The following is a 67,500-nucleotide window of genomic DNA, read 5'->3' as shown; positions in this document are numbered from 1 at the left end:
AGAATATTTTTTTGAGAGTCAAGGAAGTTTATAATAGCAAATGAAGCAATATAACTATCCCTTTAGAGATCAAATATGTACAAAATATGAAGATTGTCTTTTTTATGGTTTCCAAGATTGCATTAAACTATACACCGAGTGCTACCCAAAGAAGAAATGTGCTTACTAAAGCAAGAAAACTATAAGAATTAAAGACAAAGAGGAAGTTAATAAAACAGTAGAGAAGAAAGAGGACTAAGAAGGATGGAAGCATGCACAAGCAAGATTACATTTGGTTTGATCACTTTGCAACAGTCCAAAGATTAACATGGGTAAACCAAGGTTATATTTTCTATCACACTTTTATCAATTTCTTAAGAACACATATACAAGAAAATTTCATACCAATTACTTGATATTCAGCTTTCTTGAGTGCTAGCAGCAACCAAAATAGGATTGTCAAACAACAAATCTATCAACTTCTTACTAAACAAAGAAATCTCAACACTCAAGAAAACATAACGATTTTACTTTGATTACTGCAAGGACCAATTAGCAACACACTACTAACAACAATGCTTACTTGAGTTTATGACTATGTATATTGAAGCACAGTAATGCACATCAACAAAATTAGAGACTATTGACTCTGCCATCAACCTATACCAACAAAAAATCTCGAGATTAGAAGATCTGTTACAAATGAACAACCTTAACTTTATCTCCCACTATATCTGAGAGTTCCACCGCACTTGAGAGCTCAACCACAACAAATAAAAATACGAATTCTAGGACAACTATTATGTCAACAAGTATGAGAACAACCTCGAGTTCAAGCTTATATACAAACTCGAAGAGCTCAACCTTAAGATCCAGTTTGAAGCACCGAAATTCTAATCACAGTCATTCAGACCAACGTAAAAAATACCAACTCTCAAATTCACAAATAAATTCAGAAGGTCAACATCACTGCAACAATACTAATTTGACTCATCACTGAAATTCCTATAGCCAGATTATGAAACCAAAGCACAATCATCATTGAAATAATCCTAAGAAAAGTTCAAGAAATCATTGAAGTATCACAACAAGAAACTCAAGAAATACAAGACTACCAAAGACAATAGCACAATAGAATCAAAAGAAAAAGACGTGAAAATCAAAGAAATCACAACCATAACATTTATTACATTTCAATGCAAGATACAAAAAGACTTTTGAAAGCACTCAAGAATCTACCTCTCAAGATTCAAAAAAGAATCTTCAACAAAGCCTACAACCAACAAAATCAAGAAACACATACACCAATTCGCTATAGAATTATCATCCACTATGAGAAGTTTGTAAGAAATTAAGACAAAACTAGAATCTATATATGAAGAATCATCCTCAACCTTTCTTGAATCTCCAACATCTATCTAAATTCAAGAATATATTTACCAAAGAGAAGAAAAACAACATTACAATCAGCATAAAGTACAACAAATCTACAAAAACTTCAAATCTTTTTACTACAACAAATCAAAGAAATCATTGGATAACAATTCTTCAACAGATAAGTTACACCCATTAGCTTAGCCATATATGAATTACAAGATGAAAAAATACAAAAAGGAACTTGGGCAAAAGAATGCTGAATACACCCCCAAACATTGTAATTATTAAATCAAGAAATCTGTTGGAATTCATATCTTGACGCATGGACTACAATAAAAGATAGAAGAATACAAGAATTAAGAATCTGAAAATCTATTTCAACAACAATTTTAAGGACAACAACATTTAAAATAAAACCACTACTCAGCTTAAACTTTTTGAATATCACCATTAATTAGAAAATGCGGACGTTTATAGTGAGGATACACAAAACTTTATACAACACAATTAAAGGTAGGTCACAATTACTTTACAACAATTTAACACAACAAAGACTTATAAAAGAGTAGCCATAGTATGCACTCCTGTTTTATCCCAAAGTTGGTGAGAAATGACTTTGTTGACGACTGATCAACTTTACTGAGTTGAGTACGACATAGCAACACAAATACCAACACACAAGATTGTGTTAGTCTACACTATATGATTCTATAACTATACAATATTTCCTCGAGAAGAACACAACAAACTAAAGACAACAATAATAAACCTAATAAAACAAATTCAAAAAACTAAATTTAAGAAAGCAACAACTCAAGAAAACTCTAACACAATATTGAATGTACAAGTACAAACCCAATAAAAGCAAGATCAACAACAAGAAAATCGAGAAAGTAGAAGATAACTCTACCAACTCTTCAATATTAGACAAACAACAGAAAACTCAAACTCAAGAAGAAATTCTTGAGACAATATTCAACATCTATGACAAAATAAATTAAGCAACACAAGTCAGCAAATCAAGCTACATAACTACAACAAGATTAAAAGACAATTCAACAATAGAAGATTTATAACTAGACAAAGATATACCACCACTAAAGACTCTAAAATACAAAGGCTACACCACCAATAATTATCAATCGTATCCACTATCACCAACATCTAGAACACCTCAAGAGCGTCAAATAAGGTAGTAAAGAAGATATTGAAAACTATACCCGAAGATTCAAATATCACACAAAACACTACAAATATTTATTCACTAAACAAGGTAAATACATTTCGTATGTACAGGGATTGAAGAAGATCTACTAAAAAATGGTTACTTTAGCAAGCATAGAAGAAGATCCAGATGCTGTGAACACCATCGATGAGATCTTTAAGAAAATCAAGAATCTCAAAAAACAGCTCTAAAAATTTTCAAGAGCAAAAACATCAAGGATTGATGACTCTTCTCATGACAAAGAAGAATATAAACTTGAAGTTAAGAAGAAAAATAAGAATCAAGAACTCACCAAAATACTCAAGAAAGTTACAATTAAGAACAAAAAAAAAGAGTATGGTGTACGAAATGCAATAACAAAAGATACACCACCACAGAATATAAATTATTAATTCATAAGTGTCAAACCTGCAAAAGAGGACACACAACAAAGATTTGTCCATACTATGGAACAGTTGAAGTCACTCGAATCAAGAACACACTTTGAATTTCTACTCCAACTAAAAGACAGTACAATCAACCTCGACAAAAACAATAATAGAGTTGAAATGAAGCTCAAGTCCGTGTCCATCGTGGTCCATGTGGTCAAAGTCCCAGTGGGGAGTTTGAGGTGAGGGATGTGAGACACAAAATCCCTAGGCCCCAAAGTGGAGCCGGAAGGGTGCCATGTGGTGGTGGCCGAAGTGAAAACCAAACGAGCATAACACATTTGGACTAAAAGCTCCGACTTGAAAGGTCAAGAGTGGGAGTGGAACTCCTAACAAAGTGCTCGAGGAGCGAGCACGAAGCGAGCAATAAGCGAGGCTCCAAAAAGAGACCCAAAAAAACCAACACATGACACGTGGAAGTGTCCAAGATGGAGTTCGAGATGGACCCGAGATGGAGTCCGAGATGGACCCGAGATGGAGTCCGAGATGGAGTCTGAGATGGATCCGAGATTGAGTCCGAGACGAACCCGAGATGGAGTCCGAGATGGACCCGAGATGGAGTCCGAGATGGAGTCTGAGATGGAGTCCAAGGTGGAGTCTGAGGTGGAGTCCGAGATGGAGTCCGAGGTGGGCCTGAGATGGACCCGAAATGGACCCGAAATGGAGTCCGAGATGGAGTCCGAGATGGATCTAAAATGGAGTCCGAGATGGACCCGAGATGGACACGAGATGGAGTTTGAGATGGAGTTTGAGATGGAGTCCGAGATGGACACGAGATGGACACGAGATGGAGTCTGAGATGGACCCAAGATGGAGTCCGAGATGGACCCGAGATGGAGTCCGAAGTCAAGACCGAGATGGAGTCCGAAGTCAAGACCGAGACCGAGACCGAGACCGGGACCGAGACCGAGACCAAGGACGAGGCCGAGACCGAGCCCAAGCCCGAGTCCAAGTCCGAGTCCGAGTCCGAGTCCGAGTCTGAGTCCGAGTTCGAGTTCGAGTCTGAGAGGGTGAAAGCCCAAAGCGTTCGTCTCCCAGACCCTGGGGGGTTTGGTGAGCTCCAAAAGTATAATAAGGGGAGGACTGCAGTGGAGCCAGTTTGGCCAGGAAAGGCTAGTTTGGCCTAGGAAGGCCGGACCCAGTGTTGGGTGATGAGCTGCCCACTGGGAAGTCCAAGACTAGAGTGAATACAAACCGACAAGCGGGGTAGCTTGGTGAAGTGTTCAAGAGCCGGCTCTAGTTCCCCCGGGAGATCGATTGGCCAATGCTCCTAGTCCAAGTGTGGATGGCACTACCTACTTGGATACCTGTCGTGGCTCAACGGAACCTCGCTCTAAGCCCATGGCTAGAGCACCTAAAAGCGAAAGGCGGGGAGAGTACCCATGAGGCTTGTGTAAGGCCACGGTGTTCCGAAATATTGTCCCAAAATCCCAAACGGTGAAAGGGAAGAGGAGTAGGCCTCTAATGCAATGACTAAGGATATGATCACATGGTGAGGAAGTCCCAAAGGATAGTGGGACTTAGCAGTCGGGCCTGCGAGCCTTGATCCAGTGGCAGTGTTGGCGAACACGACCATGGACTAAAAGGGATTTGGTGGGGACTGGAAAAGAGTTGTCGGGGAAGGCTATTCCCCATGTTTGCGGGCATCCTAAGGATGCTAAGGAGTAGATCTAGGATGATCGCTCATGGATGGATGGCCCAGTCTTTGAGAGACGGGACTATGATGCAGGTGGTGTTAGACCACCGGTGTGATCAAGGTGAATAGGCATGGCCTTAGCGTAACGGGCCGATATGTCGGGGGTACCTTGGGGTGTCGGTCATGGGATCGGACACGTGGAGCACTTGGACCAAGTGCAAATATGGAGTGGCATGGATGCCATTCTCGGGGCTAGCAAGCCCCAAGTCCTAATGGGGACTTATGGAGGTTGTGAATGAGACTCCTCCAAGTGGTCGGAGGTGCGGTTAAGTGACTAGAGTAAAATGGAAAAACTTAGTCACTTACAAGGGACTCGAGGAGGTACACATTCTGTCACTCTTGGAAAAGTGATGCTAGAGCCATATTGGTGGTTTCCAAGTCTATTCATCTTCACCAACATCACTTTCAAGTGTAAAGAACTGCAAAAGAGCATGTTCTTGGGCAATCTTCCCTTCATTTCCTCTTTTTACCAGTGTGTCCACTCTGGATGCTAATGCGATGATCAATTAGGACCAAATATTTGAGATTGTTGCCAAGATGAACACTGTGAAAATGAACTTAAGGTACAAGCTTTAACTCGAAGTAAAAAAGGACACTACAACCTTAGAGACAACCTCGATGAAGAAATTGAAGAACAAAAGTTCCAAGAAGAAGTACAAGAAATCTCTAGACACAAATGGTAACAAAGAAAAAAGCTAGTTGACACAATCTAGCAAAACCTTTAATAACAACAACTTGAAATTGAAGACAATCAAGAAATTGCGATACAGACTCTATCAAGAAAAAAGGAACAACTAGAGCTCATCACCAACATTCTTTGACAAGGTATCACACTCACCCTTCAAGAGCTTTTACAGGTCACTCCCTACTTGAAAAAACAACTTCTCAAGATATGTCAAGCATTGCCACTAGCAAATTCAGCTTAAGTCAAGAAAAAGATCAACACCTCTTTGTCCCACAAGACCAACATTCAACCTGGCGATTTTGACAAAGATGTATCATACATCCCAATCATGATAGGAAAGAACCAAGTTCCACAAACAATTATCAATAGCGAAGTAAGTGTCAACATCATCAAGTATTCAACCTGCAAAGCAAGGGGACTTGGGCCAATCCACCCTACACCCTTCAATGTCAAAATGGTTGACAATCGAAGTGTACAACCATCAGGAATCGTGCAAAACATTCCTATCAAGATCAAAGATCAAGAATTTAAGGTAACTTTTATTGTGCTCAAAATGGCAAAAGACTAGAGTTCCTATAAAGTACTCTTCAGACGAACTTGGCTCAATACAACTAATGTTGTCACATACTGGAGAAAGAACACAATTACCTTTGGAAAGCATCAAGAAACCCCTTGAATCTCCACAACTACAACAAAGACGATTGTAAAGAAATTTTAACCAACCATCATTGAACAGTACGGCTGGAATGAAGGTCTTAACGACTACGAAGAAGCACAAAGCTTGAAGGCATATCCAGAGTTAAAGCCTTTCATCAAAGTTGATCTCAACTAAGTAATCCTAAAGAACAGTACACACTGCACAACAAATCCTGATACTCAAAAAAACAACCTTAAAGGTAAATTCCTAAGTCACGAAAACTTGACACCCATCGACACACCAACAAAAATCAAGAAGCAATGAGATCGACCAGGAATCAAACCTGAACAACTCCAACCGATTTATCAACAAATCCATCTTGAAGAAGACCTAGCATTTGACAAAAAGAAACTCGATTCACATTAATCCTCAATCTTGAAGAGTCAATTGAAGAAATTGACTTAGGAACTGAAGATAAACCAAATAAGCTCTACATTGCCAAAGACCTTGACTATAACTTCAAGACAAAAGCAATCAATTTTCTCAATAGGTACAAAGATGTTTTCACTTGGTTATATATAAATTTGCGAGGAATTCCTCCTGAGATCTACATGCACCGAATCGAGCTTCTACCTCAAACTATACCAAGAAAGCAAACAGCTTTCAACATGCAAGCGAAAGTTAAAGAAGAATTTGACAAGCTCGAGAATGTTGGCTTCATCTAATCAATTCAAAATCCAAAATGGCTATCACCACTTGTTATTGTCCCCAAGAAAAGCAGTAAACTCAGAGTCTACGTCAACTACAAAAAGCTTAATGATGCAACTTGAAAAGACACCTTCCCAATTCTATTTTCCAATAAAATTCTTAACACAATAGCTAGACACAAAATGTACTTATTTCTTGACGGATATAATCAAGTTTATATTGCACCTAAAGATTAGCACAAGACAGCCTTCATTAGTTATTAGGGTGTTTATGCATATTTATGAATGTTTTTTTATCTTTCTAATGCATTGTTTACTTTCCAAAGTATCATCACTGACACATTTTGAGATTACCTCATTGACTTTATGTGAGTTTTTATAGATGACTTCATCGTCTTTAGCAGTAAAGAATAACATCTCCAACATCTCGAGAAATGCTTCATCAGATGGTGAGAGAATAACATCGCCTTAAACCCTGAGAAATCTACCTCTTCGTCAAATCTGGCATCTTACTTGGACACATCATTTGCAAAGAAGGCATCCTCATTGACAAAGCTAAAACACTTGCCATCATCAATATGCAACATCCAACAAACATCACCAAATTACGATCCTTCCTCGGCAAAATGGGATACCATCGACGCTTCATCAAAATTGCAAAACCCCTCATAAAGCTTTTGAAGAAAAATCACATCTACATCTGGACTCAAGACTGTCAACAAGCATTTGACATGCTCAAGAATTCCATAACAAGAGCTCCAATACTCGCCCCACCAAACTGGGACAAAGATTTTAGCACACAAGTTGATGCCTCTAACTACACCATCGGAGCAATATTTTCTCAATTACAATAAGACCTCAAAGATCGACCAATCTACTATACTAGCCAAAGACTCAACTAAACTGAGATGAATTACATCACCACCGAAAAAGAAACTTTAGGAATGGTCTATACACTACAAAAGTTTTGACACTACCTACTCAGCACTAAAGTTAAGATCATAGTCAACCACAAAGCACTTCTACACTTCCTTAACAAAACCATCCTCACCAGTAGAATTGCCCAATTGTTCTTATTGCTTCAAGAATACAACTTTGAGAATATTCACAAACCCGACAAACAACATGAACAAGCTAACCACCTTAGCTACATTACAACTAGCGAACAACCACAATACAACATGGATGACTTTCCTGACTTCAACATACTTTGCATCCACACATCACCAACATAGATGGACGACATCTATTACTACCTCACAACAACAACAATACCAAGTCGATACTCCACCTTTGATCATCATAAACAATTTGTCTTGGGGACAAGACCATATTGGGAGGAAGACTGTACAAGAAAGGACAAGACAACATATTATGAAAATGTGTACAATCTGAAGAAACTCAAGATCTACTCAAAGAAGGCCACTATGGACAAGTAGGAGGCCACGTTGTAAAAGAAATCATAGCTCGCAAGATTTTGCAAGCAAGACTTTGGTGGCCAACACTTTGGCATGACTCAGCAAAATGCAACATTTATCAACGAACTAAGTACACACCAAAGAAAAAAACTCAAGAGCTTCATCCAATAATGCCACTAGAACCATTTTAACGATGGGGACTCGACTTTGTTAAACCACTCATAACAACCTCCAAGCGAAACAAACACATCCTCATAGCGACTAACTACATGACAAAATGGGCCAAAGCTCAACCAATAAAGATTGCAACAGTAAAGAACACAGCAAAGTTCATCTAAGATACGGCCTACCTCGAGAACTCGTCATGGATTGAAGAACACACTTCATCAACAAAACCTATATTCTGGCCAGCTTGAGAAGTCCATTTTTACTTTTTATGTATTATAAAAATGTAGTTTCATGGACATTTGTTCTCTCTACATATGCTCAAGCATTGGAGAAAAATTGAATTTCATGATTATCAAGATTTTAACTCAAGAATTCACGATCAAGCACAAGGCTTCAACATCGTATTACCCTCAAGCCAATGGTCAAGCAGAGTTTACAAACAAAACACTTAAGAACATCCTCAAGAAAAAATCGTGAAGACAAATTAAAAAGATTGGGACGATTGTATCTATGACACCCTATAGGTATATTAAACAACATACAAGGTTTCAACAAATTTGGCACTATTCAAGCTCGCATACAGATTAGAAGCCTTGACACCACTCAAGTATATCGTTCCTTCATTGCAAATGACAATACACTACGAGATCAACCAAGAAGAATCAATCAAAAGAAGACTAGCAATGCTAGAAAAACTTAATGAAGAAAGATTACAAGCAATTTAGACACTCAAAGCCATTCAAGCATAAAGAAAAATCAACCATGATAGAAAGAGAAAACTAAAGAAAAATGAAGAATTCAAAATCAATGATCAAGTACTTTAGTTTCCAGGAAACATTGAGAAAATCGGCTCCAAAGTAAAGTCAAGATGGGAAAGACCATTCCTCATCCAAGAATTCAAAGCTCTAAGAACAACAACAATTGCAACACTTGATGGCAAACATCTCTAAATTGTCAACTTTAACAAGCTCAAGAAATATCAACTGTTCAATAGCAACATCATCAACAGAAACCTTGAAAGAAATGAAGGTTTCAACTTTGAAGATCAAGAAGAACTATAAGCATGAAGATCGAGAGATCAAGAGTATGAAGACTCGACCTCAAGAATTCAACACATTCAAGATTTATAAAGGTCAAGCTCAAGAACTCAACACAATCAAGAAACATGAAGCTCAAATTAAAAAGCCAACACAAGAAAAACTTTAAAGAATCAAGCTCAATAAAGAAACATGAAGAAAAACAACAACTTGAAGAACTTTAACCAAAAACAAGACTTAGAGACAATGAATCTCTCAAGACTCATTAACAAGCATGCCAAAGACTAACATGAAGCAAGCTTCCCCAACACTACCACACCAACAAAAAGAAAACTCAAGAAAGTTATTATAGAGACTCGAACTCAACACTCTAGAGCAAAGGGCAAAACCCTAACCCTAGCACATGCAACTGTATCTCTAAGCACCGAGATCAAGCTATGGGGAAGCAATGCAGTATGACAACATGCCCTCTCACAAAGGAGTTCATCTTCAAGCCAACAACAGTGAGTCTAGAGAGCACAAATCTCCTCTTCACCTGTAATCTAGCATGGAATAGGACAAGGGCACTAGATGACTAGCTGTGCAAGATTGGCCTCTATGAGTTTTCCTGCATCATGGAGAAAGAATACAAGATCGACATCATGAAGAAAATGCTTCCAGCTTTTTGAGAAGAAATGGTGTGTGCCCAAGAACACGAATATATCTTCACCACGGGCTACATTGCATGGGTATTCAAGCTTCCAATTGGCAGAAAGCAAGTCACATTCTATATTGCAAACAAAAGGGATGCCACCGGGATGCATCAAGATTATCGAGAATTACAACTCTAGAAGCTCACTTCAAATGAGCAATGTCATTGATGAGGTGAAGCCAAAGCTCCAGTTTCTCATCTCAACTCTCAAGATGCATAAGTCAGCTAGCAAAGCCATCACAATCCTCTACGACGACTTGCAACACAAAATCAAAGTGGACATCACTGTCAAGACCCCCAACAACTGTCAAGACCCCCAACAAAATCAAAGACTGGAAAATGCTAAGACAAAGAGAAAAAGCTAGTGAAAACAAAGAAGAGGCCTTAGACTGGTGTTGATTCAGATTGTGGAGAAATGGAACAAGGCTAACCTATATATACTATAGGTTGATGAAGCTCCACCACTCTTGGATCGAGGACGGCCTAAATATAGCTGAGGTCGAGGAGGCGCCACATCAATATCAGGAATGTGGCTCGAGACTCAGGAATCGGGAAGTGTCTTGAGAGTCAGGAATAGGGAAGTGTCTCGAGAGTCAGGAATAGGGAAGTGTCTCGAGAATCAGGAATGTGGTCTGCAGGTCAGGAATCCGGCGAGAGTCAGGAATGTGGCAAGAATTGGGGGATTCCTGACAGCACCCCCTCCTCAAGAACGAGTGGAACGAGAATGTGAATGAGAACAACGAGGAGGATGAGATGAGCGGCGAGGGATGGGAGATGGAGAAAAAGAATGAGGACTGGGACGACTAGGATAGCGGCGGTGGAAGTCCTAAACAAGGTCAGGAGAATGAATCAGGTTGTCCGCAGGTTCCCAAGTGCGTTCTTTAGGCCCGTAACCCTTCCAGTCGACCAGATAGTAGAGTTTAGACCGTGAAATCTTGGAATCAAGGATGTCCTGAACCTCGTACTTAGACCCATCCTCGAGATGCACTGGTGGAGGTGGAGGAATGACCCAATTGGGAATAGGACTGGGAATATAAGGCTCAAGGAGAGAGGAATGAAAAACGGGGTGAATTTGATATGAGGAGGGAAGTGCAAGGCGATAAGTGACAGGATTAATGATGGCAATGATAGGGAAAGGACCGAGGCGTTTGAAATCAAGTTTTGGACAGGGCCTGGTGGTGGAGATATTTCGCCTGAGGAGCCAAACTTTATCCCCGATATTGTAAGGGGGACAATCCTGACGATGGACATTGGCAAATGTTTTGTGAGATTCCTGAGCACGATGGAGGTGGAAGGAGATGGAGTTGTGGATTTCTTGGAGGTTGGAGACAAATGCCTCAGAGCGGGGATTTGAATGAGAGGATTCGGATGGAAAAGGAAGTGAGAGATTGAATTGGGGATTTCGGCCAGAGTTTGCAAAGAAGGGGGAAATTCGAAGAGAGGAGTGAATAGAGTTGTTATAGGAGAACTCAGCAAGGGGAAGGATATCGAACCAGTTATCCTAATGATAGTTGATGAAGCACCTCAAGAATTGTTCTAACGTCTGAATCGTTCACTCGGACTGCCCATCAGTTTGAGGATGATACGCCGAAGAGAGGTTGGCCTTCACTCCAAGTAGCTGCAAAAACCGTTGCCAGAAATGAGAGATGAATTGAGGCCCCCGATCCGAAACCACATCTGTAGGAATCCCATGAAGTCGGAAAATTTCCCTGAATACCAGTTTTGCCATGTCCTCGCCCGAAAACTCCTTGGTACATGGCAAGAAGTGCGCCATCTTTGTGAAGCGATCCACCACAACTAAAATGCTGTTGAAGCCTCCAGAACTCGGAAGATCACTCAAGAAATCCATGGAGATGGATTCCCAAGGACCTGAAGGGACCGGAAGGGAACGAAGCAAACCTGAAGGAAGGTGGCGAGGTACCTTATTCCGGGCGTAAGTGTCACAGGAGGTAACAAAAGCTTTGATGTAGTCGTCCATGTGAGGCCACCAAAATTCCCATGCAACTAGCTCATAGGTTTTTGCAATGCTAAAGTGACCAGCAGTCGGGCTATCGTGGCACGCCATTAGGACCAACCTTCGAGCATCACCTTCAGGAACGTAAAGCTGCTCCCCACGGTATAATAAGCCATCTAAGAACTCGAACTCATCAAATCGCCGGCAGTCGGGAGTCACAGGGTGTCCAGCCTGAAGATGGGGGAAAATGTTGCTGGCGAGATCATCGGATTGAAGATCGTTTCTGATGGCATCCATCAAGGAGGAGTCCTGAGGGGCCAGGGAAATTGCCATAACTTGAAGCCGATCAGGACCGAGGATAATTTGATCCTGTTGATCGAAGGCAGGATTACCAGGCCTGAGACTGAGATAGGAGCGCCTTGAAAGAGCATCAGGAAGGCCTTGAAGCTTTCCAGGTCTGTACTTGATAACAAAGTCAAACTGACTCAGGAATTGTGCCCACCTTGCTTGACGATGGCTTAAAACTCGAGAAGTGGCAAAGTACTCGAGATTTTTGTGATCCATCCAGACTGTTGTTTGATGGCCCGCCCCCTCCAAGAAACGGCGCCACTCTCCAAAGGAATCCACGATGGCAAGGAGCTCCTTGTCGTGGATTTCGTAATTGATCTCCGCAGGCTGGAATTTCCGAGAATGGAAAGCGACCGGATGAAGTTCTTGATCCGCTCCGAATTGAGACAGCACAGCACCGATGGCAAAGTCGGAGGCGTCAGCCTCGATGAAGAAAGGTTGTGAGGAATCAGCATGGATCAAAACGGGAGCAGAACTGAAGGATGCCTTGAGAGTGTCGAAGGCGTGCTGGACAACAGTAGACCAAGAGAAGGGAACATCCTTGCGAGTGAGATGCGTGAGAGGAAGAACAATGTCAGAGTAGTGATCAATGAATTTGCGGTAGAAGTTGGCGAAGCCAAGGAAAACCTGAACGTCCGACATTGATTGTGGAGGCTCCCACTCGAGAATAGTCTTGACTTTGGCAGGATCCATCGTGATACCCTCAGGAGTGACAATGTACCCAAGGAACTCCACAGACTGCTGATCGAAGGAACATTTCTCAAGCTTCGTACATGTTCGTCGTGCTCCTCCTGAGTTCTTGAGTAGATGAGGATGTCATCGAGGTAGACGATCACCATCTGATCAAGAAACTCCCGAAAGACGTCGTTCGCCATGTGTTGGAAAACTACTGGAGCATTTGTCAAGCCAAATGGCATGACAGTGTACTCGAAGTGGCCATAACGGGTTCGGAACGCAGTCTTCCATTCATCACCAAGCCAGATCCGGATCAGGTTGTATGCGCCACGGAGGTCAATCTTGGTGAAGAAGCGGGCACCGCCGAGGCGTTCCAACAGGTCCGAGATCAGGGGCAGCGGATAACGGTTCCGAACAGTCACCTTGTTCAAACCTCGGTAATCGATGACTAGCCGCAAACTCCCATCCTTCTTCTTGACAAAGAAGACAGGCGCTCCAGCCAGGGACTGCGAATGCTGAATGAACCCTGAGGCAAGGTTCTCATCCACGTACTCTTTGAGGGCCTTAAGCTCGGATGGGGATAACCCGTAGATAGGCCCCCACGGAGGCGACGCTCCTTCCTGTAAATCAATGGGACAGTCATAAGGCCAATGAGCAGGCAGTACGCTAGCTTTTTTCTTGTCAAACACATCCCCAAAATCATGATACTTCTCAGGAAGACTGACAGGAAAAACATGCAAAGCAAAAAGGAAAATAGGTTCTTCATGAAGGAGTTCTTGCATAGTGATTATGGAGATAGGAGGAGGTGTACGACTAAATGGAATGATGAGACGAGGATACTGTCCAGTGTAAGATGGAAGAGAGGAAAAAGAAGAGGGTGAAAACTTCGTAGAGTCAGGAACAGAACCCCGATGTGAGTTTAGGGAACTTTTCCTGATTCGGACTCGATGAACAGCAGGGGAAGCCGTGGGAGATGGTGATGTGGGAGAGATGAGCTGTAAGTCCTTCCAACAAATCTGAGGCTGATGTAGTTGGAACCAAGGAAGACCGAGCACCACAGAGGAGGACTTGCTGTTGATGATGTTGAAGGCGATATCAGTGACGGTGGACCCAATGTGTACTCGAACGGGCAACGTTTCTCTAAGTCCAGAAGATGGAGACACAAAATGCCCGCCGATGCCTTCAACCCTCATATCCTGTATGGTAGGAGAAAGAGGAACGTGATGTCGGGCAGCAAAGTCCGTGTCCATGAAGCAGGAAGTTGCACCCGAGTCCAGTAGCGCCAAAGCCTTGAGTCTTGATTGTCTGGTGAAAGAAAGGAGACATGGGACGCGGAAGTTGCGGGAATTGGTGGTGGCTTTGATGAAAGGTGGTGAGGAGCTTGATAAGGAAGAAAAGTGATTTTTATTCAGGGAGTCCAAACAGACAGCTCCTACTCTGTTTGGACAGGGTCGTTTCCCGACTGCAACAGAGGTGGACTTTGAGGCAGAGTGAACTCGAGCAATCAGGGAGGCTTCTTGGGACACACAGCTGCTTTGTGATTAGGATCAGCACAGTAGAGGTAAAGATTATGAGATATTCGACGTTGCTTCTCAGCAGGACTCAACTTCCCTCTAATGAGTTGGGCAGTACCAGAAATATCCATCGGGACCGGAGCAGTAGGTTCAGGACTATGCCCCGAAGACTCAAGCTGGGATTCCTGAGTTTGGGACGGAAAAACAGCAGCGCGGCGACTTTCCTGACGACGTTCAAAGAGACGATTGTCACATCGAACAGCTTTGTTGATGGCGTCCGACAGGTCCTTGGGATCCTCCATGGTGAGCAATAAATCCTTGACACCGTTGTTGAGGCCGAAACGAAATTGGTCAATCAGGGCCCGCTCATCCCACTGAGTGTCCAAAGCAAGGAGTTGGAACTCTGCAGCGTAGATCGAGGCAGGACGAGACCCCTAAGAGAGACGTCTCATCTTTGTGGTAGCAGCCCGAACCCGATCTGTCTCGCCAAAACATGCTTCGAGCTTCTCTTTGAACAATTGAAGATCCATCAGCTCCAGAACCACAACCCCTTTCATGCTCTTCTCCAGAAGAGGAGAAAACCATGACAAAGCTGCACCCTCGAGCAACGTCCCAATCGCGCCGATTTGAGACTCGGGAGTGGGGTACCGCCGATGTTGAAGTGCAAAGATCAGCTCCATTTGGTTCAAAAATCCATGAAGCTCCGAACGTTTGCCTGAAAATTTCGCCGGGAAACTCACCTTCGGTTCAGGAACTTTGCTGGATCCTTGAGCCGAAAGTGAAGCAAGCTCCTGCTGCATGTGAAGAAGGGTCACCTTCAGCTCGGTATTCTCAGACTGGATTTTTGCAAGGACTTCGGCAAAGAAATCAGGATGGCTTGGAGACTCCATTGGCAAGAAGAAAGAAAAGAAAGGGGGAAAAAGACAAAGGCAATCAAATAATCAAAACGAGCTAAAAGAAAAGCAAAAACCATAATCTGAATCAAACTGTCAAGACCCCCAACAAAATCAAAGACTGGAAAATGCTAAGACAAAGAGAAAAAGCTAGTGAAAACAAAGAAGAGGCCTTAGACTGGTGTTGATTCAGATTGTGGAGAAATGGAACAAGGCTAACCTATATATACTATAGGTTGATGAAGCTCCACCACTCTTGGATCGAGGACGGCCTAAATATAGCTGAGGTCGAGGAGGCGCCACATCAATATCAGGAATGTGGCTCGAGACTCAGAAATCGGGAAGTGTCTTGAGAGTCAGGAATAGGGAAGTGTCTCGAGAGTCAGGAATAGGGAAGTGTCTCGAGAGTCAGGAATAGGGAAGTGTCTCGAGAATCAGGAATGTGGTCTGCAGGTCAGGAATCCGGCGAGAGTCAGGAATGTGGCAAGAATTGGGGGATTCCTGACAATCACAAGCTACCTCCACTAAAGGATTGCAGTGGCTTTGTTGGCAGAGCTACTTGACTTGTGCATCTCGAGAGTTGAGATGAGAAACTAAAGCTTTGGCTTCACCTCATCAGTGACATTATTCATTTGAAGCGAGCTTTTGGAGTTGTAATTCTCGATGATCTTGATGCATCCCGGTGGCATCCCTTTTGTTTGCAATACAGAATGTGACTTGCTTTTTGCTGATTGGAAGCTCGAATACCCATGCAATGTAGCCCGTGGTGAAGATATATTCATGTTCTTGGGCACACACCATTTCTTCTCGAAAAGCTGGAAGCATTTTGAGAATTAGAGTGGACATCATAAGCTATCTCCACTAAAAACTCATCAAGGAAATCCACTTGGCAACAAAACTGATCCACAACGGCCAGAAATGTGAAACACTTACATTCCCTTACATCACTACACTTGTGCCAGCTCTCAACTCAGCATTTCCACTCAATGTGAAAGTACCTCCAACAACATTATAGCCTAGAAGAAAGTGGGAATGCTCTTTGAAGAGAAAAGAGGATCCACTCCACATATCTAACAAAGAAGATAAAGAGGAGGAAGAATAAAAGGATAGAAAGAGCTTTCGCCACCAACAACGACTCCACCAGAAAAAGGACCAAGATGACAATAGGTTTGCCCCCAAAGAATAGGATGACCAGAAGCCAAATCAAAAGTATCATCTCCAAGGAAGAACCAAAGGAAAAGAGTCAGGAACAAAATCAAGAAATCAATCTTGATTCTATAACCACCCCAACCAATGGTGTAGTAGTTCACACCAAGAAAGAAGGGCCAGCATCCCCACCTACAGAAGTGCTAGTTGACGACAGCACCATGACTCAGCACCATAAGCACCACAACAGGGAGCATCCAGACTAGGAACGATGTAGGGAGCCAGAGCAGGAGCAATGGCACAAACTAGAGCTGCCACACAAGCTGCTCAACTTGGCATTCCTCTAGTTTGTTGATGAAGTTCAATGCCTCCAGCTGACGCCACAGATGCCAATCCCAACGGACTTTGCATGGCAGTTCCATGACAAATAGATGAGCATCTTTCTCAGAGATGGAGTGCAGGCCATGATCAATGCCGTTGTCTTCCAGCCCCTGGACACAAAGCTCAACAAGATCCAAAGTGACATTCAGCAGCTCAAAAGGAGTGTTTGAGGTGTATCCTTCTAGGTGACAGTATGTGCAGAGATACAGCACATCAATGACTAGCTCACTAAAGAAAACATAGAGCTTCGCAGTGAGATTTGCATTCTGAAGTTGAAGCAACCTGCAATGATGGAAGACAAAAATGAAAGCAAGCACAATGAGGAGAATGAAAATGATGAAGAGTTCCACCAGAAACTCAACAAGTTCAAGGTCAAACACACAAGAAATTCAACACTAACAAAGCCAACTGACACAATGGAGTAGTAGGAGCCTCGAGATGAAGCTCCACTCAGTCATGGAAGAGTGAAGTGCGACATATTAACTATGCATTCGAGCATTTTTTTTTGACAGTCAAGATTACAACCTTGACACTCAAGGTTATGATTTTGACAATTAGGACTCAGGAAGAAGTGGTGGTTGCCACCATGTAGTAGTAGTTAAGGGGGAGAGTTAGCATTCGACCCCTATCCCTATCTCTATTATATTCCAGCCTATCACCAATGCACATCCATTTATTCAAGATTTAGAGTATTTTAGTGATGTCAAGCTTATCCTTATTTACGACCACTCGTATAAGCCTGTGAGCTCCTAAATTTAGACTTCCCAGGAGGTCACCCAGCCCAATATTATTTAAACCCAATGACACTTAACCCCAAGTATCCCAAGATCCTTAACCAATTGGAAAAGAGGGTGCACTTTTGTTCATGGACCCTTTCCCTTTATATTTGAACCTTATGGATTGTTTTTCAAGTTCTCTTTGGTGCTTATAATCCACCATGCTTCCTTACAAGTTCACACCCTCATGATTGGAAGCTGAGAGCTACAGCTCTCCTAAGAGCCCCACTCTTTTGACACGCTACCCCTCGGGTCAAAGCTCTCTTGAGAGCCTCGCTCTCTTGACACGCTACCCCTCGGGTCAAGCCCAGTGGAAGAAAATTGGACCAACTAGATGTCAATCAACATGTGGTGTGATTCCCTTAGCCAACCAATATAGTTGAATTCGAGACCCCTCTAATACTAAATGTAAGCTCCTGAATTTGGACAGGTGGTCATCCAGCCCAATACTATTCAAACTTACCTCAAGTATTCCAAAACCCTTAACCGATTGGAAAAAGGGGTGCACTCTTGTTCATGGGCCTTTTCCCTTTATATTTGAACCCCATGGATTGTCTCTCAAGTCGTTCTCTTTAGTTTCTTACAAAGCCTTCTTGAGGATCAAAGGTCTTAGATTAATTTCTAATTAACTCGTGTGTCTAATAGTTTATTCCAAGGTGAGAATTATTGTGCGAACACAAGATCAATGTCTTAGTTTCCTCAAAACTAGAATGATGTTCCCAATCAAAATATAAGTCCTTAATAGAATAGCTCCAAATGGTTGATGCTCAATATAGATCCTTATTAGAATGATGCTCCCAATCCAAATATAGGTCCTCATCAAAATAATGCTCCCAATCCAAGTAACTCTGAATAGTTGATGCTCAATATAAGTCCTCATCAAAATGATGCTCCCAATCCAAGTAACTTCAAATGCTTAATGCTCCCAAACCAATGTAAACTTCCCTAAGAGATTAAATGGTTGATGCTCCCATGACCACCATGATGTGTTTGTCAAGGAAATCTTCTTGAGTTTGGTATATATAGCACTAGGTTCACCATCAATGACTGTTAGTGGAGGACAAATGTTTGTAGAGCGTTCCATAGCAATATGATATAATGCTAGTAAAATGATATGAAACACATCATATACATGGGATAACTCATCAAGAAGATCCAACTTATAGGATACATCACCAACTTGCTTCAATACCCAATAGAGCCTGACATATCTTGGTAATAGTTTCCAAGATAAAGATCCTTTAATATTCAAGTTCCAAGAAGATAACCATACTTGATCTCTTACTTGATAGGATACATCCTAATGATGTTGATCCTTATCACGTCAATACCTATCATAAGCTTTGCCCATCGCCTTAATAGCTCTAGACCAACTTTGGCGTAGCTACTTCACATAAATCTCAATAGCCAAAACCAACACTTCATATATTGGTTTTGGTACAATAATCTATTGAGAAACCCCATGAGTATTCCCTTACAACATCTCCCATAGAGAACAACCAATAGCATTGTGAAATGTGTTGTTATAATAGATTTCTGCTGTATCTAAATGCTTAACCTAGTTGTGTTGGTCCGCTACAACATAATACTGCAAATAATCCTCAACTTGAGCATTCACATGTTTGGTCTACCAATCAGTTTGAGGATGATAAATTGTACTAAATTTCAACTTAGTACTAAATAACTGGAATAATGTGCCCTAAAATTTCCTCGTAAATCTTGAATCTCTATTCGAGATCATCTCTTCAAGAAGACCACGAACCCGCACTACATCATGGAAAAGGAACTTTGCTATTTGCTCTACATTCAATGTTTCTATAATTGGAATGAAGTGTGCAATCTTCAACAATCAATCCATAACCACCATCAAAGTATCATAACCCTTAGATTTCAGCAAGCAAGTGATAAAGTCAAGTGTCACACCTTGAAATGACTATATTGGTATTGAAATGCATTACAACTTCATAACCTACTTCTTAGTTCTGCACTTACATTGCTAATATATAGGGCAAGAATAGACATAATCCACTACATCACCTTCTATACCAGACCAAAAAAATCCTTTTTTCAATTAAGCAAGAGTCTTTCATTTTCCACCATGTCCCGCTACTAGAACATCATGATGTTCTCACAAAAATAGTTGTTGTAGATCCTTGGAGGGAAGATACAATCTTTTTTGTTTATAAAAAATAAGCCCATCCCAAACTAAGAAGTGAAGCTTTGTATTGGTATGACTAGCAATTTTCACTGTTTCACTTCAGGGTTTTGCTTTGACAACTTCACATAGAGTAAGATTGCCTTCACTACTTCTAGTTTGCCATGTTTTAGCACACATTTGGTGCCACAAAGTTTTGGCATAATTGGTGTGAAAAGATTGTGCACACACAACTTTAGTACGATCATCCACATCTACTATTATGAAATAGTTTTCCATATTGTAAACCCAATCTTCCAAAACCTAATAGTCCTCCATCTTTTTCAAGTTTTGAGGACAATGAAGTTTTGCAACCACCCCTAGTTGCATGAGTTTTAAAATTTAAGCCTCCGAAACCACCTAATTTCAAAGGCAGTTCAGTTGCTTAAGTTTAGCTTGTTTAGCTACTTCAACTTTCTTCTTCTTGTTCTCCTTCTTCAATTTGTAAACTTCCCTTTGCAAATTCTCAATCTCAATGTTTTAAACCATATGCTGCAGTGCTGCAGCATCAGGCTCTTCCTCTTTTAAGTCAACCTTAACCTCTTTTGCAGCATCTTTAGCAAGAGTTTCCCCTTCTCAATTTGCCTGCTTAGATGTTTCAGCATCATTAGCATGTAGGTGGTGTCTGGCATGTTTTTGGCATATCAATGGCCTGACGCGAGGAGAAGGGTACTCCACCAACTAGAGAAGCGTGGAGCTTGGGCTTAAATATAAACCAAATACTAAATAAGGAGCGACATAGCCTAGCAAGAACTAAATTAATGTCTCAAGTGGTCAAATATGCATTCCAACCACTATCTCTATTAGATATTTGGAACCCCCCACAACCCCCCTCCCCCCCTTGAGGAACACATGCTTTGGGCTTTCACCCTTAGCCACCCTTAGTACTAGAAGTTAAGTCTCTAGATCAATCACAAAACTTATTAAATATGGAATGGTATTAGATTGTGAATTTGGACATGGGATCAACACCATTGTGTTCAGAATAATCTCTACATTCCGTAGATATGCTAAATTAGCAAATTTAGACACTTTCTATATATAGTCAATAACACCATAATGAGACCAACACAAAGGGCATGATAGTGATGATGTTTGGCAAACACAGTAAACTATCACATAGCGATATTAAGGGATTAGACTCAATATGCAAGGGTTCTTGCCAAGCTAGTGCAAGACAGAGCAAAAAAGAATTAAAAGCTAGGTCGATAATACTCAGCTAGAAACACATAAAAGTTCTTACTTTATATTCATTTTAGTTTACTAACACTTGAACAAAAGGGGCTACTGAAGGGAACCAATAGTATTGATCTCTTGTCATTATAGCAATAAAAAAAAAGTGTTCATAAGGATTGGCCAACAAGTATCTTTTGATATTCAAAGTCATATTTACAACAATTACCCATCTTGTTTAAGGATGGTGAAATTGTCAAAAAAAGCACACTCTTGGACACATTGTATATGTGGAGGATGGAGCTCAAAATGCAACTTATTGACATTATTGTGAGAGCAATGTTAATGAGAATAACTTTTGTATTACCAATGACTTGCTTTCAACTCCTTTAGAAGCTTGTTCTGCATCTATTCTTGCTGCTATATTATCTCCTTGTAGCAAGTGAGCTTCAATAGCACTTTTTTGATCATTGGAAGAAATTACTTATTGTATGTGGATATTGTTAGAGGAGTATAAACACAAGCTATTGAGAAAGAAACACCCTATGATGATATACAAGAAACTTCTTCCACTCTAGATATATCAAGCTTTTGGAGGAGATCTTGCTTTAGTGATTTGGCTGTTGCAAATACTTCATAACATATATAAAATTACTGCTTTAACATCTTGTGCTATAAGGTGCCTTTCAAGCTAGAAATGGGTCAGCTTGCTCAAATGGGTCACTTTAGACTGATCTTGGGAGACATTAGACATTTCATAGAAGTAAGCATTTGCTATGCAACAAATATTTTATATTGGTTCAAGATTGACTTTTAGGTGTTTATAATCCTCTTGAATAACTCATTTCAAGCTTGAGATTGTTCTTGAGAAAATAGAAAGCAAGGAAAAAAAATTAGTGAGAAAAAGTTATATTTGCTAGATCAATTTTGTTTTTGCCATTTGACGAGATTTGATTTTAAAATACCGCAATAATTAATCATCCCCAAGAAAATGGAAGGCTTAGTACAGGAATGCAAGGCTTTGTACAATTGTTTTGACAAACGAGATCAATGTAACACTATGTTGACAGCTGCGGAGGCAGCCCGGTGCATTTGCTTGTCCCAAGTCCCGGCATCCATGTCGTAGGAGAAGTAGGTCGTCTCCGTCTTCTTCAAGTGGCAATCTTCCCCGCAAAAATTCAGGTATTTCCCAGATTGACCAATGAACCAGACCCCGTCATTGGCCTGGAAATCAATCACATACTCGCTCACCAGCCTGAGCACCACGCTACGTTCCCGCTCAAGCTCCAAGATCTGGACCTTACGCTCGCTGTCAATCACTATCCCTACGTAGAGCTTGGACTTCCAAGCGCCGGCGAGGTAATTGTCCTCGCCATTGGGCAAGACATTCTCAGTATACGAGAAGCTATTACTTGTGGTGTCGAACTCCAACAGATTCGGGTAGCGCAAGGAATCCAGGCAAAACAGTTTGTTGCCATTCACCACAGGCTTCAACACAAATTCAGTTTCGGAGTCAGATTCGGATTCTTCAGCCACAGGACTTTCGATGTTGGACCAACCCTCGTCTCCTTGTGTCCAGGTGAAAAGCGTGCCATCAGCGCACCACACCACAATCTTGTTGCGCAGGATGCAAGCCCTGGACCAGTCGCCGAAAACCTTGTAGGGAATCTCTTGCCACACGTTGAGAAAAGGATTCCCAAGGTAGAGCTTCCTCTGTTGTGTAGAGCGAGCCAGCAAGCAACGCTGGTCCGCGGACGAGATTGCGCACAGCACATCCGGACTATCACCGCGCGGCGCCCATCGCATGAGCTTGTCGCTGCTGTCCGTGATGGAATTGGCATCGGCGAAGAAGTGACCACTGTCCCTGTACCTGCTCTTGACGCTGGTGCTGTCCGCCGCTGCTTTCCACGCCTTGCAAACGGACCTGGCAATGATGAGCGACGAGTAGGGCAGCTTGAGCAATATCTCCTCCACAAGCTCCTGCGGCAGTGTCGTCGTTGTCCTCCTCCTCGCACCCATTGTACCCTTAGGTTTTTCACTTCCCTTTTTCTAGGTTTTTATGACATAGGCATTTCAGATCACGGCTGGCAATGTCTCCTCTTAAGATGACGTGTTCACTTTATAATAAGCTTCATTTTTTCTTTGCAGATCTTCAAACAAGCCCTCGTTCTGCTACCCCTCTCTGATTCATGTCCACAACGATTATTTTCTCAAAAGAAGTATGCTCTCTGATTTGGTTCGGAGGCGCTTTTGCCACAGGCTTTCCAATACGTTTTCTTTTTAAGAAAATTTCTTGACGAGTTAATGTTTTAAGAAGGTACTGAGGCTTTTCAAACTTTATAATAATTATTTTCAGGAGGCTTATATAATAAAAAAATTCATTGTGCAACATATTATAAGGTTTTTACTCAAACTTTTACAATTATTATTTTAATAACATGGTTTAATAAATAACATTAAATAGAAATAACACTACTATTAAGAAAATCAAGTGTTGTAACACATAACAAATTATTTAACTAATCGAAACACCTATTCCATTGATCCTTCATTAATTTATGATATTAAGTTCCATAGGCCACTGTTATTCAAATTTACCTTTTTTTATGTTAATAGCAGCTTGATATTTATTTTCTCTGAATTACTCCATTATCTCCATAATCCTCAAAATGAATTTTTTTTTAAAATATAGTATTTGTGATAAAAATACCCTCATTAAATTTTAAACCCTTAGATATGGAGAATATTCAAGCATATTTTAAAATATTCTTTAATATTAATTCTAAATTATACACAAACGAGGTTCTCCAGGCATTGTCGCTGGCACTCCTTGGCATCCACATGCAAAACCTCGTCTTCTTGCAATCCTTAGGGCGGGGAAGTCCACCAATGAGAGCTCTTTTCCATGGTGAGTGTGTCTTGGAATTCGTTAATTCTAGAATGGCAAGCCAGATGAAGAGTCAAATTTCATGGCTACCTTGCAGCTCTTGCACAGAGATTGAGTAGCAGCACGGAAAGAAATCTCTGGAAAGAATAATGGTTCTAAAGAAGGGATCCATGCTCAAGCTTGGCTATGGATCCACAAACATACATGGACTTTGGGTCCCATCTGTTCACTGGCAAGAAGCAGAAATTTTTACTCGTCCTCAAGGCCGATAGCATCCAAACTGCAATGTTTTTCAAGTTCTTAAGAAAATGTACTTTGGGCAGTTTTGTTGCCCTATGTCTGCTTTGATTTTGCACATCCTTGGCTTAAGTGGACTTTGGGCTACGTGTAATTCTCAATTTCAAAGTTTATAAAGCTTTATCTGCAATCTTTCTTGATAGCTGCCTTCCACCTCTTTCTTTTGTGCCACTCATTGCTCTAGTTGGCCCCTTCTGTGATGCATTTTTGTAGCCAGAAAAATCTTGTAGAGGCAATAGCTCATATCATAGTGTTCACTATGTTTCACTCTTTTGGCTCTCACCCAAGGCTATTCACTACCACCTTTTTGAAATCCGAGATGAGTACTCTGCACTAAATATTGGATCACATCATGTATATTTGGTGGGTATGATCTTTTGTATACTGGAGGCTGAAACATCCAAGTTTTGGGTATGTTCATGTCAAGAGTGAGCTCCTGGTGTACAACTAGAAAATCTCCCTCACAGGCGACGAAGACGTTGTCATCGAAGAACTTCCTCCTGGCTCTTGAGTGGATCCTCCTCCCTCTCTCGAGAAGATTTCGCCGCTCGGGAACTCCTATCGATTTCACCATGCTCGAGCACGCCACATGTTCTCTCTTTAACTTGGGACGTTTCTTCGTAGCGCTCGAAGATCTCCAGAGCCAGCTCGGGTTCTCCATTCTCGGCATAGCCCAGCAGCAGCGCGTTCAAGGCCACCACGCTCACGCTCGCTGGATCTCACTTCCCGTCAAAGACTCTGCGAGCTCGATCCATGCTACCACACTTGGAGTATATATCCACCAGCGTGCATGCGACGTAGACGTCGGAATCACACCCCTGCTCGGCTGCTCGATCGTGAAGATCAATCCCTCTCTGGAGCCAGAAACTCTTCCTTCTCCGATGATCGTCCCCTTCTTCTCTCGCGGCTAAGCTCGACACACACTCTGTGAATCCGGCCGCTCGTCCATGCTGGCGAAGAACTTGAGAGCTACATCGCTCTCCCCGCTTGCTACATATCCCAAGATCATCGAGTTCCAAGCTGTCACCGACGGGCATGGCACCATCTTCCGGAAAACGGCAAGAGCGTCCTCCATGCTTCCACTCCTGGCGTACATCTCCACCAGAGCGCTCGCGACGTAGGCGTCTGAATCGAGCTGGGACTTCGCAGCTTCGGCATGGATTGCCAGTCCTTTCTCCAAGCATCTCGCTTTGGAAAAACCTCGTCCATCTTCTTCTTCCTTGGAAGCAGTGGCCAAGCTCGAGCAAGCCACGAGCACGGCAATGTAAGTTCGATCGTTTGGAGCGCAGCCAGTGGCTTTCATCCGCTGGAACTTCTCCAGAGCCAGCTCGCTCTTGCCGTTGAGAACACACCCGTGGATCAGTGCGTTCCACGGAACCCCATCGCGAGAAGGTGTGATAGTTGCGAAGGCGTTCTCGGCGTCCACCAAGCTTCCACACCTCGAGTACATGTCGATGAGAGCGCTGGCCACGAAAACATCACCCCCGCAGCCACTTTCCACTGCTCGACGGTGCAAATCCCTGCCTTTCTCCAGGCACCTCACTTTGAGAAGCCTGCCATGATCTTTCACTGCCAAACTCGAGCAAGCCATCAATCCGGCCACGAACGTCCGAGAGTTTGGAGAGCAGCCACTGCACTCCATAAGCTCGATCAACTCGAGAGCGATTTCTTCTTCACAGTTCTCCGCGTAGACCAGGATCAGCGACGTCCACGAGACCACGTCGTGGCAGTCCATGTTGTCGAAAATCTTGCGAGCATCCACCAAGCTCCCGCATTTCCCACACAAATCCAGCATGGAGTTCGCGACGAAGATCTCTGTGTGACAATCCTTCTTCGCAGCGTCAGAGTAAAGAGCCATCCCTCTCGCCAAACTCTCCAGTTTCACGAGCTTTCCATCGATGAGCTCTCCCTGTTCTTTCGTTGCCAGGCTAGAACAAGCCGCCAATCCAGCCACAAACGATCGACCATCTGGCTCGCAAGCCGATCCTCTCATCCTGGCAAAGTGTTCCAGCGCCAGAGAGCTCCGATCGTTCCTCACATATCCCAGGATCATCGCGTTCCAGGGAGCAGCATCGCGGAACTGGATGTGACTGTCAAAGAACTTCCGAGCTTCTCCAATCTCTCCACACCTGGAATACATATCGATGATCGCTGTCTGGGCATACTTGTCTATCTTGCCGACCTTGCCCGCGATGATCTTGCCGAGTTCCAGATCTTTCAAGACGCCGCAAGCCCTCAATGCCGCAAGAAACTCTGCCGCCGGGCCAGCGCCATCGCTTGGCTCGCCAAAATACCTGGAAATCCTCGCGATCCCGCGCGCCCTGCCCGCATTGCAGTATCTCATTCATTCTCTCAAGAACCCAGAGCTAGGGCTCTTGACTACTACAAATGCTGGCCAAAAACACATAGGCTCTGGGATTTCGTGGATCTAAGCGGAGGATCTGCCGTGCCGCGTCGATCGCCATGCCGAAATCCTTGAATTTGATGCAGGATCTGTTAGTAGGAAGCGGAAGCGGAGAGGCGCGCACACGAGGAGGAAGAACTGTATCTGTATATGATTGTGTACATATACATAAAGCTATTGCCACGTGGGCATAACTACTGCGACATCATCTTTACCTCTTCAGGCGGCTAATCCAAGTCTGAATCTAAGCCTGAATCGTGCCTAGTTAGTCTGAGATGATGAGCATGGAGAGCTGATGAGAAAAAGCATATGAAAAACTCATCAATCAACTACCCAAAACTTGGTTCTTGGTCTTGAACTTACTTGCACACTCTTTGCTCCTTGTTATGGTCTCAATCTTGCCTCTAGCATGTGGTCTTGGCTGTGAACTGCCAGGCTCCCACTTCTCTGCGACTAGGCACTTGAATCTCCATAAGCATCGATCAAGCAGCTATAGTGCTGCTTCGTGGCTGCCATTCCAAAATCCCTGCCCATCGACGCGAATTTCGCCCTCCCCATCACTCAGTCCCCCTTGCTGGCTGCAAGCGATCAAGAGCGCCACGAAGCACAGCTCGTCGGGCGATTCGAGCGTGCTCATCTCCGAGAAGAGATCGATCACGCCTCGCCAATCGCCCTTGCGGCAGCAAGCGCCCATCATCCCACTCCACGGTCGCTTGAAGGCTACTGGCATCCTGTCAAAGAGATCCCTGGTGCGATCGAGAGTATCGTCCGCCCTAGCAAGCGCAGCAATCATAGTGCTCCATGAGGTGGAGCTCCTTGCCGGGATCGCGTGAAAGAACTCCAGGCATTTTGGAATATCCCCAGTTAGAGTAATTGCAGCGAGCATCGTGTTTGTAGCAATAGCATCGTGCTCGGGCATCAAACCAAATATCTCTTTCGCCCTATCCACGTATCCGTGCATGGCATAACACATCATTATTGATGTCTATGTCACAACACCCTTGTTGGGTATAACCTGGAAGAAACTCTCTGCTTGCTACAATTGCCCATTCACGGCAATTTCTGTAAGCATTGAATTCCAGAAAATTTCATCCTTGTCTGAAAAGGAAGGGCAAATAAATAGTGTTTTGGATTTCTCTATCTGCCCACTTTGCGCGTATAATCCGATCATTGTCGTCAAGAGCGCCATTTCAAGCTTCGGGATTTTTTCGAGCAAAAACTCGGTTTTGATCAAATCCCCATGACGAGATAACGCTGTTAGCATTGCGCTGGAAGAGATTAGATCCCAGCATGGCATATCGCAAAAAAAAATGTTCTTGGCCATGTCCATATTTCCGGCTTGCGAGTAGAGATTGATGGCACACGTAAATGACACCAAGCTTCTCTCTTTCATCTCATCAAAGACTCTTTGTGCTTGATCGATCGATCCATCTCCAGAATTTGTGGCAATCATCGTGTTCCAAGTGAGGAGATCTCTCTCGGGCATTCGATCAAACAGCTCTCTTGCATTGACAACGAGACCAGCTTCACATAGACAGTGGAGTAGTGTCTTGTAGGAGCTGAGCGTTCTCTTGGGGATGAGATGGAAAATTTGTAGCGCTAAGTTGATATGTTATGGGGTAGAGCAAACTGCTCCCAGCACCGAATTCCAGCTGACCTGATCCCTCTCAGGCATCTCTTGAAATACCTTAAAACAATCTTGAATATGCCCTTCATGAGCATATGCTGATAGCATTACGTTCCAAGTGATCAAATCCCTGACAGGAATTCCATGAAATATAAAGATTGCATCAGAAACATTTCGGTTTTGAAGGTAAGCCTTGGCCTCCTCCAAATTCCTCTTGCTGGTCAACTCATGAAGCATCCTTTCGTTGACACTGGTTGACTCAAAAATTCTCATGGATTGGGAGACCATGTAAGACATTTTTTTATTATATGAACTATTAACAGAACTAGCCAATCAATTTCCTTAAGTAGAGAAGCACTTGCACATCTTCTTTGAGACGAAAAACCTTTCAGAATAAATAGCCATTGGGTTGTCAGCTGAAACTTTCCTTCTGGTCCATCATATTATCATCAAGCAGAGGGATTGTGGAAGAGTAGAAGGCGTTCTGAGCGGTTGTAGGAAGCGGTGATGCTGATGAAAACTATCTGGCATGCTTGCAGCTGAAGAGATCACACTGCTGCTGTGAGTCTGTTGTGTGGGGATGTGATAAGGTCTTGCCTGAGTGCTGAATGTCCCACTTGAAAGCTGCTGTAGTCGTGATGAATATCAAATCCATCACCTTCGTCACCGTCGAAAGAAAAATATGGCCTCGCTGGTGGGAGCAACTGTGGTAAAGCAAGGCCTAGAGCTGGTCATAGCTGGAGGGGCATGTTGCTCCATGTCGAAGTAGAAAGAAACTGCTGATGCCTCACAATTGCCAGCTCGCAATGAAGAACAGACGAAGGGTGGATACGTTGCTTCCATTCGGCAGCTTTCTTCTGCCTGGTTGCAAGCTCTGTGAATGAGCATGCTCTGTGAATTTACAAGATTTTCTTGATTTGTTTCATGAATTCTTTCGTCACTAGTGTGTACGTGTGCTCTGTTGGGTGAATTAAATCCCAGAAAACATAATCACTTGGATTCCTGCACAGCCCGCTCAAGGTATTTTTGTGTGATAGGCAATTGGGGCAACAACCCCCTCCATTCTGGAATCCAAACTTAATTGGGTTCTCCACGTACGATTTGATCAGTGAATAGCCATCAACAAATGCACCTCTCATCCCTGGGAATTTCCTTGCCACCCCCAAAACAATCTCCCGAGCTTGCCAATTGAATTGTTCTACTAAATCGTTGATCTCTCTTACACAATTTCCATCCGACGTGACAATAGGCACACACCCTAACGGCCCAAGGCTAGAATAGACAATCTTCCTGAATCCATATTTATAAAGTTGCTCCAAGCCTTTCTCCAATAACACTAGCATTGCCTCCAAGTCTACATTAGCAAGGTTTTGAAGATTTGCCGCAATGTCATTGCCACCCGATGATATCACAACCACAAAGTCATTGAGATTCATCATGGGGATCTTGTTGACTAGCTGTCCAAGTTGTTTTAGCTGCTCATTAAACGAGACGACACCCCAGTCTGAGTGAGTAGAATCAAGTAGTCCACTACCGTCTGACGCAAAGTTGATACTTAGTGGAAGTTGGCTCCCAGCTTTCAAGGCCAAGAATGGTTTTGAAAAGGGCAAACCGATCACTTTGTTTATCAGATCTGGAATTATAAACCCATCACTACACCTTCCTGATGGCTTGTTATACCTTGTCTTCCCATACGGCACAAAATCACAACGAGAAACAGAGTTCTTCACGTACTTGTTAGTTCCAACATCAAAGATTGAGTCTCCCATGTAGATAGTCCGAAGTTGAGGAACTGACTTCCCATACACGCACGCGCAGAGAGCCAAGATCGCAAACACGAACACTAAAATCTTCGACCACGTCTTCATAAACCTTCACGAGAGAACCTAATACAGAAAGCCCGTTTATATAGAGAAACGAGAAAAAGGTGAACTCACCTTTACAGCTGGGCTTCATGCCTTTTTGGATTAGAAAGAGCCTTGAACAATTTTTTGTGATTTGGAAAACGCTAACCACGTGACGCCCTAAAAATAACTCTAACGTAAAAAGGCTACAGGGCTTAGGGCTGTGCTGAGGCAGTGATAGTCGAGCCGCCCCAGGATGCGACTGCACGTATCGTGTGCTTGCCAGAGCTAGGGAGAGTGCAGGAGCGAGTTGTGCTAATTTTCCATGCAGCTTATCCGGACGTAAGAGATGTGCACCTCTATTCTGTACATCTCGAACTTCTCAAGTTACGTCGATCTCGACTCATGGATCACATTCGAGCATCTCTGGAGCTGTCAGCATTCGGTACTCCACGAGCTCTGGAGCTCGCATTCACAAAGTAAGAGTATGTGTATTGTACTTTTTTAAAATATCGGTGGTCCTTTTGCAGGATGAATGAAGAGCTGCGGGCTCTGGTAGGATCATCAGATTGCCGGGTATGTGGTAATCTCTCTTCTTGTCAGATGAATTATTGCTGTTTCTGTGAATGTTTACTTTGGTTTTATAGGATTGGTGTGCGCAAAACAGGTCCTTGGTGGTGGTGCTTGGAGACGCACATGTGTATGTATTTGGCCAGGCCGTTGCGTTGGTGATACTGTGCCGAAGTGGGAAGGACGAAAAGCTAACCCGTCCAAGTTCTCTCTACCTTCTCAAAAATGCTAGACCCCCGCAAAGTAGCACTCTACCTTTTTATTACCACAAGGTACTTACTCTTTTGTTAAAATTTGTTCTGAAAGTGTGTACAGGAGCGGCTGACTACAGCAGACACTTACCTAATCGTTGCGTCGAGACACCTAAATTATCACATGGATAGCGATTTTACAAGCGTTTTCACCACTCGGATTGACGCACTTGTGAGTATTGTATGCTTCTGATCTGCAAACAAGCTTGTAATGGGCGAACTAGTACAGGGCCTCGAGGAAGCTTGCCGCCAGATTGCCGATGTAGGATCTGATGATTGCAGGACATTCGCAGTAGTTCCTGTTGGACGACAGAAAGTGGCCAATGGAGTGACTCAAGAGGTGAGTGGACAGCTACACAGCGCCACAGAGGACATAGAGGAAAACCCAGTCGATTTAAATCCCGAGCCTGCGGACGAATCTGAGTCTGAAGATGAAGATGTGCCTGAAGACCCGGATGAGTCTGAAGACGAACAAGCGATGGAGTTATATGATGTTAGACCCGATGGTTTCCTTCCCCTAGGTACGTACAGTACATCAATTATAGCTATATAACCTTATTTCTGTTTTCAGTCAATGGGAACCCTCAAGTACCCGAACCCTTTACCTCTTGCAAGCCCGGACCTCCCAGGGACCCCTGCATAAGAGTGATGAACCTCAAGGTTCAAATCTACCTCTCGTTTTGTTTGTTTATCCGAGTTTGTGGTTTGAGATTTAGTGGCTTTTGATCAGGAAAAGGACCTCAAGCTTGTTTGTAAAGTCGGCTCTTGCAAGTTCGTGATTAAAAACGGGGACATAAAAGAGTGGTTTGTAGACGGAAAGAATGACGCTATTGTAGTTCCTGTTGGAGGTCAGATACACAGAGGTAAAGCAAAGGGTGTTTGGCATTTGACATGAGATTTTCTCTTTTCAGAAATATGTATTGCTACTGGTTCGTGGTTTGCTACTGGTTTCTTTCCTGGCTTGGATATCATGTACCTGTCTTTCCTCATTTCCTTTCAAAACTTTTAACGGACTTGTTTCTCAGCCCTTCAGGAGGACTGCCAGCACCTAAAATCATTGTTATTCAAGGCCCAAAATACTACAAAGACAGGGACATGGAAGCTGCTGAGTATCTTGGTCTCACTTACAGGTATGCCAGAGTGTGTAGCAAATTTGATACATTGTGCTTTATCTATTACAGGAACGCTATAACACTTGCTTGCAAGGAGGGCGTTAAGCACATAGCGTTCCCAGCTATCTTGTGCGGATATGGCGGGTTTGTACTCACACCTTACCTCTTGTATACTGAGTTTGCATTGTGTTTCAGGTTTCCTCTGAATAAAGTGGCAAGGATTGCTGTAGAAAGTGTACAAAAGGCACTCAAAACTGCTAAAGCGTCCATTGAGGTAAGATGCCCTGGATTAGACATGCCTTTGTTATTCTGTGTTCAAAATTGTAGGTTCACTTTGTCATAAAGGACGAACCCACCTGGAGAGACTGGGTAGCTGCAACAGATCATGTATCTTGTTGGTGTAACAGACCTCCCTTTCCAGTCACTTCCAAAGGCATTCTAACTTTTTTTAGTTGTGATTGAGAATATTCTGTTGTCTCGCCACAATATCTGATAATCTATCACTTATTGAATATATTAAGCTCAATATTATAAGGGTTCTTAACACTAACAAGTGCAAACTAACAACATTGTGTCAAGTATGTTAGACTAAATTATAACTTAATATTTCTTTCTTTAGTGCTTTTTTGGTCTAAGTGCATATATATTGATTAGTTTCTTAATTAGCTTGGATGGAGATTGATTAAAAGTCTAACAATACTAACTTTCTGCCATTATGACAGTAAAAAAAAAAGTATTCAAAAGGACTTGTTAACAGATAACTTTTGATAATATTTATGATATGCTCTCCCCCCTTTAAAAAGATTGACATCCTTATTGATGCACACTTGAGACCATTGGCCAAAGAAATAACTCTAGAAAAAGTTCATGGTATTCATATTTTATGAAAAATGCATTAACTTAAATAAGTTATGGGACTACTTCTTTATCTATGTAGAATGAACTAATGTTAAAATGCCATCTGGCCATCATTGACATGGAAATGACCAACAGAGTCAACCACTCTTAGTATTGATAATTGCTGCTAAATAGAATAGAATGGCATATCATTATTAGCAATAATAATTAAGTATAATTTTTAATAAGGATAATCAACTATCCCAGATGATCAAGAACCAAAAGCTCAAAAAAGTTTAAAATTAAGTTCTATATAATAATAATCATAAGTTTCATATTGACTAACTTCATATTTATAGCGCATGTGATCATAGAATGAGATTTGGATATACTATCATCGTAGATCCTTAGAACCTTAGAGGATAAATAGGGATAAAATAACCACTAAGGGCTTTCTCATAAAACAATTGCCCCTTTTCCAATTGGCTTAAGTGGAGAGAGATAAAGTGCGCTATATGTGGTATCGGAGCAAATGATATGGGTTCGATTTCCATTAATTAGTAGCTACTTAAAAATATAATATACCCTTGAGTAAAGTATATTCCTATCCATAAATTTGAAATCGTATGTATTAGGTGTCCATGCATATGTCCTTCCTTTTGGTGAAGCATCCATGGATGCGTATGTCCTTCCTCTTGGTGAAGCATCCATGGACGAAGGCATATACTGTAGGACTGCGGTACGAGTGAATGACTAGTTACCAAAAAAATGAAGGTGTTGATTCCCCTTGGCTCAATAAGGGGTTATTAGTTAATAATCAATGGACATCTCTAAAGGGGGGTGAGTGTGTGGTACAAGTGGATGACTAGTTACCAAAAAAATGGAGGTGTTAATTCCCCTTGGCTCAATAAGGGGTTGTTAATTAATAGTCAATGGACATCTCTAAAGGGGGGGTGAGTGTAGCATATGGGCAAAGTAGCCAAATAATAAAGTCTTGGACAACTTTAGCACAAATTATGGATAAATGTAATTTGGGGGATAAATAAGGATAAAATAGCTACTAAAGGCTCTTTCATCAAATAATTGCCCCTTTTTTAATTGGCTTAAGGGGAGAGAGATAAGGTGCACTACAATATTCAAGAAGAAATCATGATAAAATCTGTAATTTTCACTTTAACAAATTCACAAGCCAAAACTTCATAATACAAAAATAAAGAGTATATCTATATTAATTTAAGAGTCATGCTTAACAAGTGATCATTAAATTGTCTTTTATAAATTTTAACATGTAACACACTTCATAACAAGTGTAATAAGAATCATTAATAATCGATAATCTCAAACTCAAAGTAATAAGGATCTAACAAGTCTAGTATTAATCACTAATTCTTCATTTTGCAAAACTAGCTAACTAAATCACTTTTCAAAGAAAAACCAAAGTTCAAGCCCTACTAAAAAATCTCGTCTACAATAAAGCTAACCCAACTTACCACTCAGCTTATTGAATGCTATTATAATTGCTAACTAATAAATGCATAAATATTAACAACATAAAGTTACAACCAAATCACCAGCACTATCTTTGTCAAAACTCATGAAGAAAATTATCAATCTCCAATGAGGCTTAACTAATCACTAACTATCTGAACCATCATAGATGGGAAATTTATCTTTTGCAATATGCTTATGAAGAAATATCTCATTTCACTCTAATCTCAATTTTAACAATATTAATGTCAAGGTCTTAACATTAACATAAGCATACACTTGTTAAGTTCATCAATATAGTGTATATGCAACCCAAAACATCTAAGGGCATCACAGCTAGCTACTAGGTTGAGGTCTCGTTTGTTAATAAAATTACCAAACAAATCACTTCACCAACTAAGAAACTACCATAGAATCGATAAAAGAGCTCTCAATCTATCAATTCTTATTATGTCTAGACTTAGTAAGTTTCTTCATCTTGAGTCAAATTAAACCATAGGCTTCACTCCAAGTAATGCCCTTCCATCAATTCCTTTAAGTTTTAGCCTTGCAACCATACTCCTTTTGGAACCCAAAGACTTTGATTTCTCATGAGGTGATGGCAATGTCATCCAAATAACATTTACCAATCCCTAATTATCATCATTTATGGTTAAGACTAAAATGGTATCTAATCATATTTGAGCTCCCAACTTTCATTTTTGATTAATAAAAACATCCTCAGCAAATGCTTAAGAATTTCATCTCTAACAATGGAGTACAAATGCCCCAAATTGTCCCTATTAATCATTACTTCTATCTTGGAGACTAACACAACAGGACCAAAGTCCTATTACATTATTCCATGCTAATGTATTTAGAGTATAAGTTTCCTTTAAGCACTCTAATTTTTTCAAAGTAACATTACTGACTCCACACCTATCAAATTAGCATCATTGACTCATAGGATGGGGTGACAAGTGCCCCTAAGGGCAAACCATTCATCTTGTCCTAAGATCCAAATGAACTTTTTAATTGTAACAACATGTTAATAGAGTTAGCATTACTATAGCTATTGGCACTAGACTTGCCCTCCAATGAATCTTACTTAAGAAATTTATATTGTACTCATTCCAATTTGAAAGCCTGGTATTATTATTTATTGTCACTACCTCCCAATGTTAGGATTGGATAATTTGTGCGTCTGCTGCCTTTCTGGATGTGGTAGCTGTGTCTCAAAATCAAACCCTAATTCCCCGTTACCCATCACTACTATGGTAGGCCTTTATCCTACTATCGAAAGTTGATAGGGTAGAAATTTAATTTAAGTATCACTGGCACAAGGGCTATATAATTCAACAAGTTATCATGGACCATTGAGAATATAGGTGAGCCTGTATTGGTCTTGAATCTAGTAAGTGCATCCCTTCTAAAGGTCAGGACTCTTTACACATATTAGTTATAGAATTACTATAGTTATCTAAGTGGTAAGGTATTATCAAATAAACTATTATTGATTTAATAAGCCAATTCACAATTTCACAATATAAAGCAGTTTATACTTGCACATTCATGGCCTAATCTTTGAAACAAGTATATGACTACTGGTAGGATCAACTAAGTAGGTAATGCAAGGCATATATGTCCTAGCACCCAAAGATGGAGTAAAGGTAATGCACAACTAACATCAACTAAGATAGCATGGTTGTAAAAGTCATGTTTCAAGTGCCAAGAGCTAGCCAAAGCCCTTAATAACTGAGTGAAGCCTATGCACAATGAAAACACATGCATACAGCCTTTGCTCACCTTGGCCAGACTTAGACTTGACCTTGGCTACCCAATTCATAAGCCCTTACTTGAGCATCAATCCAAAGAAATAATTGAGCTATAAGGAAACCTCTTTATGATGTAATTTCATATAGTTTCTCATACCTTTGGATCTTACTATATTTGAAATATAGACACAAGAGCATACTTGTGTGGTGAACATACTAACATAGTTTTGCTTCTGCTTTGGATGACAAAAAATTGGATTACCTCATGCTCACACAACTACTACCATTGTTTAACTCTATGCTAATATATGTTACTTACTTGATTCTTATCACAAAACACATGCAAGTGTACTTTATCCTATTGACATTAAACATTTGGAAGTGGATGGTATGTTGCCACAAAAATTTCATAAACTTCCAGGACACCCACAAACAAAGTAAGTTTGTAATGAAGATCTCAAGAAAGAGAAATGAGAATTTTGCTGTGGGCATTATAGCAAATGTAGTTATAATTGACACATATACACTACACCAACTTGAAGTTTTAAAACTTTTTATAATTTCTTATCATTTTTTAGCTATAAACATAATATAAAGGGTATTTTTGTACTTCACATTTGTGCAAACTTTAAACAATTTTAAAACTTCCACATCATTTATATGATAATATAGTGTAACAATTCCTTTTTTAATGTTCTTTTTGCAATAACAATTGGTTGTAAAAAAAATATGGAGGTCAGTGTCTGGTGAGGAGGAGGAGAGTGTCTTTGCAAACAAAGGTTTCAAATCATACTCATACATATCCATGACGTTTTGGTCTGAATTTCATTTCTTGATCCATTAATTCATATTATATTAATAGTGAACAACTTCTTTCAGTGCAAGGGATGGCTAGATGTGTAAATATGATGAGCACATAGAATTTATGTAAAACTTTTTATTACTATTTTTTAGCCATCAGCACAAAATGACTTATGCTCATTAAACTTATCTTTTAGCAATATTCAAAAATTAATGCCAAAAAAATCCCACTATGCATTTCTCTTGTGCTTGATTAGTAGAGCACTTCTACAAAAACAATTATGCAAAGGACTTGATTTCCAAGTAATGCCATGTTCCAACTCCACAGTAACTTGTCATGATAACAATTTTTTACATATTTATTGTCAACCAAAAAAAGAGGTTGTTTATGCCCAATCAAGATATTTTGATCAAGCTATAAATATATTGCAATATTACAGCTTGGCAACTTACATGTTATGGTCATGTTGATTGTGATGAATGGTTCCATAAATCAATTGTCATAATAAATACAACAATCAACTAAAAAGCAAAGAAATAAATTTACTATTATTTAATAAAATTATTAGTGAGTAAGCAGCTTTCTAATGCTCAGTGGGGAAGGATTTGACAGGCAAGAAATATATATTGTTATATATTGAGTCTTCTAATTCCTTACGTATACTCTTGCAAAAATTGATATTTGGTATTTTTGTACTTAAAAATTACATACAAAAAAGGAATTTGTCATATTTGCAAATATAGTGAATATTCTTAACACGAAATCCTGGAGAAGACGATGCTCCTCAATTGTTCAAAGATCCAAAGAAAATCCAATGTAACCAATTGCTCTAGTGCAAGAAATGGATCCCGCAACCTATGGCATAAGCTATTGTGGTCCCAAGCAATGGCAGCTTAATTCAAGTTGACACTAGATTAATGAGAGAGAAATCTAGAGGATATTGGGATCTTTGTAAGTAAAATTTGATAATTTTACACTAAGCCTTTTTTCTATCAGATAGGACACTACTGAAGAACTTCCAAAAGCTTCTCCCAAAGATCTCGTTAAACAAGAGCTCAAAATGGTATAAAATTTCTTTGTATCATCTCAGTCAAACATATGTTGTGTGGCACCACAGGAAATGTCCATGCATGAGCTTTGTTTTTCATTGTCTGAAGTAAGTGGTCTCACTTCCCACAATCACACGTTTTGGACCCCGAAAAGCGTGGAAGTTTCCATTGCAGCAGCTAATCAGGATGGCGCTCGGATTTTGCAGCAAGCATTGGAGCTTGCTCTTGTCAACCGAGAAGACCTCAGGCATGGTGAACCTCCAGAAGCAGCTTGAGAGTCAGCTCGTCCCAGAGTGGCGGGTGAATTACAAGCAGCTCAAGAAAGTTGAGATTCTACAGGTCGATCCAAAAAGCTTGGTTACTTGAGGCGAGAAGAAAACGATCAAACAAGAGATGAAATACCTGGTGGAAATGGTGTCAAGTTGACAATGCCTCTTCAAAGTTTTGTGGCGCCCGTGCTCTGGAAGAAGATGAAGAAGAACAGCGGCAGTGAGCATATGACGAGACAAATGGTGGCGTGGAATCATAAAAAAATGCATGGTGCTGGGGAGGAGCACCAGTACCGGTTCTCACAAGAAAACAGCGTCTTAAGATCATCTCTGGAGAAAAGCGGGAAAGCCTTCATTTCTCGCCGCGGCCAACATACGTTTTCCCGAGTGAAACTGACGCGGCGCAGTGCAAGAGGAGAGAAGAAGCAAGCAATCCATGTCCATTTGCCTCTGAAGCGAAAAAAAGGAGACAGGGAATGTAGGGAAATCTACATGAAAAGAGGCTGTCATAAGTTACACACTTACACACTGTCAACACGAGTAACTTATGCGAGCGAAAGGGAATGAAAGAATTCACTTGAGCATGGAAGGAAGTGAGGCACGTACTCTTTCTGGAAATCACGCTTGTGGAACGTTTTGTTTCGTCGGAGTCCCGATTGCTGGCGCAACCAAACTGAAAGAATCAAAAGCTCAGAACCACGAGAGCAAAGACAAAACAAACCAAGCTTACTCTTGAAAGGGGACGAAGAGGAGAAGAATAACCAAAGGAGCCAAGCTTGGATTCGAGAGAGCTTGTCTGAGTTCTCGAGGTGAGAGCCCTTTGCTCACTCATAACTTGGAGCCTTCCCTCTTACGAGAGGGAGCGGGGGGAGTTTGCAATGAAGGTGGTTGTCGCATTTTATACTCTGGGTGACTAGAGAAAGACAAGATATGGAAGAATAATGGTGTGCTAATTGCCCGACTATCATCAAAGAGGGGTATAAGGGTGAGACTTTGCTTTGAATCACTGGATATGCAGCTCGGGATATGCTGAGAGAAGTCCCACATACCATGGAGAAAGAAAGAAAGAACGAAAATAAATGTCCATTGCCAACGCTCCACCTTCGTGGCCGGATTATACTTTTCAGATTAACCTTGCCAGATTCTGCACGATTCTTCGCTAAGAAAGCCAAAACTTTTGGCTGTAAAGAATTGCACGTATCAGTCTGTGAGTTTTTAACATTGATCCGCATCGTAACCTGCCGGGCTTTTCTCTGATTCTCGCTTTTGATCCTGATGTCACCCTATAAATGTGTAAACATACCCTCGTCTTGTCGCAAGAGACTCTACCGTTTGGAGTGGATTATTAAGGACTTATTAAGTGCGCGTTCATACTGGAACATACTGGAGCATATTCGGTATCGCCGAATAAAGGGATCTTCCGTTCACGTAGCAATCTGCAACTCCATCACTCCACACAAATTCCTTTTCAGAGTTTCTATACCTCGAGTGAATCTGTCTCACCCTCAAGTTCCACCATCACTGGAGCGTTCATACTGTCACGAAAAAGAAAAAGAGTTCTCGCTAGCCAGACCAAACGCGAGAAAAGGTTCTCACTCACCTGATTTGCAAAGCGCGTGTCCCAAGAACGCGAGCTCTCTCGTTGGAATTCCCCATAGCCGCCAAATTCCAGCGCCTCCTTGTTGTTTTCTTGCTCCTTCCTGGAAGAGCAATCGAATGCTGCTTGAAAGAACAATCATACGCTCATCGTAGCTGCATATACAGCATTAGAAGTTGGAAGATCTGGATGATTTTTCTGTAAGCCAAAGTCTTAGCATATGCCATGAAGGTTTGCGATTCGATTTCCATGACGCGCTGCGCCATCTCGCAAACAACCATACAGCTCCTCAGGAGCGTACGGTACTCGAGGATCCCCGGCTCGAATCCCATTCCCTTCTCCACAAATTCCTCTGCCTCCTCGAGCCGCCCAGATCGCCCAAGAACATCCACGATCGGGCGTGATCTTGACGCCGAATTCGAGCACGATCGATGCGCAAGCATCCCAGATGCCGCATTCTCGATCGCCACCACCGCCGTGCACAGGAAGAGCATGTTGGTGAATGTGACATCGTTGGGTCTCACTCCCTCGAGGATCATGGCGCGGTAGAGATCGAAGCCGGAGCTCCAATCGCCATGTTTGGCCATGACGGCGATCATCGCGTTCCAGGAGACGAGATTCCTGGAGCCTCCCAGATCGTGAAACGCGCGCTTGGCATCGATCAAGCTTCCGCATTTGCTGTACATGTCGAGCAGCGCAGTGCCCACCACGACATGCAGGCTAGAACATCGCAGTGGACGGATCTTCCTCTGGAGAGAAGACCCAATCGAGCAATCGATCCAAGAACGCTGGCGAAAGTCACCTCGTCGGGCTTGGATCCATCCAAGTCCATCCGGCAAAAGTAATCCACGGCCTCCATGCTCGTGTGTTCTTGCTGCGAGAAAGCCGTGATCATCGCTGTCCAGGCCACCATCTCTCGATCTCATCCCAGAAAACACTGCCATCGCGTCGGCCACGCAGCCGAATTTGCACTATATGATCACCAAGCTCGTTGCGAGCTCCATCTCCGTCTCTAGAACGATCCTCTGCTCAAAAATCCTCCTTCCGTGCAAGAAATCCTTGCAAATCGTCACCAGGCTCACGAAAGTGATCTTGTCAGCCTTCAATCCTTCCAAGCTCATCCTGTTGTAGATCCGTAAAACCTCTTCGCTGCTACTGCCATCTCGATCTCCTTGACTCGCCCAAGCCGTGATCATCGAATTCCAGGAGGAGATTGTTCGTCTCCCTTCCATGCTCTCGAAGATTGCCATCGCTTCCTCGATGCTCCCCACTTGGGCGTACATGAGCAGTAGACCGTTCTCCACTGCCACCTCTCTCACAAATTCCGAGCTGCGAATCCTCTCGTGGATCCATCTGCCCTGCTCGAGATCGCACAGGGTCGAGCACGCATCGATCAGCGCGATGAAAGTGATCCTATCCGGCTCCACATCCATTCTCTCCCGGAAGAGCTCCAGCGCCTGCGAGCTCATTCCGGCCAAGATATAAGCCGCGATGTTCGAGTTCCAGGAGATCACGTCCCTGTTCTTGGCGTTCAATCCATCGAACAAGCGCTTGGCATCGCCCACGCAGTAGCACTTGCCATACATCCCGATAAGACTGTTGGCCACCAGGAGGTCCGATTCCAATCCCAGCTCCACGGCTCTGGCATGGATCTCCCGGCCTCGATCGAGATCCCCCAAGCGCGCACGCTTTCGCTGCCAGAATGAGCGTGATCTTGTCAGGCATGGGATGCTCGACGTAGAACTCCAGCGCACTCGCAAAATCTCCACACTGGGCAAATGCTGCAATCATCGCGTTCGAAGAGACTGGATTCTTGTTCTTGATCCGGTGAAACACGCATCTAGCCCCGTTCGACCGCATTTACTGTACATGGTGACGAGATTTTTGGCGGCGATCACGTCGGATTCGGCGCCTTGCTCGAGCACGCAGTCGTGGATCGCCTTGCCCGCTTGGAAACACTGCAGCTCCGAGCAAATCCCCGCGATGGATGCGAAGGCGACGCAATCCGGCCTCACTCCCTCGAGAACCATGGCGTGATAGATCTCGATCGCCTGCCTGTGATGCCCACAATCGGCAAACGCCCCGAGCATGATCGTCCAGGAGAAGACGTTCTTGCGATGGATCTGATCAAAGGCCGCTTTGGCATCGGCGATGGAGCCACATTTGCCATACATCCGGACCAGGAGGTTTCCCAGGAACGTCTTGCCGCTCTTGCCACTGGCGAGGATGTGAGCGTGGATGTATCGCTCCTGCGAGAGCGATTTGGATCTCTCGCATTCGCGGAGGAGCGTGGCGTAGACATCGTTGTCGAGCTCGAGATCTTTGTGGCCTAGCCTGGCCAAGACGCTCGGATCGATCCATTGCGGGAGCAGCCCACTCCACGTTTCTGGTAGCGTAGCTCTGGATTCTTTCACCTTGGGGTTTAGTTGGCCACAAATGGCTGTACACAATCAACAAACATTGCTTTGCACCACCATTGCTTGTGCCATAGGTTGCTGGATCCTTTGCTTCCACTGCTTATACTGGATTTCCTTGGATCTTTGAATGATCGAGGAGCACTGCAAGGCATGCCCAAGGATTCCCTTGCTCTAAGATTTCACTATGGTGAGTGTAAGAATTTGCAAATATGGTAAATTCCAGGCAGGATACAATATGTAAGTGAAGAGAAAAAGTATCTATCTATCTATCTCGGAAAAGCTTTGCTTTCTCCAACTTGCTCGTTAGAGGGATACCACATACAAAAGTATGTATTTTTTGCGCATTAGAAAGTTTTTTTAGTAAATAATGCTATTAACTAATCTCTCAACTTTTTAATCCATAGAGCCATGATAAATTTGAGTTTAACTAGAGTGAATTACCTTTGCGTGTACCAGCAATTGGAGGAGGGCACCACAATTTGATGCTTCTTACTGCTTATGCCTTTTTAGAGTTTACTAGATACTTATTTTTTTCGCTGAAAGAAATTGGGGGTACTATTGTAATATCATACTCCTCATTTTGGTATGAATTTCATTTCCTAATCCATTAATCCATATTATATTAATAGTGAATGGAGCATTGCCCTCCTTCACGGTGGTTAGAAACTTGGAATGTGTAAACCTTATTATATGCTAATTATAGTTTTGATTAACTATTTTTAAAATTATTTCTAAAAAAAAAGTTTAATGAGCATAAGTCATTTGTGCTGATAAATAACTTATGACTAATGCAATCCTACTATGAATCTCTCTTGTGCTGGATTAGTAGAGCTCAGATATCATAGTTAAGAAAGAAACATAATAATGTGGTAGTGCATTATATGAAACAATTTGTGCAAGTTACATTACCATTGAATATAAGGAATAATGTAGCAATTATTTTATTTTTTTATTACAAAGAGTCAATTTTTCTTAGTGATGGTTAGAAGATGGAGCTGGAGCTGGAGCTGAAGCAGGGCATGACTTGCAAGCTTTCCATAGGAAAAAGCCCTTTCCACAAAAACGCTTGCAAAAGTTATAGATACCAGAAGCCTTAACACTTTCCTCCTCCTCCCCAGACATTGACCTGCATATTTTTTTAATAACCATTTGTTACTGCCAAAAGAAAAAAAAGAAAGAACTGTTACCCTATATTATCATCTTCATATATATGATGCTGTGATGTGACTGAAGTCTTATATTCATCTCTGGCAACACCACTTTTGACATAATGCTTAATATCATATTCATCCTCTTTAAAATCTGAATAGAAATAAATTTTGATTAACACTAATAAACTTATATTAATTTACCTTCTGCCAAAGTTACTAATCCTGCAGACAAGACCACAAGAGAAATGCAGAGCACAGCAAGGCTTGAACTAGCCATGGATTATCAACACCAATCACTCACACTCTCAATAATCTTCCCTTCCAATTTATACAACCTAAAACTGGAAACGACAATGCAAAGCATAGAATGTCACTAAAAACAGCTTTTTTCTTTGGCATGACACGTGACGATTTGTGCAGAGCATGTTGTAAAAAGCATTACAACTCCTAAACAATAGTACTAGATAAGTCGGAGATGGCAATTCAACGCTGAGCCGGGGATCCACTCGATGAACCTTTCGCTAAGTGTGTGGTATACCACACAAACAAGGCAGTCAATCTCGTCGTCACTGGCGGCAATGCTAGGAACGCAGCCCTCTAGATCCAAGCGCCTCCCTGGCGCAACTTTGTGCTCTTTCCTAGCCGTCGCGCTGCAACGATCGCGTTTCGTGCCTCCAGATACTCCTGGAACTCCTCACTGTTGTCGGGGAAGAGTTTTACCACCGCAGAGTTTATGCATAGCATCCACTTGTCCATGAAACACGAACCTTTACGCTCGAGGAGGTGTGGTGGCAGCAGTGTCACTGAAAGAACGGTCTTTCGCCCAGTTCATGAGCGAGATTGTAAGCTCACACCCTGTTTAGCTTCCAGCAGTGGCCCCCAGTCCATGAGAATCCTCTCAATTCCAACGTATATCACGTCTGCCAAGTTTGATGTGTCAATCCCCTGGAAGGTTAATCCATCCCTGCGAAACACCTGTGCGAGCTCTCTAGCGTCGCAGAAGAGAAGAACTTGAACGTAACTCGCATACCTCGAGCTTGGTGAGCAGGGCTGTCAACGTGGAAGAAGAGGCAGCCGCAGAGGTTCTTCGTAGAGACTACTTCTCGCCAGATGCAAAGATGTCGTGCATAGACTAGTGGCTCGGTCCAGCCGAGCTCGGGATGGAGGAGATTCCTGTTAGCTCGTTGGTGTTCTAGCGTTGCCGCGTAGCCAAATGGAAGGAGCATTCCCGAGTGGCAGTCGTTCCAAGAGAGCCTGTGCTGAGGCTGGAGAAGAACAAGCTTGCGTTCCAACAAGTCAGGACGGCCAAACACCACCCTCTGCCTCGTCTCAGGAGCGTCCCAGACTTTGTTTCCAAAGCTTGCAACCAAAGAAAGCTTGGAGCACTTGGGATCATCTGAGCTCTTCTTCAATAGAACCAAGCGTGCCAGATTGTCGATCGTGGCGTTCTGCTGAGACGTGAGGCAGGAGGAGTACCAAAGAGCTATCACAGCATCAACAGTGTGCCCAGCCTCTGAAAGAATCTGGGAGTCGGCACACCGTTTCTATGACGTTATTATTTGAATAACATGGTTTAATAAATAACATTAAATAAAAATAACATTACTATTAAGAAAATCAAGTGTTGTTCATAATAAATTATTTAACTAATAAATAATAATGATATTGTGAGGGCCAAGTATATGGCTACGATGCCGTATACTAATATTAGCGTAGTGGGATTTTGGTAGCCGTCGGATTGGTTTTAATCCGGACCGCTCACTCTTGTATATAAGTTAGGGTTTTTGGGCTAATTGATATGCACATTTCTATATTCTCTTTCCATATTCCATGCACTCACATTGGTGGAGTTGAGGGGCATCTTTGATTGTCCCTGAAAAGTGTTTAGATTTGGGATTTTGGTTTAGATTTAGCTTTTGCATTGTCTAGATCTAGCTTTTTCCATTTCCTTTCTTTTGTTCTTTCTTTTCAGGATTTTGGTTTAAATCTAGCTTTTTGCATTGTCTAGATCTACCATTTCCTTCTAGCTTTTTTGTTGTTTCTCTTTTTTTGCTCTTTTTTTGTCTATCTTCATGGCAGATCAGCAATCTCCTTCTTTGACTCTAGAGCAGCAGTTGGTCCAATTGCTTGATGCTATGCGCTTGCAATTGAACAACCAAACTCAATTGATGGCGGCATTCATGGCACGTGGTCCAACTCCTCTTGCTCTTGGTGCCAATCCTCGCGTTCGGCCAGAGTTTTTTCGTGGGAATCCTAGGGATGATGTGTACCATTGGTTCGATCACTTCACGGTGATTGCCACATATCATTTTTGGGATGATGCTCGACGTTTGCGTGAGTTTCCCACGTGTCTCCAAAGGACGGCGTTGCAGTGGTACAATGGATTGAGTGCGGCCACTCATGGGGATTGGAGTCTTCTTCTAGATGTCTTCAAACGCGCCTTCGGACATGCCGACGATTGTGACGATGCCTTCCAACAATTGCATCGTCTTCGCCAAGGGCCATCTGAGTCGGTGATGCAATTTGGCGTTCGTTTCCGAAGTCTTTTGCTTCGTGCGGAGCCCAATATGTCGGAGCGGATCAAGCTAGGAATGTTGTGGCCAGCACTTCATCAAGATCTTGTCGGCCTTGTGCATGCACTTGCTCCTGCCACCCTTGACGATGCTCTTCGCTTGGCACAATGTTATGAAACATCGCCTCTTCCACTTCTCGCTACACGTCCTTCTACTCCACTTCCTATGAGTGATGGTCCTGTTCCAATGGAGGTTGATGCTGCTGCTACTCGAGTCCAAGGACAAGGGCGAGGACGTGGTCATGGCCGTGATGTTCGTTGCTGGGCATGTGATGAAGTTGGTCATACTTATCGGCGTTGTCGGCGCTTTCCAGATTGGCGACCTCCATTTCCTGGGTGGAGACCTTGGCGTCAGCAATGTCTCGTTGGTGCTGCTACGGTGGAAGGTTTGGACACCGAGGTGCATCAGGGAAACGAGGAGTCGCGCGAGTAATGGAGGAACCTTGTGCGAATAAGTTAGTGACCCCTCCATCTTTCTTTCGGGAGTATCATCAAGGGGTTCACTCGGCATCAGTTCATCCAGTGTTTACTTTCCAATCTCGTTTTTATAACAAGAGGTCTCCTATTATTCTCTCTGTGTTGGTTGATACAAGTTCGAGTTTATCTTCTATTGCTCGACCTGTTGCCACACGTTGTCGTCTACACTTGTGTCATGCGGCGGATCCAATTTTCATTCTTTATGGCAACGGCCATACCCATGCATGTGCACGAGATGAGGCGGACTTGGTTGTGCATGTGGGCGATCTCGAGCTTGAGTTGCAGTCGTTGCGGGTGGTGCCGAGTCAAGCTTTTGACCTCATTCTTGGTATGGATTGGTTGCAGCACAATCATGCTAAGTGTGACTTTGAGGCTTCTCCCCCTTGTCTCATACTTCCTTATGTTTCATCCATTCCTCTCACTTCCGTACCTTTTTATCCCTCTACTTCTACCTTTGCTTCCATTACTTTTGTTCCCCCACTATTTCCTCCTATGTTTCCATCTTGTTCTGCTTTTCCCTTTTCCGATCCCTCCGATGATCTTTGTGTTGCAGCTGTTGACCGGCTCATGAAAGAGTATTCTGATCTCTTTGATTTTGACCTATCGTCTGGGGCCAAGATTGCCACATGTCATTTGATTCCAACCGGGGATGCTCGTCCAATCAAGGTTCCTGTTCGTCGTCGGTCACCCAAGGAGATCAAGATTTTACATACAAACGTCAAGGAGATGTTGGAGAAGGGTGTTGTTCAGAAGTCGCGGAGTCTTTGGGCATGTGAACCTCATCTTGTAACGAAGCCTGATGGGAGTATTCGTTTTTGCATCGACTATCGTCTGTTAAATGAAGTGACGATCCCGGATGTGTACCCTCTTCCTCACATTGCTGATCTCTTGGATCGTCTAGGGTGAAGTCGTTGGTTCACCAAGCTAGATCTTGCTTTTGGGTACTGGCAAGTACCAATGGCCGCAGAAGATATTCCTAAGATTGCTTTTCGTACACCGTTTGGTTTGTACGAGTTCTTGGTGATGCCGTTTGGTTTGAACAACGCTCCAGCAACTTTCCAGCAGATGATGGACGAGGTTCTTTGTGATATGCCAAAGATGACTACCGACTTCGTTGATGATGTCTTGATTCACTCGGAGGGGATGTGGGAGGAGCACGTTCGTGATGTTTGTAAAGTGTTGGATCGGCTGATGTTGGTTTAAAGCTGAAGCGGTCAAAGTGCGTGTTTGGGTCCAAGGATACAACTTATCTTGGGTACCGTATTTCTCGTGAGGGTTTGCAAGTTGATCCTGACAAACTTGTGGCTGTTCTAAAGTTCCCTACTCCGAAATGTGTGAATGATGTGCAGCGCTTCTTGGGCAAGGTGCAGTATCTCGGTCGTTTTGTAGATCATCTTTTTGATCGCATTGCACCATTGCGAGCATTGCTAAAGTCATCAACATCATCTTTCATCTAGTCTCCAGATTGTGAGCAAGCATTCGGGGATCTCAAAAAGCTATTGACGACTCCTCCGGTTTTGGCATATCTTGACTACACTCGACCTTTTATTTTGTGTGTGGATGCTTATGACATTGGTCTTGGAGGTGTGTTGATGCAAGAGAGCTCGAGTGTGCCTGGTCAGCGCCAACCTATTGCGTATATAAGCCGTACATTACAACCAGCAGAGATGAACTATTCCACGACGGAGAAGGAGTGTTTAGCAGCAGTTTGGGGTTTCGAGAAACTTCATGCATATCTATATGGTTCTCGGACGTTACTTGAAGGTGACCATGCTGCTGTTACTTCATTATTGAAGCGGAAGAACCTGGTTGGTCGTTCTGCTCGGTGGGCTTTGAAGCTTCAGATATATGATTTTGATGTTGTTCATCGCCCAGGGAGTTCTATGGCTGATGCTGATGCCCTTTCTCGAGCTCCTCTTCCTTCTTCACTCACTTCTCATGTTTCTGACGAGCCTGTTGTTCCAGCATCTGTGGATTTTCTAGACAAGGATTCTATGCCGTCGGCAGTTGCTGTCCTTGATGTTCAGTGTCCATAAGGCGCAGAGCAAGATCTACCTTCTCTTGATGATGTTCGCGAGGCTCAAAAGATTGAGCCATGGATTTAAAGGCTTTGAGATGAGTTTGAGAATCCTGCATCACTTGTTGATGACTTGCCTTTTCGGCATTTACATTCTCAATATCACCTTGAAGATGGCCTTCTTTATTTTGTGGGGACGGGTCTTGAGGATTATTTACGGCTGGTGGTGCCTTCTGTCTTTATTCCGCGGTTTCTCTATGCCTACCATGATTCTCTTGTTCTAGGTGGGCATATGGGACACCGTCGTATAACCGAGAAGCTACGCAGGTCTTTTTACTGGCTGGAGATGCGACGTGATGTTATCCGGTATGTGCGTAGCTGCGTTCGGTGCCAAGCTCGTAATACTCCCCCTCGTGCTGTGGAAGGATGGTTGGAGTCAATTGCACTTTTCCTTCCATTTGAGTTGGTGGCGTTTGATCTTATGGGACCTTTTCCACGGTCGACTATTGGCAATGAGTATGTTATTATTGCTTCTGACTACTTGACTCGTTGGGTGGAAGTTGGTGTTCTTGCTAGCGCCTTTGCAACTGCTGTTGGCTACTTCCTCCTCAATCGAGTGGTGTTCCAGCATTCTTGTCCAGAGCGGATTCTTTCAGATAATGGTCCCGCATTTATGGCTGAGGTATTTCATGTTTTGATGTCTCGGTTGGGGATACGCCACACTTTCACGAGTGCTTATCATCCACAATCAGACAGTCTGGTGGAGTGGCTCGTTCGGACATTCAAAGGGATGATTGCGAAGTATGTGAACTTTCAGCATTCAAATTGGGATGGTTATTTGCCGTCTCTTCGATATGCATATGTCACGGGGGTGCAAAGTTCTGTTGATGCTTCACCATATAAACTCCTATATGGTCATGATCCAATATTACCAACGGAGCTAGGTTTACCTTTGCGATTGCCGCGAGCTACCGATGCTAGGTCGTGGGATCAGTATTTGACGAGCATTCTTCCACTAGTCCGAGCAGAGTCTACCGAACATTTAAGCCGCGTACAAGTAGGACAACAACGGCGCTACAACTCTCATCATCGTCCACATGTGGAGTACAAAGTGGATGATTTGGTGTTAGTCCGTTTTCCCCATCTTATGGTACGTGGTTTATCTAAGAGACTTCTTGCGTAGTGGAAAGGACCGTATCAGGTGTTGCGGCAAGTTGGACCACAAGTTTATGAGGTTTAGCATGACGTTCAGCAGGCCGATCTTCCAGAAATTGTACATGTGCAGTGGTTGAAACGCTTTGTACAAAGGGATCAGGAGCAGTTAATGCCACCTACAGATCCACCGATGCCTCCTCTTGATGTTCCTCCAGATCCTGGCCCATCTACAAGAGAACCCTGATGGTCTTCTATTATTCCGAGAGGAGGGGATGATGTGAGGGCCAAGTGTACGGCTACAATGCCGTATACTAATATTAGCGTAGTAGGATTTTGGTAGCCGTTGGATTGGTTTCAATCCGGACCACTCGCTCTTGTATATAAGCTAGGGTTTTTGGGCTAATTGATATGCACATTTCTGTATTCCCTTTCCATATTCCATGCATTCGCAATATTAATTTAATTTAAATATAATTAACCTAAATATTATACATTTAAGACTCATCGAAACACCCCTTCATTAATTTATGATATTAAGTTCCATAGGCCACTGTTATTCAAATTTACCTTTTTTTATGTTAATAGCAGCTTGATATTTATTTGCTCTCAATTACTCCATTATCTCCATAATCCTCAAAATGATTCTTTTTTAAAATGTAGTATTTGTAATAAAAATACCCTAATTAATTTTGGACCCTTAGATATAGAGAATATCCAAGCATAGTTTAGGATATTCTTTAATATATATGGAATCAAGCTTTAATTCTAAATTATATTAGTACCTCAAACGAGGTTCTCCAGGCATTGCAGCTGGCAGTCCTCTGCGGCATCCACATGCAAAACCTCGTCTTCTTGCAATCCAGGCGGGGAAGTCCAGTGAGAGCTCTTTTCCATGGTGAGTGTGTCTTGGAATTCGCTAATTAAGCCAGATGAAGAGCCAAATTTCATGGCTACCTTGGAGCTCTTGCACAGAGATTGAGTAGCAGCACGAGAAGAAATCTCTAGAAAGAATAGTGGTTCTAAAGAAGGGATCCATGCTCAAGCTTCCAGTGCTGGCTATGGATCCAAAGTCTACCTGTCAAACATACTCATCAAGTGGTGTAGCAAGCTCATGGACTTTGGGTACAAACTGTTCACTGGCAAGAAGCAGAAGTTTTTACTTGTCCTCAAGGCCGATAGCATCCAAACTGCAATGTTTTTCAAGTTGTTCTTAAGAAAATGTACTTTGGGCAGTTTTGTTGCCATAAGTATGTTTGCTTTGATTTGCACATCCTGGACTTTGGGCTAAGTGTAATTCTTAACTTCAAAGTTTATAAAGTTTTATCTGCGATCTTTCTTGATAGCTGCCTTTCACCTTGATATGAGCTATTGCCTCTACAAGATTTTTCTGGCTACAAAAATGCATCACAGAAGGGGCCAACTAGAGCAATGATTAGTGTCCACTATGTTTCACTCTTTTGGCTCTCACCCAAGGCTATCCACTACCACCTTTTTGAAATCGGAGATGAGTACTCTGCACTAAATATTGGATCACATCATGTATGTTTGGTGGGTATGATCTCTTGTCCACTGGAAGCTGAAACATCCAAGTTCTGGGTATGTTCTTTGGTCCCAGTTCATGTCTAATTAGGTTTGAGGTTGAAATTGAGAAAAAAAATCCAACATGTCAAGAGTGAGCTCCTGGTGTACAACTAGAAAATCCCCCTCACGAATGTGGAAAAGAGATGCTCCAAGGAAGTAAACTGCAGCGCTAGTAAGTTCAGTGCTCAACGATTGTAATCGCTGTTATTCCTTAATTACCGTTTCTAAGCTGGAGATGGTAATATTAACCATGGTTGATATGTACAAAGGCCAGGTGGAGCTCACGTGATTGTATACTTGAAAATAAAGTTACATGTCATCAACTAGCACTCCTCGTTTTCTAATGATTCTCGTCCCTCGGTTAGCCTCTCCTCCAGAGAGCTTTCTCTTGTTCGCCATTTCCTGGCTAGCTCTCTTACTTCTTCGCAGAGGCAAAGGCTCAAGCGCTAGCATTGCAACCTGCGGAGAAGAACGAGTGTTGATCCTTTTGCTACATTCTTGTCTGCTGCTTCCTCCATCACCAGTCGGATCGATTGCGATTACAGCTATCTGGTTGCCTTCTCTTGCTGCTGCTTCGTTTCCCCCCTGTTCGTCGAGATCAATCACCAGAGGTGAGACTTGTAGCCTGGTGGCGGAGCGAGTCCGCATTCTTCTGTGAGCCTCAAGGTTTGTCTCTTCCACGCGTGAGACAGCTTCCAAATCCTTCCTCGACTTCTTCACGGGCTCTGTTTCGGCCATCTTAGAAGATCCGCGAGCTTGCTTCTCAGCTGTCTCCTCATGGGACCTGTCTCGTCTTCTCGCTATTCTTTTCGGCTGTAGACGCTTTGGCTCTTCCACTGGTGCCGCCAACAGCTCCAGATTTCTATCGCCCTTGTCTTCCACTCCATCACCTTTACACTCTTGCTCTTCGCGCTTTCGAGCATTTTCCACATTTCTCCTGTCTGTCCGCGATGAGGGCCTTCTTCGTACCAGAGTTCCCCGTTTCGTTGAGATGCCGGCTTTTGTTGTTGTATCTGAGCGCTGGTATCCGTTGTTGAGGGAGCTAAAAATTCGTTGTCCCAGACCACAGCATCAGCACACTTGTCCTTAACAGCCACTGCTTCCAAAGGTAGAGATGGCATCTTTTGTTGTTGTATCGGAGCTAAAGTTTTGTTCTCTGTGACCACTGCGACCACAACCTCAGCACACTTGTCCTCGACAGCCACTGCTTCCAAAGGTAGAGATGGCTCCCACGAGTACTCGATGCAATCACTCGCCATCTCATTCCCTGGAGACGGCTCCTCCTCACTTCGTTTCTCGGGATTTCCCAGAAGATTGTCACCAGCCGGTACTCTGCTTTGCTGGTGGAGCAGCTCTTCGGATTCCTTGCTCTTTGGAGTGCTCGTTGGTTTCTCCGAGTTCTTCACCCGATCGTCGTCAACTGATCCATTACTCTTCGGTCCTTCTTTCTCAGCCAAATCCGGCTCAGCCACTCCCCGGTCAACTTCTTGTTCGTTGAATTGAGGATCTAGATTGCCGGCTAGACTCTTCTCTGTTACCTTGTGTGGATCGCTCGGTCGAGCCATTGCCCCCAATCGCTGCTGCTTGGTCTTCACTGGTGCGGCCTTTCCCCCCTTCGAGCGTTTTCTTTCGAGCTTCAAACTCGCTAGATCTTCTTTACTGGCACCCGAAGTGCTCGTTCCTGCTTCCTCCTCGATACTCGTCTTGTCGCATAACCTGTCATCGATGTCATCAATGCTTTCGCTTGGACGCTTCCTCTCGGCTTTGGCCCCGTCGTCGACCAACAGGCTTCTCTCGAGCACAATCTCTTCTTTGTCAGGCATACTTTTCTCCACGATCTTGTGAAGTGCGTCAATAGATGGCACTGGATTTTCCACACGATCACCATTTTCGTCTCCACCATCTTTCTCGAGCTCACCATCATCCATTCTTTCCCGGCACGCCACTGGAATCCCGGCACCCTTCCTCTCACACTCTACCAATCTCTGGCTCCTCCTTTGCCGATCGCTACGCGGCTGGAGAATCCTCACACTACTCTTTCTCCTTGCCTGCTTCCTGGGCCGCGACGAGACGCTCTTGATCTGCCGTGCCTTGGCAAGCTCCTGGCGTAGACTCAGCGGCCTTCGCTCCTCCTCCTGCACTGGAGCAGCATTTGTTGGCCTGTCAATCGATCCTCCAGCTTCCAGGCAGCTCTCCAGGTCCAGCACCTCCATTTCCAGATCGAATCGGAGATGAGCCTCCATCTGCTCGAAGTAATCCGCGTCCGACACATTCCCTTCCATTGGCGCAAAAGCCCCGGAAGCAGCTGCCGCTGTCAATCTTGCCAGGGGAATCGACACCGCCGTGCTGGTGAGTCACGAGAGAGATCATCACTCCAGCGTCTAGCTAGCGAACTCCACACAGCCGCATTCTCACCTCCGATCAACGCCCATTCCCGAAGAACCCTAAAACCTCTTTTTTATTTTTATGCTAAAAGCGGGAGTCTTGTTACCGGATTCGAACTCTCAACAAGCTGGTCGACTTGTTGACTAGTCAAAGCCTTTTGAAAGTTTAGTCTATGGAGAAAAAATGCTAGTCTATGGAGAGAAGGCAATGCTTGGAGCAAATCCAATCGTGTAGGACGCTTGCCGAAGCCGAGAATCTCCACTCGCGCATCCCGCCATGGATGAGCTCCGACAAATTCGTGGCCAAGAAGCTTATCGAGATGTATGGACGGTGTGGGAGCCTGGCAAAAGCGCGATCCATTTTCGATGCCATCGACGGCCCAAAAGATTCGTTCGCATGGAATCTTCTCCTCGCATCGTACTGCAGGAACGCATCTCTGGAAGAATCCAGGCACATCTTCTTCCAGATTCCCAATCCAGACCTTGTGGCGTGGACAACCATGGTATCTGCATATGCCCAGGCAGGGCATCCACTGCAAGCCAGGGAGTTCTTTGTAAGAATGCCACAGTGGAATATGGTGACGTGTAACTCCATGTTGGCCGCTTACGCACAAAACGGACATGTTGAGGAGGCCAAGTTTGTGTTTGACTTTTTGCCAGAGCAAAATCTTGTGTCTTGGAACTCTATGCTTGCGGCATATACCCAAAACGGGCATTTGGAGAAAATGAGACAAATCTTTGGCTCAATGCCTGTTCATGATTTAATCTCCTGGTGCTCTGTGTTAAGCGCTTACGTCCAACATGAAAAGCTTGAGGAAGCAGTGTCAGTGTATGACTCAATGCCGGAGAGAGATTTAATTACTTGGAACGCCATGCTTGATGGATATGCAAAAACCGGACATTTACGAAAAGCCAAAACTTTGTTTGACTCGCTGCCACAGAGAAACCTGATCTCGGTCACGGTTCTTCTGGTGGGCTTTGCGCAGTCCCGGAATCTTAGCGATGCAAAGAGAATCTTTACGACAATGCCCGAGAGAGACACTGTGTCGTGGACTGCTATGCTCGCTGCATATACGCAAAACGGTCATTTGGAGGAAGCCAAGCTCGTGTTTGACACGATGCCGCAGCGGAGTTTGGTCTCTTGGAACGCGATACTCTCTGCTTTTGTGCAAAACGGCGTCCATCTCGAGCAAACCAAGGCTCTGTTCGACTCGATGCCGGAGAGAGACATGGTGTCTTTCAATGCAATGCTCGCGGCTTACTCGTGGAGCGGCTACGCGGAAGACGCAGCGAAAATGTTTGGCATCGAACTTCCGGACCGAAACCTTGTCTCCTGGAACACTCTCCTATCTGGATTCGCCGAGAACGGTCATGTTTGCCAAGCTCGATCCCTGTTCCTCCAAATGCCCGAGCGAGATCTGCTCTCCTGGAGTGCCATGCTCGTCGCCTTTGCGCAAAATGGACGCTTCGCCTCGGCCCTTGACACATTCGAATCCATGAAAACGCTCGAGCTTCCCGACCACCTATGTTTCCGGGAGATCTTTCTCGTTTGCAACCACGTCGGGAAGGCTTCCATGGGAAGATCACATTTTGCTTCCATGCAGTTGGACTTCGAGCTGGAGCCGACCAAGCACCACTTTTGCTGCATGGTGGATCTCTTGAGCCGGGCTGGTTATCTCGAAGACGCAGAGGATTTGATCAAAACCATGCCTTTTCTGCCGGATGTGGTCGAATGGACGAGCTTGCTCGCTGCTTGCAAGAGCTATGGCGATGTTGAGCGAGGTACTCGAGCGGCACAAGCGGTGTGTGAGTTCGAGCCCGAGAATGGTGGGTTTTACGTGTCACTGGCCACCGTGCATGCCATTAAGAAAATAGTGGCGAAGGATTTGCTTTGCCCTAATTTTTGACGAGGTCGTTCTCTCTTGTTTTTCAACTTTCCTTTTTCTCTCGCTCGACTTACCATTGGCGTCGTTGATCAGCTTCTTCACAGAAGCCATCTGGGCTCCAGATATCGCGCACAGCCGAGCCGGGAAATTAATGCAGCATTCTCGGAATTCCTTCCGGGCTCACGCATGGTCCAATTTGGCTGTCTGTGCAGGACAAATCTCATCCTAGTTCAATCCAGATCCACATTGGAAATCCTTTCATCATGAAATCCAATGATGTGGATAGTAATACCCTAGATGGCGAGATTTAATGACTTTATAAGATTCCAGCAAAGAGCAAGGCAATATGAGGATTTTCTTGTGGTTTAGAAGATCAGAAAGGACGTGCATTGGAGCAGAGTTGAAGGAAGAAGAGCTCCAAGTGCATCTGATAAACCAGGCAACGCCACAGCTGAGCGTGTTATGAGATGAAACACCAAAGGTGTGAGATCATAAATTAGGAAGCGGCAGTGGACAAGATCCAAGGTCTCAGAACAAGCTGGAAGCAGCAATGCACAAGCTCAATGTTTAGTTTGGTTTGATGTGAGGAAAAAAAAAAATTATATAGATAGGAAGATAATAAACATTTTGGAAGTTTATAATTATAAACATGTTTATAACTAATAAGCACAAGATTAATATTATTGCATTAGATGGTAGAATAAATTAGAATATACTAGAAAGTGTTATGAAAGTTTATAAACTATAAATACAAGATTAATCTAAATGAATTACATTAGATGGTAGAATATCCTAGAATATCCAGGCATAATCTAGGCATATTCACTATATGTTTAAGCAAACCAAAAATAAATTCCCAAAATTCAATAGATTGCATTCAGTCAAGCATAATGCTAAGCTCTCACTTCTAGATAAGCCATCTCCCACTGGAATTCTCCTACAGGAGGGTAATCAACCATCTTTTGCTTTAAGGATCTCAACTATAGTCCATTCCTTATAGCCTCCAAACTGAAAGCTATGTTGTGGTGTGCACCATGAGTATTAGAAGAAGCAATCCTTAGGAGCAAATCCCCATGCCAACAATATTAAACTGCAACATAGAAAGACTAGATTGATTGTTGTTGAGCTAGGGACTATCATGAGCTTCAGATGCTCTATGACAGGGAAATCTCAATGTGAAGGATTATTTAATGATCGAGCTTCTAGTCCACTACTTCTAGATATTCATATGGCCAAAGAGGATTTTGGAAATGATTAATTATGGAGCAATGGGGAAAGATCCATCCTATACAAATCTCCTAGAAGACATCAAACAAGCTCATGAGATCCAAGACTTTATATCCTTCTTCAAAACGACCCCAAATATCCATGATTTTTCATATGAATACATAGTGATGAGCTTGGGAAATGCTTAAAACATGTGATTACCCATGGAGAGAGTTGAGTAGGAAGAGCAATCAAAGTGCCATTTTTCGTTTTGCTTTAAGCTTAAACATATATTCTATTAGTAAAATATTAATATTAAATATTGATTATAAATGAATTAGAGAAAAGTTTAAGAGCAGTAAACCATAACCATTGGATTAAGGAACATTTTAGAATATAGCTAGATATTTTGAGTATATACTTTACACCCCTCTAAAGTAAATCAAAATAATTTGCTACCCTATATAATTACTAGCAATGCTTGGTTCGCTTTGGAAAACTAATATTCTATTTTTTTATTAATGCTATCAAAAATATTATTAATATAATAATATTGTTACTTTTATGACTAATAAATATTAAAATAAAAAATTAATAATTATAATTATTTTTAATATAAAGTTTTAATTTCCTTAAAATTATTTTAATTTATGAGTATCAGCTACAATGACATATATTATTATTAGCATAATGAAAATTTAATAGCCATCAGATTATTTTCAATCCAAACCACTTGCTTTGTGTATATAAGCTAGGTTTTTGGGCTAATTAAATATACATATTTTTATATTCCAATCACTCACATTAGTGAAAGTGAGGAGTAGCTCTAATTGTCTTTAAGAAGTGCTTAGATTTATTTTTAGTTTAAATCTAGCTTTTACATTGTTTAGATCTCTCTCATTTTTATAGTTTTTTCATTTTTTTCTTTTTTTCATTCATTTTTATGGAAAAGTAACATACTCATCCTTTAAAACAACTTCTTTTTCCATAGCTAGATTTCTTCCATGAGAATTTTAGGGATGATATGCACTATTGGTTTGATCACTTTACCATCTATCATTCTTGGGATGTTTAAGTTTAGCCACTTCGGCCATCTCCTAGACATTTTCAAGTATGTAATTAGATATATTAACAACTATAATGATGTCTTTTATCAGGGCTTGTTTAAATTAGTTATGCAATTTAATCTTCACTTCCTAAGCCCAGTAATATTTAAACCTAAGAATTCTTAACCCTAAACATCCCAAAAATTAGGGATGCACCTTTCCCTCTATATTTAAACCTTTAAAAATTATATTTTGAGTCATTCTTTTTTTGTTTCTTACAATCTATCACACTTCTTTATAAATTTATAATTCACCAAGCTTTATAATAAATTCACACCCTTGTGGATTGAAGTTGAGAGCTACCCCGCTCTCTTGGCCCTCGGGTCAAGGCCGACTAGACATAAACTAGACCTACTATATATTAATCTCAATATGTGCTCTAACTAAATGTAGCGCATATGATCATGGGATGAGATTTGGATATATTGTCACCGTGAATCCTTGGAACCTTGGGGAATAAATGGGGATAAAATAGCCATTAAGGGCTCTCTCATAAAGTAATTGCTCCTTTTTTAGTGCACTACAGTACTATAACACACCTTATCTTTCTCCCCTTAAGCCAACTGGAAAAGGGGTAATTGCTTGATGAGAGAGCCTTTAGTGGCTATTTTATCCCCATTTATCCCCCAAGGTTCCAAGGATCCACGGTGACAGTATATCCAAATCTCATCCCATGATCACATGCGCTACACTCACCCCCTCTTTAGAGATATCAATGTCCTCATTGACTATTGACTAACAACCCTCTCTCATCAAGCCCTTAGTGGCTATTTTATCCCCATTTATCCCCCAAGGTTCCAAGGATCCACGGTGACAGTATATCCAAATCTCATCCCATAATCACATACGCTACACTCACCCCCTCTTTAGAGATATCAATGTCCTCATTGACTATTGACTAACAACCCCTACTGAGCCAAGGGGAACCAGCACCTCCATTTCCGCACTAAATCTACCAATCCTTCCATTGTGTAGATCAGCTATTCCATGTGAGGCAACTAGTCATCCATTCGTACCGCAGTCCCACGGTGGATACCTTCGTCCGTAGATACTCCACACAAGAGGAAGGACGTACACATGGATGCCCAATACATACAATTTTAAATTTAGGGGTAGGAATATACCTTGCTCAAGGGTATATTATACTTTTAAGTAGCCATTAATCAATGGGAATCGAATCTGTGCCATTTGCTCCGATACCAACTGTAGCGCACGTGGTTTTGACCCTTTATCCTATGGTGATTTACCATAGAATAACACCACAAAGCGGAACCTAAACCCTCTTTGTGCCACGTGATAAATGCCACATGTCACACACCACATGTCCATGCCACGTGTCCATAGGAACCCGAGGTTCAAGGCCTTGGGCCACTAAACAAAGGAATGGTGCCAAACTCCCAAGCGTGAAGCCAAAGAGTGATGGAACTGAACCACGGAGCAACTCCTGAGCATAAAGCCCAAGGAGCGAAGGGACAGGAGCCCGGAGCGACTTGGAACAGTCCTAGAGTAACTAGCATCCCAATGCTAGGACCAACACGCAAAACGGAGCCAAATAGAGTCTGGCGCTATTTCGGCATACCGGTGGCCTAACGCGAGGACATAGGTACTCCACCAACTAGCATGGAATGGAACTTGGGCTTAGACCCAAGCCGGACGCAGAACAAGGACAGGCACGCAAGCGGGAGCTAGACTATGCCTCAGGTTGGTCGGCCATGCCCGACCTACCCACTATCCCTACTATACATTTGGAACCCCCCAGAGAACTAAGAGCCAGGCCGAGTATGCTCAACTAGAAACACATAGGAGTTCCTACTTTATGTCCATCTGGCTAAGTACAGGTGCTAAGCCCAGTAAACTAACACTTGAACAAGAGGGGCTAATAAAGGGAACCAGCAATACTGACCTCCTGCCATCGTGGCAGTAAGGTAAGAGTGTCCGTAAGGACTAACTGACAGGTAACTTTCGATACAGTTAATGTTAGCCTATCGGTGGTTCCATGAGTTGCTCCAGTGGTTCCATGAGTTGTTTTGTGTACCATAGGTGAAAGCAAACCTTCCCTGAGTTTGCTATGAGTGGCAAATAGGCTGGTCCGTAGCTGTTTAGCACGGCACTAATGGATCCTTCCTAGGCATGATTATAAGTGGATCAATCAAGACTATAGGGATTAGTCTATTGATTCAAGTAGTCATTGCCGTGCTCTCTCATAAACTTTTCTTGAATTGGACTGAAGGCAGTGCTAAAGCAAGCTTGAGGTTTAGTCAAAGATGAGACCGAAAAGAGAGTCGCGGGGACGAAGGATCAAACATGTAAATCATCTTCTCTTCTTGGAGAGATGATTTGCAACGAAGTGTTAACTCATTGCTCATGTTCACATCATGCAATCAAGAGTCCCTACCTTGATGCATTTGGAGGTGATGGTCTTACAAATAGTGAGTTGTGGGATGGATAGCGGTGAAGCGCTATACCATTTTGTTTAGGCTTGTTATTGGAGGACTTGGGTTGCAATGCTCAATTCTTTTCCGGGGAACCTTGCTATTGCTCTTTGAGTAGCTTAGTGTTGGATTAGTTTTGAGTTTGGTCGGAAAAAGAGTGGCATGAGTTTGTCTGTGTTGTGAACAAAAGTTAGTGGTGTTAGGTGTTGTAAATCTTTTATCGGTGGAGTGTGGCATTTATGTTGCATTTTGTCGAGTCGAGTTGACACTTGATACTCACATAAACCTTTGAAGTAATGACATTGGCATTGCTCGTGGTGTTGCTCAATTGATGATCAAGACATTGTGATTTCCATATCATATTCATGTGATAATGAGCAATGTGTTTACCAAGTTGCTTGGTTAAACGATGATCAACCCCAAAGTGGTTGATGGTGATGCTAGTCTACTTGCATGAAGTAGCATTGTAGTAGCTTTGACTGGATTCTCGATGGTGGTCCATTATGCTAAGCTTAAGTTGGTTCCTTGTTTCCTTGAGTTTGCCCACTGAGGTGTTAGGAAAAAGTTATAGCATTCACTTGCTATGGCTCGTCGGTTGATCCGTTAGCACTTGGAGTAAATTATTGGATGGAGAAAGTGTGTAGTTCAAGCAATGACATCACTAGCACTTGTGTTAGTGGAAGTGGCATTGTTCTTCAAGTGATGAGGAATTTTCCTTAGAGCTTGATTTTCCATGTCATTTTTTTTGTTAGTGTTTTGGCTTCACATTGGATCTTGAAGGTGGTTGAAGAAAAGTGTTAGTGCAATATAGATATTTGAAGATGTGATCTTTGTGATCAAGCTTTGGATGTTCACATTGCATTTTATGAATGTCGGTGTTGGATATCGGAAGTATGGGCAAAGATGTTCAATGCTTAGCATACTATGGGTTATGAGAGTTTGTGTTGAGGTGAAACTATGTGAAGTTATTAGTAGGAGGAAGTTGGCTGAGTCTTGAAAGTTTGTATCCTGGACTGAGAGTCATTCTTTCTCTAGGATGGAAATTTTTCCACAAATTTTCTTAGGCTTTTCTAATGGCTGATCTGTTGATCACATTGCCTGAAAACCATTCCGTTTTTGTAAGCCAGTTCAAACTAGTGAAGTGGTTGGAGTTAACTTCAGTTGGCTTAAACCTTAGTAAGTAGTTTGTATGATGCGGCCCGAAAGGGATGCTGACTTTTGGGGCTAAGAAAATTGAGTTGGATAGAGTCTGGAGTTGGTGTAGAAAAGTGGCTATTGCACTTTTCTAAGAAGGGTGACCCTTGTACCTTTCTTCTGTATTATGCTTGGTGGCAAGTTGCACCTTGCATTTCGTTAAGACTCTATGAGAGTAGTGAGCTCTCACTGATCTTGACTTAGTCTTGGTAGCTTTGCACCTTGACTGAGAAGGGCGCGGACCATACTTGAGCTCACGAGTTGAAGAGTTGAGCTCACGAGTTGAGCTCAATTTTCAATTGTAATTTAGTACAAACATTATAAATTTTAAAATTTTAAGGTTATGGCGAACCTAATAATTTAATAACTCTCTATATATTATATAGATAAAAATGTTCTAAAGAACACATTTTGTTCTAATAATTTAAATATTTACTACATGCAATGATAGGGACATTTGTTAGAACATAAGATAAAATGTTTGAAAAAAGAGTATTCTTGTCACTTCTTTAAATTTGTACTCTATGCTTTCTAGCTAGTAAATGTTAGGTTTGTCAGAATTAAAAAATTATTAAATTTGAAATAAGATTCTATGTGAAACCATATAACCGTTTGAAAGGAAAAAAAATAACCGTTGATGTAAGCTTATTGCATATAAAAGAAAGACTTGGTTCTTTGTAGAATACATTCTTAAGGGGTTTGTCGTAGCATACTGTCTAGAATTTATAGATCTTCATTCACACTCTCATTCGAAAAAAGGGAAATACACCCACAAATGTCTATGGGTTCTAGTGTTGGTAATTTTAACTCTCACAATCTTTCTTCCCAGGGCTCAAGGGCTAGGAGATGCAATAACTATCCCATTGCACAGCATAACCAAATCACACAAGAGAATGAAAGAGAGGATAGTGAGGATAGTGATCATGAGTTGGAGATAAATGCAATGACAGAGGGTGCAACAAATTGGGTGAAAAAGAATGCCCTCTTACTTGTTTTAGAAAAGTGCAGTTCTGCCACTTTCAAGAAGTGCCCCATATGTTTTCTAGCGTCTGGTGGAAATAATGGCAATGATCAGTATGATGGTATATATGCTCTTGCGACACACTGCAACATCACGCACCCGAAAGACTACCATGAAATCTTTTTTGAGATGGTAAAGACAGAAATGGAGACACACGAGTACTATGGGCAGTATTGCGAGAAGAACACTCGGAAGCATATAAAATGAAAAGTGAAATGAAAAAGCACATTTGTATTAATTATATAAAGTATAATAAGTTTTATTGATAGAGAATAAACATCGATAGTGTTGGAGAAATCTAATTAGCTCCAAAAGTTTTCTGCAACTCAGCAATAGTAAGGCTTGCTTGGTGTATATGAATATCCACTTTAGGATCCTGGTGCAAGATGTTGATGAAGATGTAGTACATATGCTTGCAAGGAGCATATGCCTTCCCATGTTCCTCGCGCTTCGTAAAGTCTAGACATGTGCAAGAAGGAAAGTCGTGAATGGCAATTGTGTACTCTCCACCTTCTGTTTTGACTATGTACTCCTTTGCAAGCGCAGTGATGTACTTCGTAGAGAGAATCTCACACTCAAGTGTTTGAGCCAAGTTTATTATACCTTGCTTTTGCTTGGAGACGGTACCAATAAATTTAACTGCTTTACCTTTTCATGCTGGCCTCCTGTGCATCTCTGTAGGAATAGTCCTACTCCTGTCACTCATGTCTCCAACTCTCCTCTCAAGATTAAAACCAGATTTCTCAAGGTTTTCAATCTCATCCGAGGTGAGCGCGACCCCATTAACAACTGGCCATTCTTTAGGTACTGCATCAGGTTTAGTCACTATAGTGTTTTCAAGCCGCTTCGTATGGTTGGCGTCAGTGTTGCAACAATATAGCCAGCACCATCTTGAAAATCCTGCTTGCTTTCGTTCCCCATAGAAACATGGGGCTGGAACAGAAGCAGATTTTTCACCACGAATCCAGGCCCAACACTTGCCCCTCGGAAGCATCCCCACACACCTTACATTTGATTTTGCTGGCACACGTCGGATTGCCCATTGCTTCGGCTCCACGTTACGGTAAGCAATTTCAACCTGTTGCAATGCACTCTCTTCATCAGCCACTTGAGGTGGCTCAGTCCGAGAGCGGTGTCTTGGAGCAGAATGGTACTCGACATCAGGCCTGTGGGAGCTTTTTGCTCCAAGGTCCGTACCAACATCTTCCCCAGCAAAGGAAAAACGACGCTTTGAGCGGACAGTCTTCATATCACCAATAGAAGCTCGGGGAGTGTACTCCATAGATGTGCCACAGACCACTTCCTCAATTGCAGTTGCCACTGTTCGGGCGGGTGGAGTTAATTTTCTCTTCATCCTATCATGTAACATCTCAATAGAAGGCCCTGTTCCCATGTATCTTCCTTCCTCAAATGCCAGTGCTTTTGAAGATTGCTCTATAGCACGTATCAAATTTGATAGACAGGCTTCGTATAGACTCATCTTCCCTTTCCCTGCCTCAGAGGAACGCCAACTCCAATGCTTACTTTCGGAGAGATTCACAATTGGGGTGTATGCGAGGTCCTCAAGTGGTTGATTCTAATGGAAAAGGCAATATTAAAAGGTAATAAAAGGAGAAGAAAAAATATAAACCAACCTGAAAAGAGTGATGTCCCCATTGGAACATCCTAACTTCCCACCATCCTAACCATGACTCAAGTTGTGGTAGGCAACTTACGTCTGTATGGCCATCTTCACGCCACCACATTCGGATCTCGTTTGCTTTTGCCTCATGCTCTTCTTCAGAAGGTGCAACCTGCCATTGTTTGCACAACTCCTTAAATATTGATTGAAACTCTGGCTTGATAAGGTGGCAGTGCTGGTTTAGGCTTTGAGCCCAATGGAACTCACAAGTCCTCTCACGACCTTCCAATGGTTGACCATTCCCAAAAACTACTCGAATACCATTCCAGTTTGCACCAGCCCCATCTGCCATGAAACCACGAAAGTTTGCAGGCTTACCAGTCCACTTTAGGACAATATCAGAGAGGGACTTCCAAAATATTTCCTGTGCTGTCTGGTCTTGTACTTTAAACTCTGCTGTCGCAATTGTTAAGTTACAACGTAGCCTATGAAAACATAAATATTATAACAATTTCAATATAATGAGAATAAAAATTACCTTGGATCATACACATGAGCTCCCATGGTTGTCCAACCGGATACACGCTCCATATGGTCAAAATGTACCCATGCATTTGCAAGGTCACTGGACCCAAACATGTCCATTCGGGAGACAAGATCTACACCAGAGGCAGGGCCCATGGTAGACATTTTGAAGACGAAGGGGCGCTCTTGCTCATTCACAACTTGGTCTGGAAACAAACTTCCGTGGATGAACTCGTATGGACATGTCCGTTTCAATTCAAGGATGGAGTCAATTTTTGATTGCAACTTCCCCTCTCGAGATTCACATATCCAAGATTTTATCCTAAACAATATAATGTAAGAAAAAATTATTATTATAACGTATGAAAAATAATGGATGTACCTCCTTAGGCTAGTAGCAGGTTGTACTCCTCGTAGTAAGTCCCGCAAGCTAGCCTCGTTTAGTTGAGTCTTTTGGCAACCTGGATTGAGTAAGGTATTTGCGATAAAATCCTTGAGGACGGTCTTCTGAATATGCTTCGGAGTTGCAGATGAGTTTCTCATAGTCTCTTCCTGTACAGCATCTTTGAAACGGTTGAGAGAACTCCTTTGTATCCCTTCCTGCATTGGATGCATATGTGTGCCAACATGCACTGCAGCTCTTCCAGCCACTCCATCCCGTGGAAGAAAGTAGTACATCTTGGCCTCGCAGATAGCACGACATAGAGGAGCATTTTTGCAGAATCGACATTTGAATCCAACAGCAATGGTGTCACATGCTGGAGGATTGACTGCAGACCCTTCGAAAAATATAGAGTTTCTAGAGCGGTCTCGATTGCATGCTTCATCCACACAATCTAAATGCCCGCCACAATGAACTATAGACACTGTGCCTTCAAAATGTTGGAAGTGTGTGGTCTTGATCTTGCACCAATTGTGGACATCCTGCTTAGTTTCCATCCCCTTCCGTTTGGAACCTGTGCTGCTGACAAGAGGTGGTAGCTCGAAGAAAATGTTGCCGTTGTAGGAGGATGGAAGCTCACTCACAAGCCTATACAAAAACAAGTGCACGTCGATTGAGAGGCGTGAAAACTGGAAAGCATTGCTAACGGCTTTGAATATTGCTGAAGTTGGAGCTGGAGCTGGTGAATTTGGCGCCGACACTAGCATGACATCTTCACTTGAACTAGAAGAGGACGAGAGGATAACGACTGACTCTTGCTTCACATTCACTTTCGCTGGAGCGCATTTTGGCATTTTGACTGGAGATCCAAACACTCAAATCTCCTTCGACTTGGAATTTTGTAAATCCCATTGTTGTCCACCCTCGCCCACACCAGAAAGAAGAAACTCCGAGTATGCAACTATACCGGTGTCGTTGCGGATCACAGCCTCTAAAGAAATAGAGCCAAGACGAAGATCAAAACGCCGACATAAAAAACTTTCAGAAACAATACTCTGAGAGAATGAAAGAGGTGGGTGATCTCGAAAATGAAGAAGAAACCTCTCCATCCTTCTCAATAGGTTTTGGAGTTCTCTCTCTTTATGCTACTTGTAAAAATCTATAGTGAAACATAATTGAAATTTAAATAGAGTAATAAGAAGACAACGTACAAAATGAATTTAAATTCTATAGCAAATTTAACATGTGTAAGTGTGACAGTATTAATATTACTGTCATCTATTATGATGTCTGATGCATGTATACACATAGATCCAAGGAAAGATTTTCAGCACGTGAAGTTTGATAGTTAATAATGATACCAGTAATGACATTCTGCTATAACGTGTTAAACCAAGAGATCCAATCTAACTATCAGCACGTGTGATATGTCAAGTTGTCAAATTTTAAGTGGTAGATGATAATAAATCTTGTCAAATCTTATTCTTCAATAACAGATTTGATTCGTAGTACAACTCAAGTTTTATCCATAATTGTGAACACTGCTCAATGACATTTAAAGCACATGCCTATTGTTTAGGATCTAATACAGTACAAAATAAATTTCTGGATGCGGATTCATCCATTCATAGATGGATATAGTACAACATATTTTAACGTGCCTTATTTATACTCTTTGAAGTTCTTGTAAAGATTCCAAAATATGTACAAAATAGTGATGAGAATGCATCCTTTCTAGATAATTTGTAAAATATAATATCATATCTCTAATAACAGAAATGTTGATAGGTGCTAGTTATACCATCATTAAAATATACAAAATAAAGAAGCATAATTTACATATAATAATAATGATAAGATAAAATAAGATCAAAGATATTGTGATGGTTGAGATTTAGGTTATTCGGAATGAACGGCCAGGATGAGAGATAGGTTAGGGTTAGGGCAGCCGTCAGGATTAGGGTTAGGGTAGCCGCCAAGATTAGGTTACTGTTCGCATCGTGAGTGGAGCGCGCGAGAGATCGAGAGATTGAGCGCGAAGGAGATCGAGGGATTGAGCGCGAAGGAGATCGAGCGATTGAGCGTGCAAGAGATCGAGAGATTGAGCGTGCAAGAGATCGAGAGATTGAGCGCGTAAGAGATCGAGAGATTGAGCGCGCGAGCGGGAGAGATTGAGCGCGCAAGCAGGAGAGATTGAGCGCACGAGAAGGAGAGATTGAGCGCACAAGAAATCTAGCACGATCAAGAAATCGAGGGAGGAAAGATGCCGCCAAAGGTGAGTTTCGATTTGATTGCTTCCACTTCCATTCCATTTCTTCCCTTTTTTTTCTTGATTGCTTCTTTGCTGGCCGAGGTCGAGCTCCGGGCGGCCACCTCGGGCATTTTTGGTTGCCCGAGGGGGCGAGGTTATTCTAATAACCTCGGCCCCCCGGCGAGCAAAAGTGCCCGAGGTCGAGCTCTGATTGCTTCTTTGCTGGCCGAGG

At 42.6% G+C, this 67,500-nt stretch overlaps 5 protein-coding genes across 5 annotated transcripts; 1 reads left to right on the top strand and 4 right to left on the bottom strand.

The window, feature by feature from the left end:
* Positions 1-24,620: 24,620 nt before the first annotated feature.
* On the bottom strand, positions 24,621-26,567 carry LOC112341405 (pentatricopeptide repeat-containing protein At2g13600-like). The gene is made up of 2 exons (XM_024661433.1): positions 26,469-26,567; positions 24,621-26,415 (listed from the first exon to the last, which is right to left on the bottom strand). The coding sequence occupies exon 2, from the start codon at positions 26,337-26,339 to the stop codon at positions 25,194-25,196; it is 1,146 nt and encodes a 381-aa protein (XP_024517201.1). The 5' UTR covers positions 26,340-26,415; positions 26,469-26,567; the 3' UTR covers positions 24,621-25,193.
* Positions 26,568-27,726: 1,159 nt separating this feature from the next.
* LOC112341397 (pentatricopeptide repeat-containing protein At2g35030, mitochondrial-like) lies at positions 27,727-28,554 on the bottom strand. The gene is made up of 2 exons (XM_024661407.1): positions 28,348-28,554; positions 27,727-28,260 (listed from the first exon to the last, which is right to left on the bottom strand). Exons 1-2 carry the CDS (start codon positions 28,552-28,554, stop codon positions 27,727-27,729), a joined length of 741 nt encoding a protein of 246 aa, XP_024517175.1.
* A 426-nt stretch (positions 28,555-28,980) lies between these two features.
* Positions 28,981-30,633, bottom strand: LOC9630245 (GDSL esterase/lipase 6). Its single transcript, XM_024661406.1, has 4 exons — positions 30,576-30,633; positions 30,331-30,476; positions 29,416-30,179; positions 28,981-29,275 (listed from the first exon to the last, which is right to left on the bottom strand). Exons 1-4 carry the CDS (start codon positions 30,631-30,633, stop codon positions 28,981-28,983), a joined length of 1,263 nt encoding a protein of 420 aa, XP_024517174.1.
* A 20,936-nt stretch (positions 30,634-51,569) lies between these two features.
* Positions 51,570-53,542, bottom strand: LOC9630244. The gene is made up of 2 exons (XM_024661405.1): positions 52,341-53,542; positions 51,570-52,218 (listed from the first exon to the last, which is right to left on the bottom strand). The coding sequence occupies exons 1-2, from the start codon at positions 53,540-53,542 to the stop codon at positions 51,570-51,572; spliced, it is 1,851 nt and encodes a 616-aa protein (XP_024517173.1).
* A 296-nt stretch (positions 53,543-53,838) lies between these two features.
* Positions 53,839-55,551, top strand: LOC112341396 (pentatricopeptide repeat-containing protein At4g02750-like). Its single transcript, XM_024661404.1, has one exon. It carries the CDS (start codon positions 53,839-53,841, stop codon positions 55,549-55,551), a length of 1,713 nt encoding a protein of 570 aa, XP_024517172.1.
* Positions 55,552-67,500: the final 11,949 nt, after the last annotated feature.

Source organism: Selaginella moellendorffii, unplaced genomic scaffold (genome assembly GCF_000143415.4).
Source record: "Selaginella moellendorffii unplaced genomic scaffold, v1.0 SELMOscaffold_82, whole genome shotgun sequence".
Taxonomy (NCBI): Eukaryota; Viridiplantae; Streptophyta; class Lycopodiopsida; order Selaginellales; family Selaginellaceae; genus Selaginella; species Selaginella moellendorffii.
This window is presented reverse-complemented; position numbering and strand designations above follow the sequence as displayed.

What these genes read in the sequence shown, in the direction of transcription:
- LOC112341396 (XM_024661404.1), top strand. Translation starts at nt 53,839, where the DNA reads ATGGAGAGAAGGCAATGCTTGGAGCAAATCCAATCGTGTAGGACGCTT.
- LOC9630244 (XM_024661405.1), bottom strand. Translation starts at nt 53,542, where the DNA reads ATGGAAGGGAATGTGTCGGACGCGGATTACTTCGAGCAGATGGAGGCT. An exon ending in GCAGTGGCTGTTAAGGACAA is followed by an intron (nt 52,219 to 52,340) that starts GTGTGCTGATGC and finishes GGTACGAAGAAG; the next exon opens with GCCCTCATCGCGGACAGACA.
- LOC9630245 (XM_024661406.1), bottom strand. Translation starts at nt 30,633, where the DNA reads ATGCGAGCTCCAGAGCTCGTGGAGTACCGAATGCTGACAGCTCCAGAG. An exon ending in AGCTCCAGAGATGCTCGAAT is followed by an intron (nt 30,477 to 30,575) that starts GTGATCCATGAG and finishes ATGGAAAATTAG; the next exon opens with CACAACTCGCTCCTGCACTC. An exon ending in TATTTTTAGGGCGTCACGTG is followed by an intron (nt 30,180 to 30,330) that starts GTTAGCGTTTTC and finishes AGGTTTATGAAG; the next exon opens with ACGTGGTCGAAGATTTTAGT.
- LOC112341405 (XM_024661433.1), bottom strand. Translation starts at nt 26,339, where the DNA reads ATGATCCTGGGATATGTGAGGAACGATCGGAGCTCTCTGGCGCTGGAA.
- LOC112341397 (XM_024661407.1), bottom strand. Translation starts at nt 28,554, where the DNA reads ATGCTTCATGAGTTGACCAGCAAGAGGAATTTGGAGGAGGCCAAGGCT. An exon ending in AGATGCCTGAGAGGGATCAG is followed by an intron (nt 28,261 to 28,347) that starts GTCAGCTGGAAT and finishes CTCATCCCCAAG; the next exon opens with AGAACGCTCAGCTCCTACAA.